At 43.1% G+C, this 72,089-nt stretch overlaps 2 protein-coding genes across 4 annotated transcripts; one reads left to right on the top strand and one right to left on the bottom strand.

Moving 5' to 3' along the window:
• Nucleotides 1–12,324: 12,324 nt before the first annotated feature.
• On the bottom strand, nt 12,325–14,141 carry LOC140721151 (general transcription factor II-I repeat domain-containing protein 2-like). The gene has a single exon (XM_073036031.1). It carries the CDS (start codon nt 14,139–14,141, stop codon nt 12,333–12,335), a length of 1,809 nt encoding a protein of 602 aa, XP_072892132.1. The 3' UTR covers nt 12,325–12,332.
• A 13,701-nt stretch (nt 14,142–27,842) lies between these two features.
• LOC140721077 (uncharacterized) lies at nt 27,843–63,347 on the top strand. Of its 3 annotated transcripts, none has more exons than XM_073035944.1 (4): nt 27,843–27,974; nt 31,696–31,874; nt 33,012–33,182; nt 60,514–63,347. In XM_073035944.1, the coding sequence occupies exon 4, from the start codon at nt 60,912–60,914 to the stop codon at nt 62,565–62,567; it is 1,656 nt and encodes a 551-aa protein (XP_072892045.1). In that variant the 5' UTR covers nt 27,843–27,974; nt 31,696–31,874; nt 33,012–33,182; nt 60,514–60,911; the 3' UTR covers nt 62,568–63,347. The 3 variants fall into 3 exon arrangements, with proteins under 3 accessions (XP_072892045.1, XP_072892044.1, XP_072892047.1); XM_073035943.1 differs by having other exon boundaries at nt 33,008–33,182; XM_073035946.1 differs by having other exon boundaries at nt 27,860–27,974; nt 31,702–31,874; nt 33,008–33,182.
• Nucleotides 63,348–72,089: the final 8,742 nt, after the last annotated feature.

The raw sequence follows: 72,089 nt of genomic DNA, 5'->3' as shown, positions 1-72,089 counted from the left end.
TATTGTTGGTCTGTTGCACTAAAGCAACAACGATAATCACCATCAGAACCGCAGTTACCAATCCAACCAGGTAACGGGTGATGCATTTTCCCCGAGAGATGGTCACAATCACCGTTAAATAAACTGCAAAAAAATAATTTGAAAAAGAAATAGAAATCTGGTCAGCAACAACTCTCTCTGAATGCACCCATTCTTCCAATGCAATGCAGAGTAGGGTTTGTTTGGAAAGGGAAAGCGGAAATTCAGTGTGTACGGTCTCAGTAGCTGCACTCTGGCTGGAGGACAATGACGCATTGGAATGGTAGTGGATTGGCGAAACTCCGACAGTTGACAGCGAGGAAATGAACTCCACGACTGAAGTACTGGTGAGTCGTCGATCTCCACAGTAACCGACACCATTTCCATTATTAGAGGAAAAAGTGCTGACAGGTTTGTTTGTAGCGATGACAAAGTGGAATGAAGGAGATATATGCAAGAGTTCTCATTTCCTTATTTGCAGAAGAACAGATCAACGTGTCGAAAATAGACTGGAACGTCATTTGAATAAGCTACCACGTTGCTATAATGTCGAATTGTCTGCACTGATAGAGACTCGGACCTGGAAAAGCAGAGACCTGCGTCACTTCATAAAGCCTAGCGACGTGAAATTATGAAACATTGACAATATTGGCACCGACTTAATTGACAAAGAAAAATTTGCGATCGAAGTATGGAAAATGTACATAAAACAATCAGAACTCTGAACCCTCCACTCTGGAAACGTTTCAGCCAATGGTAGCATCTGTGCTTAGTAAGAGCGCAGATACCGCAGCTGAGAAGCAGCAGATTAACGACGGCACCATACATAAAGTAACCAGCTCCGGTATCTTACCGGGGACACCAATCGCTACAAGTGTGGGATAGAAAATGGCTGCGATGTAGTAAATCGCTGGATATCCCATATTCCGTCAGAAGCAGCGTTCAGTTGTACGGAACGTTTCAGCTGCTCAGATGGACCAGTGATCGGTTTAGCAGACTTTTATTGAGGAGAGAGGAATTCCACTGAGGCAATTAACGTAGTTGTCACGTCAGAGACATTAGTGACAACCAACTGCACAAACACTTACGTTAAACTATTTTTACTCACTGTCCCCGTGTCATTAATTTGACTCCTCAAGGGATATTGCAATCTATTTACTTTAAAACAAAATATGATGTGAATTTTGCATGTTATTTTTCATGATACATGGCTTCAGCTATTTAAATAGGATAGTTTTATATCTATGTAGCCTTCAAAGTAGGCATTCATCTTGAAGTCGATTTATTTTGTAAAATTTGACGGAGCACATTCGCTTCTGAAATTGAGGGAAGAAGTTTGTTCTGGCAGGTGAAATGGAGAACACTTCTTTATTAAAGGGTAACATTCGTTCATCCTTTTCTTTCGTTTGTTCCAGTCATTCCGGGCGGTGTGAGTGGTGGAATAAACAATGACATCTGACATGTATTACAATAACACTGCACTTATATTCCTCCAAACAATTTAAAAGATCCACAGCGATATTCCAGAGACCTGTGGTCAAAAAGGGAACGAATCCTCGGGAAATTAGCGGCGGGTGTGAACAATTTGAAGAACAATGTCTTCCAACGTAGTCATCGGCCGTTTGGCGGGACCCTGACCTCTTCCAGTGAATGACTTGAACACCCCATACCCGTGACCTGCGATGCAGTCGATTTAAATGTAAAGATATTCTCAAACTAGCCACAATTCTACGAGTATTTCGCCATCCTTTCTCAGTTTGAACAAAAGTAACAAGTAAAATCTGTGAACATTCCGCAGGGTTTCAGGCTATATTTGCCACGAAGTTGTCTGTCTTTCTCCTGATTTGCTTTCAGGTATATTGTCTTTCATACAAACATAGAAAAAGGAAAACGCACAGTACAGTATAGGCCCTTTGGCCCATAATGTTGTGCCGAACATGCCCGTACCTTAGAAATTACTAGGGTTAGCCATAGCTCTCTATTTTTCTAAGCTCAAAGTACCTATCCAAAAGTCTCTTAAAAGACCCTATCGTATCTGCTTCCAATACAGTTGCTGGCAGCCCATTCCACGCACTCACCACTCTCTGCATAGAAAACTTACCCCTGACGTTTCATCTGTACCTACTCCCAAGCACCTTAATCCTGTATCCTCTTGTGGCAATCATTTCCGCCGTGCGAAAAAGCCTCTGACTATCCACACGATCAATGCCTGACATCACCCTGTACACCTCTATCAGGTCATCTCTCATCCTCCGTCGCTCCAAGGAGAACACGCAGAGTTCACTCAATCTGTTTTCTTAAGTGACGGTCACTATATGTGTGTGCAGAACAGCGAATGTGTTCAAGCTCACCTGTCAATCACACTTCCTTCTGCTCCTGCAGTGCACCGCTCCGTGCCGATTGTGGTTCTCGTACCGATGAGCGGCCCTCGGCTTATTGGAGAGAGTCTCACCACTCTGTTTCCATTGTGGAACTCGTACTGATATGCGGCCCTCGGTTGACTCAAGAATGTATCACCTCTGCCTTTAAATCCATTCTCACAGACACACAGACACACAGACACACGGAGGACACGGAGAGATATACAGAAGAAATAGACAATGGATGAGCTTTCACTGCCCACGAAAGGGTAGGTTTTGCTCGCAGTGTGGAAAAGGGGTGACGGGTGGAATGGTATCGGTGTGTTTAACCCTGGACTGGGTTGACAGCATTACCTTGTGAAGACGGTACCCTTTTGTGTGTTCACAGTCGGTAACTTTAACAGGACTTCGGAGGACAACGGAAAGATCGACGGCATCGGCTTACTTGGAAAACAAATCACCTCTCTCTCTCTCCCTCTCTCTCTCTCCTCAATTTTACTGAACTTAATATCACGAACTGAACTGACGTCATTCCTATACCATCGTAAGACTGTCTCATTTCCCACCTAAGCTTGAAGAAGTTTGGGGTTTTATATTTACACATATATGCATAAACTCTGCTAACCTGTTTGATTTATCTGGTTTTATATTACTTATATTACGTAGATACTAATAAACAGTTTTGTTTGTAGCAATACCATACTCCAGGTGTGTTCCATTTATGCTGGTTCCTTTAACCCGTTACGGGGTATGTCACAACACCGTTCCAACCCTTACATCACACCGCATATCTGTAAACCCCTTCGACCTCTAAAGCACTCGGCGTCTTCGCAAAACCTCCATCATCCACCCTGGTGCGTACAGACGACAGCAGACCGGAGAAAGATACAGTCGTGTCAGATTGAATGGCTCATAAAACACTGTTGGCCAGAAGAAACTTCAGTCTGATCAAGGACTGGGGAAGCAGACAAACCAGCTCTCTCTGTTTCCCCCCATTTTGTGGATAATGAACAGATTCTTGCACTGGAATAATTTAATCAGAGGAACTGAATGTGGACACAGGAAGCTTCAGGTAATGATCTGATAAACCTGAGCCCATTCTCAAACAAATCGCCATTTGTTATGTGAAGGGCGTGAACTCTGAACTGATTCTTGACTCTCGGACAATCTAATCAGAGCAATAAAGCGTACCGTGTCTTGCTATAGTTAAGTAAGTCTATTAATCATTTAAAGCTATGACGCCTTCCTTTTCCAGACTACTCTCAATGCGTCTGATAATACTGCAGGAGAATTTAGAAAACAATACGGCACAAATATCAGTACCGACCGCTGGATGATCTCGATATCTTTGCTCGGAAGGAACTCGCCAAGTATTATAAGTAATGAATTGCCCTCGGTGTTCAGACTACGCCGGTCATGGGGTATGAAGGGAAGTATCCGGACAAACAGAAACATTAGCGATAGTCAGTATGGGCCAGTGCGTATTAGGCCATGTCTAACCCATCTCACAGAGCTTTACGAGGTAGTTACCAGGAATGGTGTGGAAGGCAAGACAGTGGATGCCGTCTACAGGGACTTCAGCAAGGAATTTCTCAAGGTTCCGTAGGGGAGGATGTTCGAGAAGGTTCAGTCGCTTGGCTTCCATGATGAACTATTACATTGCAGTCGCCATTGGCTACGTTGGGGAAGCTAGAGTGTGGTAATGGATGGTTGTCTCTCTGATTGGGGACCTGTGACGAGTGGAGTGCCGCACGGAACGTTGCTGTCATCGTTGTTTGTTGTTTGTCATCTATATTAACGATCTGGATAATGATGTCGTTAACTGGATTAGCAAACTGCCGATGACAGCAGCATTACCTGTGTAGTTGACGGCGAGGAAGAGTCCCAGAACATGGTACCGGAAACGGGATCTGGACCAGCTGGAATAATGGGCTGAAAAAAGCGGATCTGGTTTAACGCAGACAAGTGTTAGATGTTGCACTTTGGGAGGACCAGCCAGGGTTGGTCTGACCCAATGAGAAATAGGGCACCGAGGAGTATGATAGAACAAACGTATCTGGAAATTCAGGTCCATAATTCAATGAAAGTTGCGGCACAGTTAGACAGGGTCGTGAAAACAGCTTTTCGCACGTTGTCCTTCATAGAGCAAAGTACTGTGTACAGGAGTTGGGATGTTATGTTGATGCTATTTACAATTTTATTGAGGCCTAATTTGGGGGGGGGGATGTGTACGGAATTGCTCAACTACCGGCTATTGTCGAGACTGGACGTTTTGAATTAGAAGGAAAGATTACATATGTTAGCACTTTATTCCCGAGCGGGTAGGGGACTGAGTGGAGATTTGATAGAGGTATACAACATTATGAGGCGTATAGAGAGTGTAAATGAAAGCAGGATTTCTCCACTGATGTCGGGCAAGAATACAACTAGAGATCATGGGTGAATGGTGAAATGTGAAATGTTTAAGGGAATCATGAGGGGAAACTTCTTCACCCAGAGGGTGGTCAGAGTGCAGACAGTGCTGCCAACGCAAGTGGTTATTAAGATTCCGATTTCAACGTTTAAGAGGTGATTGGATGAGTACATGGATTAGAGGGACATGGATAGCCACGGTCCGGGTGCAGGTCGATGGGAGTAGATAGATAGATAGATACTTTATCTATCTATACTTTAGGCAGTGTAAATAATTCTTCACAGACCTGACGGTCTGGAGACCCTGTTTCTGTGCAGTTGTTCCCTATACCTGACTGACTGCATGTCCGGGTTACAACGTTAGTGTTTTCCAGCACCGACCAATCTAGAAAGTCGTTGATACTGTTCGATCCCTCTGTCCTTGCACACACTGAAGCATGGAGACTTGAGTAAAATTACCAGGTAGTAAATGGATGGTTACAGCGTGAGGAGATGGAAGTGCAGATGTGAGATGATAAAGGGAGTATCACCCTACAGGAATTTACCTTCACTCTTTCAGTAAAGACAGTAGTTCCGGGCTGGAGGTGGGTATGACAGTGGTCCCGGTACAGTGAATAAATTTGTTGCTTCGGCTGTGGTAATGGGGATCATTCGTCCCGATACTATACTATACTTTACTATGCTATGCTATACTATACTATACAACAAAGCGGTCAATTCATCCGAATCCTATCCTTAAAGAAATTGGAGGTGGGAAATCTTGGCAGTCGTTGGGTGCTTGGAGTTGTGGAGACGTCATATTTCAATTGTGTCGAATACTAATTGAATACAATACATTACTTTCTGCGTCTCTTTGTCTTGAAGTCGAAAGGCTTTATTAAATGTTGTATGGTTGGTATTACAGATATTGTTAACTGTTGAACAAATCAGGGCATGCCATTTTCTGCGATATTTTGCAAATATGAATGCATTGCGGATTTAAATTATAGCATACGGATCGGACATAAGTGAGTGCAATTGAAAGAGAGAGCGGAAGATTACGGCCATAAATGGCTTTATGTGAGTCGTGTGTTCTTTAGTTTGTGTTGGGGGATGATTGAATTCATCTTCTTTTTCACAATACATGTGACAAAAAAATTGCGCACCTTGCGGGAAATTATTTCCAGGAACTGATGCGAAATTCGAAGGCTGCGTATCTTTCCGAAGTTCTATGAAGTGTTAGTGTATGTGAGCCTCAGCTCCCCACATCTCACTCTCCTAAGTTCTTTCGAATACGTGTTGAGGCCTTTTGCTTTGGAAGTTGTTTGTTCTGTATTCTCCAATTGCCTGCGACGGTTTTGAAGGAAGACAAGTGTGAGCCCGGATATTCGCTTTGCTCTCGCTGCGTTTTCAGTTTGTGTCGTTTCGTATGTGTCATTTATTATTGATTTCAGAGGGAGACACGGATTTCATACCGGCCATGTGGATTCAGGGTTAAATAGATCGATATATGAGCGCATCTGCACATGATATGATAAAACCACGATTCAAAAGTAAACTAGTATTGGGATAAACTGGTTTGTACTTGAATTGGGAATTTGGAATTGGCATTTTGGAAGGATGGTGATTTTAATGAGCAGCAAAAGCTGCTGCTGAACACTTTGAAATGCTGGTTTTAAGTTGCAGGGAGCCATTGGAAAAGATTGCTTTGCGTTCATTGTAGCATCTGTCCTATAATATGTAAATGGCAGGTCAGTTTAGATAACGTGGCTGTGCAGTCAACAGCTCAGAGATTTGCTTACGTCATCAGCCCTAATACCATAAATTATCCAGGTGCTGCTGCGTGATCAGATTAAATCGGTTATTTCCCTCAGCCCTGCTTCTCGGAAATGCAGACTCCAAAGATCATAGTAAAGTGTGCCGAAATTTTGATCCTCGGTGCGGAAAATGGCTGCCCGCTGTCTTCCATCCAGAATTCACTCTATCTACTACATCATCTATCTTCTGTTAGGAAGACACTTCTGAATCAACACAGCCAGGTTTCCCTCGATCCCATGCCTCCTGACTTTCTGAATGAGTCTATTATGGAGAAACGCCTGACCAAAATTAATGCACCCACATCGACCGTTCTGATACTTCTGTTTGTTTTTCACTGTTACAAATAATTAAATCTAGCTAATAAAGTACAACATGCCCCTAAAAAACACTTGTTGAATCTCCTTAACCAGATTACGTTTCTCCAAACGCTCATAAGTTCCGTCTACAATAATCTTCTCCAATAGTGTACCTATTACTGACGGAAGACTCCCTGGTCTATAATTCAAAGGAGTATCCCTATTATCTTTCGTCAACAAAGGAATAACATTTGCCACACTCCAGTCTTCTAGTTCTTCTTCCGTAGCCAGTGAAGACCCAAATATCCTGTATAAAAGCTCAGTAATCTCTTCTCTCGCGTTCCGAAATCACCTGGACTATATCTCTTCCGGTATCGGAGAATCATCTATTACCTGGACTATATCCCTTTCGGCACCGGGCAATCATCTATCATAATGTTTTCAAAGTTTCCAGCGCATCCTCTTTCTCAACGTCGGCATGTTCGAGCATATCTGCCATTTTACGCGGTGTTCATAGTGATCAATGTATTCAGTGAGCAGCTTCACCGCCTCCTTGGACTCCAGACACAAGGTTTCCTCTTTTACCTCTGATCTGCCCAAACTCTCTCCAGTCTCCTCCTGTTCTTCACAGTGCAATTCGCCAAGGACTTCTCAAGTCTCCTTCTAAGTCTTCTAAGCCCATTGTTAAATTCTTTCCTGTCTACATTGTGACTATCCATGTCCCTACCTGAGCCTTTCTTCCAAAATCTTAAGTATCTTTCTTTCTTCCTCTTGACCCGCTCCAATTTTCTTGTCACTCAGGGTTACTTTACACTGTCATTCGTTCCCTGCCTGACTGAGACAAGCCTATACTAAACCCCGTGTCAGTGCTCCCTAAACAATCTCCACATATCTGTGGCGCATTTCCCTGAGTACATCATTTCCCAATGTACGTTCCCAAGTTCCTGCCAGTTAGCACCATAATTCGCAGAACCCCAGTTAAATACATCCCATGCTCCCTGGTTCTAACATTTTGCAAGGTAAATGTTGGAAGTTCTGCCCTATCGTTCTGAAACGCTGACCCACCGAGAGATCTGTCACCTGATCCGTTCCCTTTTCTAATATTAGATCCGGTCTGGACTGTTCACCACTCTGCCTTTCTTCATATAGTGACATTTCTTCCTGGACACAACTGAGAAATTATGCCATACCTAAACCTTTTACCCTGGTGGAGATGCAAATAACATGGTACATGTCCAAGTTCCGCTCCCGATCGGTTCCTCACTGTTCCCGTTGGAGTCTCTTTATTAAACTGGTGGGCGGGTATACAGAATACTCCATACAGGGTGTTCGCGCCCTTCATGTTTCTGTGTTGGTCTCACAGACTATTAACAAACGAACGCTCCACGTTGTCCTCCCTTTCTGCAGCTGCGATACTATCCCTGGTTTCCCATCACACTCACTTTACACTCTGTTACCCGACCCTGTCCATTTTGAAAAATCTAAAACCCGGGAACGCCCTGAAGCCATTCCTGCCCTTGTGACAGTCGAGTGTCTGTGATTGTTTGGAACAAACTTCAACCAAAGTGACAATCACGCCAGCAGCAATGAGCGATTGTATTGCTACCGACCTGAACTGTATGAAGTCAGCAATCTTCCGCCAATTCTGAAAATCCCGGATGACCAGGCACATGAATGTTTAAATTTATGATATATTTGCCAAACCTGTTCATTGTAAAACGGCTTTATTTGAAAACTCCGCCACTTACCATTAGACACGGGTGTTATCTACACAAATGGCCATTTAATGTAAACACATACGTCATTCCATTCCTCAGCTCTTCTCTGAATTTCCTGTGTCAGTGTATAGATACAAGTATTGGTACACATGCTGAGTACTTGCAACATGAACCCAAATTGCTGCAGGATGTATACTGGGGAACTCAAATATCTGTCCTCGAAAAAATAGTTTTGAACTTGCCATTTCAGGGAATGGGCTAAATAGGGCATCCAAAATAATATGAAATTAGCTGATATAGAAAACAACAAAACAATCGATTTTCTGCGGTTTTCCACCTCGGCATCTTTCTGATTGTCGCTGCTGTGCCGAAGCCTTCTGCGGACTCTATTTGCCACAACGATATGTCTTACGGTTAACCCGTTAAATACCAGGATTAAGCCGATGGGTAGCAATGGTGTTAAGATACTGTCCAGTAATTGGTACCCTTTCCACACAGGTGAAGTAGCGTATTCATATGTGGTGGTGCACCGCCATGGCATGTTGTCAATGATGACGTAAGGTTCAAGGGCAAAGTAAACCGGGGCACATCTCCCGCAGCTCACTATAACTACGATCACGATAACCACCATTGCTGTTCTCTCGGTGCAGTATCGCTCACGCAGCCTTCGGCAACATATTGCGATGAAGCGATCGAAGGTAAAACTGACCGTAAACCAAACAGAACAGTCCGTCGTTACAGTCCGAAATATAAGTGTCAGAGCGCATACCGGAGTGATGAGCAGGGATCTGGAATAAATGTAGATATTGTTGGTCTGTTCCACTAAAGCGACAATGACAACCGCCATCAGATCCGCTGTTGCCATTCCAACCAGGTAACGGGTGATGCATTTGGAGAGTCCGCATTTTCCCCGAGATAGGATCACAATCGCCGTTAAGTTAACTGCAAGAAATTTGGAAACAAAATAGAAATTTGGTCAGCTCCCTGAATACCCACATTCTACAGATGCTATGCAAGGTATGGTTTGTTTGGAAGTGGAAAGCGGGAATCCAGTGTGTGCGGTCTCGGTCGCTGCACTCCGGCTGGAGGACAATGACGGATGTGAGTGCCAGTGGATTGGCGATATTCCCACAGTTTAGAGCGAGGCATCCGAGATCCACGACTCACGTACCGGTGAGCGGTCGATCGCTCCTGTAAACAACACCGTTTCCATTATTAGAGGCGAAATAGCTGAAGGGATTGTTTGCAGTGGAGTCAATGAGATATACATCACGAGTTCTCATTTACTGACATAGAAGAACAGACCTATGTGTTGAAAATAGACTGGGCCGTCATTTAAATAAACAGCCACGTTGTTATAAAATCGAAGTTTCTGCACTGATAGAGAATCGGACCTAGAAAAGCAGAGACCAGCATCACTTCAGAAAGCCTAGCGAGGTGAAATTATAAAACAACGACAATATCGACACCAACTTAATTGACAAAAGAAGAAAACACTGCCATCATCGTACTGAAAATGGAAATAAAACCATTAGATGCCTGAATCCTCCATTCCGGAAACACGTTTCAGTCGACGGTAGCATCTGTGCTCAGTAACAGTGCGGATACCGCAGCAGAGTAACGATGGCACCATACATAAAGTAACCAGCTCCGGCATCTTACCGGGGACACCAACCGCTACAAGTGTGGGATAGAAAATGGCCGCAATGTAGTAAATCGCCGCATATCCCATATTCCGTCAGAAGCAGTGTTCAGTTGTACGGAACGTTTCAGCTGCTCAGATGGACTGGTGATCGGTTTAGCAGACTTTTATGGAGCAGAGAGCAATTCCACTGAGGCAATTAGCGTGGTTGTCACGTCAGGGACATTAGTGACAACCAATTGCACAAACAATTACGTTAAACTATTTTCACTCACTGTTCCCGTGTCATTAATTTGACTCCTCAAGGGATATTGCAATCTATTTATTTTAAAACAAAGTATGATGTGAATTTTCCATGCTATTTTCCATGATACCTGGCTTTAGCAATTAAAATTGGATATTTTTATATCTGTGTTGCTTTTAGTGTCGGCATGCATATTGAAGTCGATTTATCTTGTAACATTTGACGGAGCACATTCGCTTCTGAAATTGAGGGAAGGAGTTTGTTCTGGCGGGTGAAATGGAGAGCACTTCTTTATTAAGGGGGAATATTCATTCATTCTTTTCGTCCGTTCGTTCCAGTCATTCCGGGCGGTGTGAGTGATGGAATAGATATGACAGCTGACATGTGTTACAATAAAATACACTGCACTTACATTCCTCCAAACAATTTAGAAGATCCACAGCGATATTCCAGAGACCTGTGATCAAAAAGGGAACGTGTCCTCGGGAGATTAGCGAGGTCTGTGGGCAGTTTGAAGAACAATGTTTTCCAGCGCAAGCATGGGGTGTTTGGCGGGACCCTGACCTCTTCCAGTGAATGACTTGAACACCCCATACCCGTGACCTGCAATGCAGTCTGTTTAACTTTAAAGATATTCTCAAACCAGCTGCAATTCTACCAGTATTTCGCCATTCATTCTATGTTTGAACAAAAGTAACAAGCAGGTTTTCAGGATATTATTTGCCACGAGGTTGTCTGTTTTTCTCCTGATTTGCTTTCAGGTATATTGTCGTTCATACGAACGTAGAAACATAGAAAACCTACAGCACAATATAGGCCTTTCGGCCCACAAAGTTGTGCCGAACATGCCCCTACCTAAGCAATCACTAGCGTTACACATAGCTCTCTATTTTTCTAAGCGCCATGTACCTATCAAAAAGTCTCTTAAAAGACCCTATCGTATCCACCTCCAGCACCGTTGCTGGCAGCCCATTCCACGCACTCACCACTCTCTGCGAGGAAGACATACCCCCGACATCTCATCTGTACCTACTCCCAAGCACCTTAATCCTTCTGCCCTCTCTGGCAACCATTTCAACCATGGGAAAAAGCCTCTGACTATCCACACGATCAATGCCTCTCATCATCTTATACAACTCTATCAGGTCACCTCTCATCTTCCGTCTCTCCAAGGAGAAAAGGCCAAGTTCACTCAACTGTTTCCATAAGGCAATCGCCACTATGAGTATGTTCAGAACAGCGGATGTGTTCAAGCTCACCTGTCAATCACACTTCCTTCTGCTCCTGCAGTGCACCGCTCCGTGCCGATTGTGGTTCTCGTACCGATGAGCGGCCCTCGGCATATTGGAGAAAGTCTCACCACTCTGATTCCATTGTGGAACCTCGTACTAATGTGCGGCCCTCGGTTGACTCGAGCAAGTAATACCTCTACCTTCAAATCCATTCTCCCAAAGAGAATCACTTCGTGCCTTTCCGGGTTGAAATCCATCTGTAACTTTCCGGCGATGCTCTGCGTCCTGTCACTGTCCTGTTGTAATCTGTGACAAATCTCTATACCAGGGGTGTCAAACTCAAATACACAGTGGGCCAAAATTTAAAAAATCGGTACAAGTCGAGGGCCGGACTGGTTCAGCGTTTATTGCAAAACTTATTGAAATGAATTTATTACACATATTAACCTGGAACTAACAAAGCTTGGGTTATTGCCTACAAAAACAACATTGAACATTAAATAAATAAATAAATAAATCAGTTGCATTTATTTATTATGGCTTTATCTGCAGCTTTTCCGGAGTAATTTCTAATGTAAACATTTTTCCACAGGCCAACACTCTGTGATTCACACTAGTCTAAGCCAGATACTTGGCATCTCATCTTGGATGCAAGTTCATCAATGTTTGGAGTCAGGCTCTGAGCTGAGGAAATCCTCAGAATTGAGTGAAGGTGTTCATCAGAAAGACGACTCCTGTGTGATGTTGTGTTTATCTTCATCGAAGAGAACAGTTGTTCACACAGATATGTGCTGCCAAACATAGAGAGCATTTGAGCAGCTTGAGTACGCAGCTGGGTCATTGTGTCAGGAATGAAACGTAGAAACTGTGCAGCGCCCACCGAGTCATACTTTGCCTTGAGTATGTCACTACATTGGAGTTCAATCAGCTCCATTTGTATGTTGGTTGGTGCGCTTTCCACGTCAGCTGCAATTGGATTACTGAGCAGTTCAAACCTGCTTTTTTGGGCTTCAAAGTCGGCAAATCGCCGTGTGAAGTCGGCACCAAGTATGCTAAGTTTTTCAGCAAACTTTGCACGTGGGAACACTGCGGTAGAAACCTGCTCTTTCATAGCTTGGCAACACGGAAAATGGCTCAAGTTTTCCTGCTGCATCTGCGTCTCCCACAGGCGCAGCTTGGTTTTAAAAGCCCTCACTGCAGCGTACATGTCTGTGATCACACGACCCCGCCCCTGAAGCTGCAGGTTGAGCGCATTGAGATGGCTTGTGATGTCACACAGAAACGCCATTTCACAAAGCAACTTTTTACCCCGGAGCTCTGTTGTGTCTTTCCCTTTGCTTTCCATGAACTGACAGATCTCCTCACGCAACCCGAAACATCTTTTCAGCACTTTTCCTTGGCTTAACCATCGCACCTCTGTGTGATAGGGCAAATCATTATATTCTGAATCCAACTCCTCCAGAAACGTCTTGAACTCGCGGTGATTCAAACCTTTGGCTCTTATGAAGTTAACTGCTCGTCTTATGGTGCTCATTATATGTTCCATTTTCAAGGCTTTGCCACACAACGACTCCTGGTGTATGATGCAATAATAAGCTGTCAGCTCACCTGCGCCATTTACCTCCCGCATCTTCTCCCGGATCCTGCCCACCAATCCACTCTTTTGACCGCACATCGCGGGCACTCCATCTGTCGTCAGTCCCACAAGTTTATCCCAAGGCAGCCTCATTATATTTACACATCTGGATACCTCTTCAAAGAGATCTTTTCCAGTAGTTGTGCCATGCATTGATCTTAATCCCAAAAGTTCCTCTGTTACACACAGACTTGAGTCCACTCCACGAATAAAAATTGACAATTGGGCAGTATCAGAAGTGTCCCTGCTCTCATCCACAGCAAGGGAATATGCGATGAAATCTCTTCCCTTCCCCACCAGCTGTTGTTGTAGATTGGTGGCAAGCTCACGTACACGGTCAGCAACGGTGTTTCTGCTCAGGCTCACATTTGAAAATGCTTGCCTTTTATCTGGGCACACGACGTCGCAAACTTTCATCATGCAGTTTTTAACAAATTCTCCCTCGGTAATGGGCCGGGCTGATTTAGCGATCTCTGCTGCCACAATAAAACTAGCCTTTACAGCAGCCTCACTTTGTGTTTTGGCTTTTGTGAACATAGCCTGCTGTGACGCCAGACTTCTTTTCAACTCTTCTACCTTCTGGAGCTTCTGTTTCTTGTCCAGATGCTTGTATTTGTCGTGGTGTTTCGTTTCATAGTGTCGTCGTACGTTATATTCTTTAATTACAGCCACACCGTCTCCACACAAAAGACAAACAGGTTTGCCCTTTATATCTGCGAACATATACTCTGCCTCCCACCTGCCTTGAAAACCCCTGTTTTCAAAGTCCACCTTTCGTTCAGCCATTTTTGGGGTGAGGGATAGCTGAAAGTTGACCACACGTGACTAGCGCCATAAGGATGCTGATGAGAGAGTAAGGCAAGCTTGAGCAATTCACTGGCAGTGCATTGTGGGATTTGTAGTATTAGTGGTGCATGCAATATACCGGCGGGCCAGCTCTAATAGAAAAAAAATCATTAATGATATTCAGGAAATAAACCAGGGAAACCGAATAAACACTAAAAACCCTGAAAACCTGGTACCTGAATAAACTCAGCATTAGCCATATCATACGCCATAGGCGCTTCGATTACTGGGGCCAGCTTTAATAGTAATTAGATATTATTTCGCGGGCCAAAGATAATTCCACCGCGGGCCGGATTTGGCCCGCGGGCCTTGAGTTTGACATATATGCTGTATTCCAACAGCCACTTCGTTGTCCATTCTCCTAATCTGGCTGTCTCCCTGTACCTCCTCAACTTCCTCAAAACTACCTGTCCCGCCACCCTTCTTCACCTCACCTGAAAATTTTCAACAAGGTAATCAGTTACATCATCCAAATTCTGGCGTACAACGCAAAATGAAGCAGTCCCAGCACATGTCCCTGTAGAACACCACTGGCCATTGCCAGCTAACCAGAACAGGCTCGATTTATTCCCGCTCTTTGCCGCCTGCCAATCAGCCACTGATTTATCTATGCCAGAATCTTTCCTGTAATACCACGAGTTCGTAACTTGTTAAGCAGCCTCACTATAGGAAGGATATGGAAGCATTCGAAAGAGTACAGAGGAGGTTTACCAGGATGCTGCCCGGTTTAGAGAGTATGGATGATGATTAGAGATTAAGGGAGCCAGGGCTTTACTCTTTGGAGAGAAGGAGGATGAGAGGAGACATGCCAGAGGTGTACAAGATATTAAGAGGAATAGATAGAGTGGACAGCCAGCGCCTCTACCCCAGTGCACCACTGCTTAATACAAGAGGACATGGCTTTAAGGTAAGGTGCGGCATGTTCAAGGGAGATATTAGAGGAAGGTTTTCTACTCAGAGTGGTTGGTGCGTGGAATGCACTGCCTGAGTCAGTGGTGCAGGCAGATACACAAGTGAAGTTTAGGAGACTACTAGACAGATATATGGAGGAATTTAAGGTGGGGAGTTATATGGGAGGCCGGGTCGACACAACATTCTGGGCCGAAGGGCCTGTAATGTGCTGTACTATTCTATGTTCTATGTATGGAATCTTGTCAAAGGCCTTCTGAAAATCCGAGTACACAGTTTCGATCGATTCTCCTTTGCCTCTCCTGCTTGTTATATCTTCAGATAATTCCAACAGATTTATCAGTCGAGATTGTCCTTTGAGGAAACCATGCTGACGACGGCTTATCTTATCATGTGATTCCAAGTACCGTCAGAGCTACTTAACAATAGACTCCAACACCTTTCCAATCCGAGGTCAGCCTAACTGGCCTACAATTTCCTTTCTTCTGACTCTTTCCCTTCTGGAAGAGTGGTGTGACACAGGCAAAATTCCAGTGTTCCGGAAACTTTCCAGAACCCAGTGCTTTTTGAATGATCATTACTAATGCTTCCACAATCTCTTCAGACACCTCTTTCAGAATCCTGGGATCTACACCATCTGGTCCAGGTGACTTATCTTCCTTCAGACCTTTTAGTTCCCCAACAACCTTCGCTCTAATGATGGTAACTTCACACACTTCATGAACCATGACACCCGGAAATTCCACCATATTGCTCGTGTCGTCACAGTGAAGACTGATGCAAAATACTCAATCAGTTTGTCTGCCATTTCCTTTCCCATTACTATCTCTTCAGCATCTTTTACCAGCGTCCGACATCCAGTCTCGCACTTTGTTTTCGACTGTACGTTTCGAAAGAAGCTTTCGATGTCCTCTTGGGATGTCGCTTATTCCAAAGGGCCAAATGATTTAACACGGGAAAGAGTGATGGGCTGATCCAAAATGGGAACCATGGAGGGAGTGAGGGAAGAACTTCAGTAAAAAATTGTTGTCAGAATGTCGTCTGGGAGGGAGAGATGCATTCACTGAAAATTTTCACCTGTGTTAAAATGCCCGAAGGGAGGATATGACGACCTGATTGACAATCAGCGAAGGAGTGAGCCGCGGATTGAAAATGGCCACCCGTGATGAAATGCACTGACCTCTTCAGGCTGTAGACCGGGGAAGGTGTCTTCAATGGATTTCTGTGCCAACTGGAGGCGAGGTTTAAAGGTGCGAGTTGGTTAGCGTCAATCAAGACCATCTTCTACAGGGGACATGGAAAGCGGGAGAGGGGATGGGAAGAGATTGGGGAAGAGAGTGGGGAAAGCGAAGTGTAGAAGAGGAGGAAAGATGAGTGAAACCATCATCACCCCTGTGTGCTCCATCTCCACTTACCCTTCACATTTCTGTCCCTCTCTCCACCAGTCTTTCCACTCACTCTGCACTCTCTCAACCCCCTCGCTCTCCGCCCACACTCTCGCCTCTAGCTCTGCACCGCTCCGTCAGCACCCCCCTCACCACCACTATACTCTCCTCTGCACATCCTTTGTCCTTCATTCCCCTTTCCCCCGGTCTATCCCTCTCTTCCCATCCCTCCGCTCCATTAACCCTACCTGTAAGCCTCATAATTTGTATAATCTCTATCAAATGTCCTGGAAATCTACATTCCAAGGAATAAAGTCTTAACCTATTCAATCTTTCCTTATAACGTAGGTTCTCCAATCGCGGCATCATCCTTGTAAATTTTCAATATATTCTTACAAACCTATTTACATATTTCATGCAGTTAAGTGACCAAAACTGCAGACAATACTGTACATTAGGCCTCACCAACTTCAACATAACATCCCATCTCCTGCACCCCGTACATGAAGTCCAATGCGTCAAAACATTTCCTTACGACCCTATCCACATAGGACGCCATTTCCAACGCATTGTGACCTTGTATTCCCCGAACCCATTGTTGTACACACTCATCAGTGTCCTACTTTTAATCTGTAAACCCTAGCCTCCTGGTTCCTACCGAAGGTCCATTTGCTATTTATCCAGCTGATCCAAATCCCTCTGCAAGATATGATAGCCTCCTTCGCTGTCCAATATACACTCACTTGGTGTACATACAGAAACTTGGTTAAGTACATGGATGGGACGGCATGATCTGACGGATTTACAGTTCGACACAGTGATCGGGAGCAGTGCGTGGAAATCGCAATACCCCCAACCCCCGCCTCACCCCACAACACCCCCTACTCCACCCCAGCGTCGGGTTGCAGAACCGGGGCCATGTGCGGTAAAAGTTTCGCTGTGGGATTCCGAGACGAGGGCCACAATCTCAACCATGTCTAACATATTCGCCACTGTGGATAAATAACTGGTTAGTTTAATCATTCTGACCAGACGCACCGCCTCTCACTCATCCATGACTCCTCACTGCCGCTCCCCGTCACAGTGGACTCCCTCTTCCCTTCCAAATCGCTTCACTCTCCTCGCCACCCAAAACACTGAACCCTCCTTTCTATGAACCCGGTCAGTTTACCACACCCTCCACACTGCACTCATTCACTCATTTACGCTGCAAACTCGTCTCCCCTTCTCCTTTCTCTTGACGCCATTTTCACTCACTTCACCTTCCTCGCCACCCCTATAGCTCACCCCCACCACCTCGGTATCCTGCACACCCATCCATCCTCACCCCTTTCTGTAGCCCACCACGTCGCCTACCCCCCCCCCACCAATTCCACCTTTCCATCCCAGTCTCCGTAAAAAAAACCTCCCACTCCCTTTCTTTTAGCCCTCTATCCCTTTCTCTCTACCTCGCTCTCCTCACTCTCCAGCTCTCTCCCCTTGGTCCAACCATCTCTAAATCCCCCTCTCTATATCCCCCGTGACTGTCCACTCTCAACATCATACATTGCCAGGTATGATGATGCGGCCATCACTGAATCGTGGCTGAAGGATGATTGCAGCTGGGAGCTGAATGCCCAAGGTTACATGTTATATCAGAGGGATAGGAAGGCAGGCAGAGTGGGTAGTGCGGCTCTACTGGTAAAGGCAGGGAGATGTTACATAGGACTGGAAGATGTTGAATCCTTGTGGATTGAGTTAAGAAACAGCAAGTGTAAAAAGACGCTGATGGCAGTTATATAGAGGCCTCTAACAGTGGCTGGGAGGTGGACCACAGGTTACAACAGGTAATAGAAAAGGCGAGTCAAAAGGGCAATGTTATGGCAGTCATGGGACATGTTAACATGAAGGTCAACTGGGAAAATCAAGTTAGTAATGGATCTCAAGGGAGTGAGTTTGTTGAATGCCCGAGGGATAGCCTTTCAGAACAGTTTGTCGTTGAGCCTACTACGGAATCAGCTGTACTGGATTGGGTGCTATACAATGAACGGGAGGCGATTAGGGAGCTTAAAGTAGAAGAACCTTTGGAAAATGTGATCGCAACACGAGTGCGAGCAACTAAAATCATTAGAAGGGAAAAGATGAAATATGAAAGCAAGCTGAGAAATAATATCAAAGTAGAATATAAAAGTTTTTCCCCAAGTGTATATTAAAAAATAAAAGAGAAATTGGAGTGGATCAAGGACCGCTAGAAAACGAGGCAGGAGAAATAATAACCGGGTACAATGAGATGGCTGATGAAACTAATTGAGTATTTTGCATCATTCTTCACTGTGGAAGACACTAACAACACGCCTGATGTTGTGGTGTGTGAAGGAAGAGAAGTGGGTGCAGTTACTATTACAAGAGAGAAGGTGCTCAAAATACTGAAAGACCTAAAGGTACACAAGTCACCGTGACCAGAAGAACTGCACCCTGGGGTGCTGAAAGAGGTAGCGTTAGAGATTCTGCTGGCATTAGAAATTACCTTTCAAAATTCATTAGACTCCAGCATGGTGTCGGAGGACTGGAAAACTGCAGATGCCACTCCACTCTTTAAGAAAGGAGGAAGGCAGCAGAAAGGCAACAATAGACCAGTTAGCCTGACCTCAGTTGTTGGGAAGATGTTAGAATCAATTGTTAAGGATGAGGTGATGGAGTACCTGGTGACACAGGACAAGTTAATACAAAGTCAGCATGGTTTCCTTCAGGGAAAATCCTGCCTGACGACTCTTTTGGAATTTCTCAAGGAGATTACAAGTAGATTAGATAAAGGTGATGAATTGGATGCTGTACATTTGGAACCCCAGAAGCCCTTTGACCAGGTGCACACACATGAACTGCTTACCAAGTTAAGAGTCCATAGTATTACAGGAAATTCACTAAAGTGGTTAGAGCATTGGCTGATTGGCAGGACGCAGGGAGTTAAAATAAAAAAGACCCTTTTCTGGTTGTTTGCCAGTCACTAGTTCCGCAGGGGTCAGTAATGGGACCGCTTCTTTTTATGCTTTATATAACTGAGTTAGATAATGGAATAGATTGTTTTGTTGCCAAGTTTTCAGATGATGCGAAGGTTGGTGGAGGGGCACTAGTGTTGAGGAAACAGGAAGGATGAAGAATGATTTAGTTTAGGAGAATTGGGAAGAAAGTGGCAAATGAAGTACAATGTGGGAAAATGCAGGGTCATGCAATTTGGTAGCAGAAACAAATGTGCGGACTATTTTTTAAACTGTGAGAAATTCCAGGAATCTAAGATGCAGGGGGAGATGGGAGTCCTTGTGCAAAACACCATGAAGGTTATCTTACAGGCTCAGTCGGTGGTGAGGAAGGCAAATGCCATGTTAGCATTCATTTGAAGAGGTCTAGCATACAAGAGCAAGGATGTGATGCTGAGGCCTTATAAGGCACTGGTGAGGCCTCACCTTGAGTAGTTTGAACAGCTTCGAGCCCGTCATCTTAGAAAAGATCTGCTGCCATTGGAGAGGGTCCAGAGGCGCTTCATAAGGATGATTCCAGGAATGAAAGGGTTATCACACGAGGAGCGTTAGATGGCTCTGGGTCTGTACTCGCTGGAATTCAGAAGGATGAGGGGAATATCATTGAATCCTTTCAAATGTTGAAAGGCCCGGACAGAGTAGGTGTGGGAAGGATGTTTCCATCGTGGGACAGTCTAGGACAAGAGAGCACAGCCTCAGGATAGAGGGGCGCCCTTTCAAAACAGATCCGGAAAAATTTCCCGAGCCAAAGTACGGTGAGTGGGTGGAATTCGTTGCCACATGCAGCGGTGGTGGCCAGATCATTGGGTATGTTTAAGGCAGAGATTGACAAGTTCTTGATTAGACATGACAATGAACATTACGGGGAGAAGAGCGGGAACTGGAATTGAGGAGGAGAGGAAAAGGTTTAGTCATGATTAAATAGCGGAGCAGACTCGTTAGGCCAGATGGCCTCATTCTACTCCCATGTCTTATGGTCTCTCTTTCTCCTCCTCCCTTTTTCCCACCATCTCTCCACACACTCACTTTCATCTGCAGCTACCCGCTCTCTACTTTCCACACACAACTTTCTCAACACCTCACTCTCCTCCCATTCCTCAGCAATGGAGGGAGGTAGCGTTCTACCTCCACCTCCACGCTCATATAAAGATCACTTAACAAGTCAGTAGCTCTGTAACCGCGAACGCTGCAGATTCCAGATTCTCGGTAATGTTGGTTATATTGAGGAAATCACAGTTAGGAACGCCACGGGCTGGTTTATGTATGTTGCCAGCGGGGGGGTGGGGGGCGCTGGTAGTGGATCCAAATGCAAGACACAGACACTGAAGTAATGGGAGCAGGGCTAAGATTATCCAGAATGCAACGGAAGTCCCGGAGGAAAGGACGCTGGACATGGATACAGGCCCTGGACGAGACAAGCACACCGAGCCTGGGCTAGGACTCAGACTGTGAAAGCGGGACCTGGATGAGGAACTTGGAACTAGATGTCTGGACTAGGACTCCGAGCCAGAGACTGGACAGGGACCCGGAACATGGGTCTTGACTCGGGCTCGGAACCTGGATCCAGTCGAGGGCTCGGGACTAGGAACAGACTAGACACAAGATAACACTGGGATCACAGGGACGTGGCTTGGACTAGACCAGGATCTTGGACGTGGCTAGGGCTGGACGAGGAATCCCCAGGACCAGGCTGGGCGAGGTACTCCTGGGCTCAGTGAGGCACCAGAACTGGATGAGGACACGAAGCTCGGACTTGGACGGGGCTGGAACATGGCGCCCTGCCTTGATCTTGGAACACAGAGCCTTGGTGTTGGAATACAGGGTCACAGAGCCGCTATCCCTCCCTGGGAACAGGTCTGAGAGCCGGGGTTCTACACAGAACACTGAACCAGGACCCCTCCTTGGGAACAGGACTTAGGGCCGGGGATCTATGCAGAGTCAGGACCCCTCCTAAGGCCGGGACTCTTTCCTTGACGGACACTAAACACAGGGACACAAAGAGACAGATCCAAACTCAGTAATAGATAGGTCCATATCTTGGCATGGCGAGGCTCCAGTCTCACTCCGGCGGTTGAACTTGACGGCGATACAGGCAAGGACGCAGGCGAGGTTACAGGCAAGGTAGCAGGCGAAGGAAACTGACGAAGGTTAGTGCCAAAATAACTGTTTCTTTAAAAACTTTTTTTTATTGAGTTTTCAGATAATTACAGAAAGAAGAAAAAAAATACTCTTCCCCCTCCCCTTAGCCCCTCCCCCTATCATCCCAATAGAAAAAGAAAGAAAGAAAGAAAGAAAGAAAGAAAGAAAGAAAGAAAGAAAGAAAGAAAGAAAGAAAGAAAGAAAGAAAGAAAGAAAGAAAGAAAGAAAGAAAGAAAGAAAGAAAGAAAGAAAGAAAGAAAGAGAGAAAGAAAGAAAGAGTGCCTGGATATCGGAAGATCCCCACATGCTTCACGGAGTTCGTAATAACTTTAGTATATATATTTCTTTCTTTCCCCAAATAGCCAATTATTTTATCTTCAGAGCACCTATATATTTAATCCCGTCTTTTGTAAATAAGGGCGCCAAATGTTCAAAAATGTTTCATATTTATCTCTTAGATTATAAGTAATTTTTTCAAGTGGAATACAGCTGGAAATTTCATTCTTCCAACGATCTATACTTATGTATGCATCCGATTTCCAAGTAAATGCAATAGCCTTTTTGGCTACTGCCATTCCATTTTCATAAATTCTTTCTGATATTTATTCAATTTGGGTTTCGATTTTATCCCTTCAATATCGCCTAATAAAAATAATATTGGATTATGTGGAAGTTGTGTTCCAATAATTTGGTCCAATAAAACTCTTAAATTTGTTCAAAAAGGTTGAATTTTAGAACAAGACCAAGTAGAATGTAAAAAAGTACCAATTTCTTGGTTACATTGGAAACACTGATCAGATAAATTCGGGTTTAATTTATTTATTTTTTGTGGTGTAATATATAATTGATGTAACAAATTATATTGCACTAATCTTAACCGGACATTTATTGTATTTGTCATACTATCAAAACATAGTCTTGACCAAGTTGTTTCTTCACTTTTAATATTCAAGTCACTTTCCCATTTTTGTCTTGACTTATGGACTCCTTGTTTAAATGCCTGTTTTTGAATCAAGCTATACATACAAGAAATAAATTTTTTAGTTTTTCCTTTTTGAATTAAAGTTTCTATTTTATTTAGATTTCGGCAATAACATTGTTTGACCTAATTTTTCTCTTAAATAAGCCCTTAATTTGAAGTAACAAAAAAGAGTGTTGTTTGATACTTTATATTTATTCCTTAATTGATCAAATGACATTAATATACCTCCTTCAAAACAATCTCCTATATATCTAATCCCTTTTTGAAAGCAATTATATAAAAGTTGATCATCGATTGTAAAAGGAATAAGTCTATCTTGAATTAAAGATCTCTTTGCTAATAAAGATTTCTTTGTCTCATCATCAACATTTATCTTATTCCATTAGTCAATCAAATGTTTTAATATAGGAGATTATTTCTTTTCCCGTATCCATTTAGATTCCCATTTATATATAAAATCTTCTGGTGTATTTTCTCCTATTTTATCTAGTTCTATTCTAATCCATGCCGGTCTATCTTTCTCAAAAAAAGATGCAATAAATCTAAGTTGATTTGCATTATAATAATTCTTAAAATTTGGAAGTTGTAACCCTCCTAGATCAAGTTGTCATGTCAATTTTTCCAACGATATTCTTGACATCTTACCTTTCCAAAGAAACTTCCTCACATATTTATTTAACTCTTGAAAAAACTTCTGGGGTAATTGTATTGGTAGTGATTGAAATAAGTATTGTAGTCTAGGGAATATATTCATTTTTACGGTATTTACTCTACCTACTAATGTTATTGGTAATATCATCCATTTATCAAGATCTTCTTGAATTTTTTTCAATAATGGTAAGTAATTTAATTTGTATAAGTTCTTTATATCATTATCAACTCTTATACCTAAATATTTTATACCATTTGCCGGCCATCTAAATTGAGTTATTAATCGACATTGACTATAATCTCCTTTAGTAAGAGGTAAAATTTCACTTTTATCCCAATTTATTTTGTAACCTGATATTTTCCCATATTCTTCTAATCTATAGGATAATTTACGCAACGAGTGCAATGGGTTTGTTAAATAAAGCAGAACATCATCAACAAATAAGATAATCTTGTATTCTTCCTGATTAACTCTGAAACCCTTAATATCTGGGTCCATTCTAATTAATTCAGCTAATGGTTCTATCGCCAACACAAATAAAGCAGGTGATAATGGACAACCTTGCCCTTGTTAACTGAAATGGTGTTGAAATTTGACCATTTGTCACTACTTTAGAGATATTATGAACTAGGTGAAAGATGACATAAGGTCCTTGCATGGCAGTTAAAAACAGACCAGACTTCTAAAACGATAAATGCAATTCGAACAAGAGTAAATAAAATTACTTATAAACCTTTAGAAATTAATGAAACTTTCAAGAATTTTTATTCTGAATTGTATCAATCAGAATCACAAAATGATAATGTCAAGATAGAAAGGTTTTTATCACAAATAACTCTTCCAAAATTAAATACGGAAGAACAGAAGGGATTAGATATGCTTTTTACATTAAAAGAGGTTGAAGAAGCTCTGGGATCATTTCAAAGCAATAAATCTCCAGGAGATTTCAACCTGAATTTTATAAAAAGTTTAAAGATTTATTAATTCCTCCTTTTGTGGAGTTAATACATCAAGCGTAAAGAACTCATAAACTTCCAGAATCTTTTTTGACAGCTATTTTAATAGTATTGCCAAAGAAAGATAGAGATCTTTTAAAGCCAACATCATATAGACCTATTTCTTTGTTAAACACTGATTATAAAATAATAGCAAAAATCTTATCTAACAGACTATCTAAATACTTACCAAAATTAATACATATGGATCAAACAGAATTTATTAAAAATAGACAATCGGCAGATAATGTAACTCGGTTATTTAGTATAATTCATTTGGCTCAAAAGAGGGAGGAAATTAGTGTGGCAGTTGCTTTAGATGCAGAAAAAGCATTTGATAGATTGAATGGGATTTTTTATTTAAGGTATTGGAAAAATATGGATTAGGGGTATCTTTTATAAAATGGATTAAAATAACTGTTGAGATAAGCTGCCGAACTAACTGCCAAGGATTCAGAAGTGCGGGAACAGGAAGAAAGGAGAGAACGGTCCAGCAGATTGAAGCTGAATCCCGAAACGATTTATGGAGCCAGCCCAAAACGAGAATCAGGTGCCTCAATTAAGGCAGCCACTGGACCCAGGGAAAACAGGAAATCCCGGAATGAGGATCGATGAACCGGACCGTAAACCGGAACGCGGATTTCACGGACCGGACCATGACACTCACTCCAGTACAATCGCATGTTTATTGTGATTGTTTTTCTCAGTTAATGTGAGAGGGGGTAAGTTCAAAGGAGATGTGAGAGGCAAGTTCATTCACACAGAGATTGGTGGGTGTCTGGAATGCCTGGGCTGATGGTAGAGGCAGATACATTAGACACTTTTAAGAGACGCTGAGACAGGCACATAAATGTGAAGAACATGGAGGGAGATGGACATTGTGCAGGCACAAGGAATCAGTTTAGTGGCCATTTGGTTGCTAATTTATTTGGCTGAGCTCAACATGATGGGCCGAACTTTGTTGACGTTCTTTGTTACGTCAGTAATATTTCAATGTTATTTTCAGTTCGGTGCATTGTTTTACCGTACCGAGCTGCAGAAATCCTTTCAGCCTTTTGTCCAACTTTGCAAACTCATTCCTGATTCCCACATCACTCTCTGGGACTGGGAGCCTTTCCCCATCACCAGGTCTGAGGAACAGCGGGGAATCCTCTGTCACGGTTTCCTTCTCTGTGAGTTCTGTGATTTCCTGTAAACATGGAACGTGTTGAGTGACAGACTGAGTGAAAGAGAATGGAGAAGACATTATCTGCTCAGTGATGAAACGTCCCAGTGACTTTGATCACAGGAACAGTTACTGGGCAGCCCCTTTATCTATTCTGTAAATTACCGGGTTCGGTAATTAGCAGCAAAGCACATGACTGTGGAAATTACAAATCAGAATATTATTAGAGTCACAGAGCCCAGCAGCACTGGAACAGGCTTTTCGGCCCTTCTAGTCAATACCGACCCGTTTTTGTTTTTACTGCCAACTACCTGCATACACTTCCCATCCATGTCCTTACCCAAATTTCTCTTTAGTGTCTAACTCGAACCCACATCCACCACTTCCACTGGCAGCTCATTCCACACCCTCACCAAACTCTGAGTGAAGAATTCCCCTTCAGATTCCCGAAAAAAATTCACATTTCACCCTGAAATATCAAGTGTGACACTGGGAGAGTGGGTCTGGAACCGGAGGAAATAGCAGAGGTACTTAATGAATACTTTACTTCAGTATTCACTATGGAAAAGGATCTTAGTGATTGTAGTGATGACTTGCAGCAGACTGAAAAACTTGAGCATGTAGATATTAAGAAAGAGGATGTGCTGCAGCTTTTGGAAAGCATCAAGTTGGATAAGTCGCGGGTATTGGATAAGATGTACCCCGTCTACTGTGAGATGCGAGGGGGGAGATTGCTGAGCCTCTGGCAATGATCATCAATGGGGACCAGAGAGTTTCCGGAGGATTGGAGGGTTGCGGATGTTGTTCCTTTACTCAAGAAAGGGTGTAGAGATAGTCCAGGAAATTATAGACCAGTGATTCTTACCTCAGTGGTTGGTAAGTTGATGGAGAAGTTCCTGAGAGGCAGGATTTATAAACATTTGGAGAGGTATAATATGACTAGTAATAGTCAGCATGACTTTGTCAAGGACAGGTCGTGCCTTACGAGCCCGATTGAATTTTTTGATGATGTGACTAAACACATTGATGAAGAAAGAACAGTAGATGCAGTGTATATGGATTTCAGCAAGGCATTTGATAAGGTAACCCATGTAAGGCTTATTGAGAAAGTAAGGAGGCATGGGATCCAAGGGGACATTGCTTTGTGGATCCAGAACTGGCTTGCCCACTGAAGGCAAAGAGTGGTTGTAGATGGGTCATATTCTGCATGGAGGCCGGTGACCAATGGAGTGCCTCAGGGATCTGTTCTGGGACCCTTACTCTTTGTGTTTTTTATAAATGACCTGGATGAGGAAGTGGAGGGATGGGTTGGTAAGTTTGCTGATGACACAAAGGTTGGATGTTTTGTGCATAGTGTGGATGGCTGTCAGAGTTTACAGCGGGACATTGATAGGATGCAGAACAGGGCTGAGAAGTGGCAGATGGAGTTCAGCCCAGGTAAGTGTGAAGTGGTTCATTTTAGTAGGTCAAATATGATGGCAGTGAAAATGTCGGGACTGAGATGAGGGGAAATGTCTCCACGCCGAGGGGGGTAAATGTCTGTAAATCCCCACCACAGAGGGCGGTGATGACTCGGTGATCGTCCTCACATAAAACAGAGGCTGGCAGATTTGTGGAGTCCCAAGGGATCGAGAAAATGAGGATCGGTAGAAGCATGCGGCTGAGATGGGAGAGTAGCCTCCATCTTGCTGATGGTTAAAGGGGCCGAATGACCTCCTCCTGTTGTTTCTCACTTAATGTTTCAGTGTTCCTGTCCAGTGAGGCCAGAGGAATTTGAATAGAAATGAGTGTTTATAAACATAGACTGATTTAAATGACAAACACGAGGAAATTTGCAGATGCTGGAAATTCAAGCAACACACAAAATGCTGGTAGAACACAGCAGGTTAGGCAGCATCTATAGGGAGAAGCGCTGTCCACGTTTCGGAACGTTTCAGGACTGTCGAAGGGTCTCGGCCCGAAGCGTCGACAGTGCTTCTCCCTATAGATGCTGTCTGACCTACTGAGTTCCACCAGCATTTTGTGTGTGTTGACTGATTTAAAAGAAACCAGCTCATTTTCTGTGTGGGTCTGAATTGTGTGTCGGGATGGAAAGTGAATCAGAACTATAACTCTGAGAACTCTGTGACCTGGGACTGGAGGGAAAGGGATCGATGAAGATATGGCGGAAAATCTAAATACGTATGGAAATGATATAGGGAAATAATGAAATAATGTGGGGAATGCGGCGGTGGGTAGGGCAATATGTGAAGGGCGAGGAACAGTCACCGGTCACATGGGAGACCCTCCAGCGAAATGCCGCATTTGCGGGTTTGTTTCCGTGGCCCCGCCCACCGCCTGTGACGCAAGAAGAAGCACATTGCGCATGCTCACAGGCCCGAGCCGGGCAGTGATGTTTTTTCGCTCTTTGTGGAAGTGGGTCAGCGGTGGGTCGGGGATCGGGATCGGGATCGGGAGGGGGTCCTCGCCCCCTTGGACGGGGAGCCGGAGACGGATTATTCTCTGCGGGGCAACACCAACAATTTCCCTTCGGTGAGTATTGAAGCCGGTCCCGAGCGGGGAGGTCTGACGTTGAGTGGTGAGTTAACTTTCCCGAACTCAAACAAGAGAAAATCTGCAGATGCTAGAAATGCGAGCAACGCGCACAAAATGCTGGAGGAACTCAGCAGGCCGGGCAGCATCTAGGGGAAGAATACAGTCGACATTACCGGCCGAAACCCTTCGGCAGGACTGGAGAATAAAAGGTGGGGGTGGGGAGGGAGAGAGAAACACAAGGTGATCGGTGAAACCTGAAGGGGGAGGGGATGAACTTTCCCGAACTGGCGGCCTCGCCTCGCTTCCTTCACAGAATCTGCCGGGGTCGGTCCGGGTTGTGAGACCTTCACACCGAACCGTCTGAGATGAGCCGCCGCTCAGCCCCTGTTGTTCTGGTCCTATTAGCAGGATGACGTAAAATATATTTCTATCTTGTTACTGACAGAGAATTGTATAATTGCTGTTCTGTGTGTTATCTGAATGCACTTGCCTGTGATGCTGCTACAAGTCAGTGTTTTCTGTAACTGTACCATCCCGTACTTGTGCACTTGGTAATAAATTCAACAGGACATGAGAAATCTCAGTGAGATTTGATTAGTGATGATCATCTTGTCAGCTCGGTTGGTCGAATGTATGAGACAGTATACTGTTAAATGCAAAACCCTGAACAGTGTTGATGATCAGAGGGATTTTAGACTCCAAGTTCATCGCTCCCTGAGAGAGACTGCACAGATTGATCGGGTGTTTAAGAAGGCAAATGGTGTGGTTGTATTTATCAGTTGAAGCATTGAGTTCAAAAGTCGGGAAGTTGTGCTGCAGCTTTATAAAACTAGTTAGACCACATCTGGAGTGTTTCATACAGTTCTGGTCGCTCCCATTCTCGGAAGGATGTCGGGGCTTTGGAATGGGCGCAGAAAAGGTTTACCAGGATATTGCCTGGATTAGAGGGCCTGAGCTTTAACGGGAGGTTGGACAAAATTGTGTCGTTTTCTCCGGAGCCGTGCCGGCTGGGGTGAGACAGGATAGACGTTTATAAGATTACCAGAGGATTAGAAGCCATGTCTCAGAAAGGCAGCATCCATTATCAAGGACCTCCAGCACCCAGGGCATGTGGTTTTCTCAATGTTACCAGCAGGTAAGGAGGTACAGAAGTCTGAAGGCTCACACTCAGTAATTCAGGAACAGTTTCTTCCCCTCTGCCATCCGATTGCTAAATGGATATTGAACCCTTGAACACTACCTCACATTTAAAATATATAGTATTTGTTTGTTGCACGATTTTTAATTTATTCACAGAAACATAGAAAACCTACAGCACAATACAAGACCTTTGGCCCACAAAGTTGTGCCAACATGTCCCTACCTTAGTTATTACTATGGTTACCCATAGCCCTCTATTTTTCTAAGCTAGTATTTCTTTATTTTTCTCCAGTGTCTCCAGGTACCTATCCAAAAGACCATATTCTACCCACCTCCACCACCGTTGCCGGTAGCCAATTCCACACACTCACCACTCTCTGAGTAAAAAAACTTATCCGTAACATTTCCTCTGCAACTACTCCCCAGCACCTTAAACCTGTGCTGTCTTTTCATAACCATTTCAGACCTGGGAAAAAGTCTCTGACTATCCACACGATCAATGCCTCTCATCATCTTATACACCTCTATCAGGTCACCTCTCATCGTCCGTTGCTCCAAGTAGAAAAGGCTGAGTTCACTCAAACTATTCTAATAAGGCATGCTCCACAATCCAGGCAACATCTGTGTAAATATCCTCTGCACCATTTCTATGGTTTCCACATGCTTCGTGTAGTGAGGCAACCAGAATTGAGCACAGTGGGGTGTGACCAGCATCACATATAGCTGCAACATTACCTCTCGGCTCCTAAATTCAATCCCACGATTGATGAAGGTCAATGTATCATATGCCTTCTTAACCACAGAGTCAACCTGCGTAGCAACTTTGAGTGTCCTATGGACTGGGACCCCAGGATCCCTCTGATCCTCCACACTGCCAAGAGTCTTACCATTAATGTTATATTCTGCCATCATGTTTGACCTAACAAAATGAACCACTTCACACTTATCTTGTTTGAACTCCATCTGCCACTTTTCAGCCCATTTTTGCATCCTATCAATGTCCCACTGAAACCTCTGACAGCCCTCCACACTATCCACAACTCCGCCAACCTTTGTGTCATCAGCAAATTTGCTAACCCATCCCTCCACTTCCTCATCCAGGTCATTTATCAAAATCACAAAGAGTAAAGGTCCCAGATATACTGTAAATGATTTAGTTGTTTATTTTTATTATTTTATTTTGGTTTTTTTTTCCTTCTATAATATGTATTGCATTGAACTGCTGCTGCACAGTTTTCAAATTTCATGACACACACCGGTGATAATAAACCTGATTCTGATTCTGAGTGGACAGACAATCTATTTCTCCTGGGAGTTGAAATGTCTAATATATTTAAGGTGAGAGGAGATGTAAGCAGCAAGTTTGTTTCTTTACACAGAGTGGTGGGTAGCTGGAAAACTCTGCCTGGGGTGGGAGACCCCCTGGTCACGTGATCCCGTTTGCCCCTCCCATTTAACAGCAGATGGGCAACAGCTGTGCATCTGTTCCTGAGGTCCTGCCCTCCGGATGATGTGACACTCACTTCGCGCATGCTCTCTGTCTCCGGCCGGGCGGTGTTTTCTTTTCCGGTCAGTGCTGAAGTGCATCATCTGTGGGATCGAGGGAAGGGTCCTCACCTCCTGGGTGGGGGAGCCAGGGGTCGGGATCACTGTCTGTGGGCCGAAGATATTGCGTTCCCATCGGTGAGTATTGAGACCGATCCTGAGCGGGGAGATCCGATGTTGGCCGTGAGCCCCGAACTGAGGACCAATTACTCATTTATTTTCTGATTATCTGGGCTGGTCAAAAATGTGTCGACTTCACTTAATCTGCATTGAACGATCCAAACCTGGAGCCCAGGCTGTCTATTTCCGCAGAGCTGAAATGGGAGACCCACCAACAGGTCACATGAGGCTGTTTACCGTCGATCAGCCCTACCCTTCACTTTGTGATGCAAGATGACGTGGTGTGTGCTCAGAGTCCCCGGGTGGGTCAGGATGCTTCCTCTATGTTGTGTTGGGGGATCTGACATTGGTCACTGAGTCCCGTTAACTTCCCCCAACTCGCCACGCTTCCTGAGGCTGCTCACATTTGTCCTTGAGCTTTGTGGCTGTTGTGTCTTCTCCTGGACTGGGGTGGGTGAGAAAGGAGAACGTCCCAGGTTTTGGGGATCTTTGTTTTCACTGCCTGCTTTACCGAGGGACTGGGAAGTCTAGGGGGGAGAATGGTTTCTGTGATGTGCACGTGGCCGAGTGGTTTAGCAATCTGAAGGTCATGAGTTTGAGCCTCAGGCCAGGCAGTGCGTTGTATCCTTGAGCATGGCACTTAACCACACATTGCTCCTGCACATTTATAGCCCAGATGGATCAAATCACCTAATCCTGTTCCTGTGTCTTATGTATTACCATGACAGAATGATGGCTCCTTCTTATCCCATATTGTTTTGTGATGTGTGAGGGGCAATGAAAGATTGTTCACTGAGATTATTATATTTGGCTTCAACGTTTAAATTTCAGTGAGTTTTGTTCTTAGTAACATTAAGCAGAAATGTTTGGTTCTCCTTTTCATTGTTATGTGCTTCATTATCTCTCTGGTTAGTGTTAGACCTGCGGTGAGAGGTTTATTGGAAGAAAAACCCCAACTGGAAGCAAACCACAGCTGAAGACGTGGGAACAGCAACAAGTGAACTGGCCCGAGGACTGAGAGCATCAACTGGAGAGAACAACTCTGAATCAGCTGACTTGGAGTTCCCAGTGAGTCAGTGAGGAGGAAGTTTGGTGAGTCTCATTTACTCAAACACTGGTCATTTATACATTACACACCTGTACAATAGAAGGTGGGAAATAGTTGGTGAGACTGAATGTGCCCAGAAGAACCATTTATGACTCTGTCAGACACAGTTGCAATCACACCAGGTCTGGTAATGTGCTTCCAGCAGCCCAGCCCTTTAAAATCACTCGCATTTTGTGGAAGTCAAATCTGGATAAAGTGGTGGAAATCGGGCAGAATCTCAAGTTGCTGGAGATCTGCACTAAAAACTGAAAATGAAGTCATCCTGACAAAATGTTATTAACCTGAATTGTAAAGATTGTTCCTCTCCCCACAGCTGTTCCTTACATGCTGAGAAGTTTGGTAATTCCAATTTCTTTTTATTATATTCACTCTGGATTGGTTTATGTTTCCTGAAATGTACCAGTTTTAATGTGGTAGTGGAAATGGCTCACTCTGTGATAGTTGAACAATAAAGTAACCACAACTTTTCCCTGCAAATTACCTTGGAGCCAATTAGTTTGTTATTCCTAGAAATGTGTTCAGTACAGTTGTTGTGAACAAGGTTTACAGAATAATCTCAGGAATGTTCGGCGTTATGTATCAGGAGCATTTGATTGTTTTGGACCTGTGCTCAATGGAGTTCGGAGGGACGGTGGGGGTGGTGGGGGGATGTTTGGTTAAGTAAACCTACCAAATGCTGAAAAGAGTGGATACAGTGGACATGGAGAGCATGTTTCCATTAGACTGTGATCTGACAGCAAAGTCTCGGAATAAAGAAGCTTCCCTTTAAAACTGAGTGGAGAAAAAAATTTGGCCAGAAGATGTCTGATCTGTGGAATTTGTTGCCACAGAGGTTGGTTGAAGCTGCCATTTGGGTATATTTATGACAGAGATTAACATATTGATGATTGCTGAACAGCTCAGGGTTGCAGGAGGAAGGCAGGAATATGGTGTTGGAATGAAAATCAGCTGTGGTTAAATGGTGGGGCAGACCAGATGGATTGAATCACCTAATTCTGTTCCTGACTGCATGATGGCTGCTCCTTATCCTATATTGTTTTGTTCTTAGTAACATTAACCAGAAATGTTTGGTTCTCCTTTTTATTGTTATTGTACTTCATTGTCTCTCTGGTTAAAGTTAGACCTGCGGTGTGAGGTTCATTGGAAGAAAAACACCAACAAGAAGCAAACCACGGCTGAAGACGAGGGAACAGCAACAAGTGAACCAGCCTGAGGACTGAGAGCATTAACTGGACAGAACCCTTCTGACTCGAGACTCTGAGATTCCATTGATTCAGTCAGGAGAAAGTTTGGTGAGTCTCATTTACTCAAACACTGGTCCTTTAGACATTACATACCTGTATAAGGGAAGGTGGGATATAGTAGGAGTGAGACTGAATGTGCCCATAAGTACCAATTATGTCTCTGTCAGACCCAGTTGCAATCACTCCAGGTCTGGTAATGAACTTCTAGCAGCCCAGCCCTTTAAAACCACTCCTATTCTGTGGAAGTCAAATCCGGATAAAGTCACTCAGAGACCGTACGGTACAAACTCTTTAATCCAAGCACCCGGGGCTTACTTAGTTAGTCGCTCAAACGGGAACAGTCTGTGACAGTTCCCACCAAATCCACTAACTGACTAACAATTCCCCTTACACCACAGATATATCCATCCATATACACCCCACACAAGACAGGCTGGAGCCAAAGATATAGACAATAGACAATAGGTGCAGAAGTAGACCATTCGGCCCTTCGAGCCTGCACCGCTATTTTGAGATCATGGCTGATCATCTACTATCAATACCCGGTTCCTGCCTTGTCCCCATATCCATTGATTCCCCTATCCATAAGATACCTATCCAGCTCCTTCTTGAAAGCATCCAGAGAATTGGCCTCCACTGCCTTCTGAGGCAGTGCATTCCAGACCCCCACAACTCTCTGGGAGAAGAAGTTTTTCCTTAACTCTGTCCTAAATGACCGACCACTTATTCTCAAATCATGCCCTCTGCTACTGGACTCTCCCAGCATGTGGAACATATTTCCTGCCTCTATCTTGTGCAATCCATTAATAATCTTACATGTTGCAATCAGATCCCCTCTCAATCTCCTTAATTCCAGCGCGTACAAGCCCAGTCTCTCTAACCTCTCTGCATAAGACAGTCTGGACATCCCAGGAATTAACCTTGTGAATCTATGCTGCAGTTCCTCTACAGCCAGGATGTCCTTCCTTAACCCTGGAGACCAAAACTGTACACAATACTCCAGGTGTGGTCTCACCGGGGCCCTGTACAAATGCAAGAAGATTTCCTTGCTCTTGTACTCAATTCCCTTTGTAATAAAGGCCAACATTCCATTAGCCTTCTTCACTGCCTGCTGCACTTGCTCATTGACCTTCAGTGACTGATGAACAAGGACTCCTAGATCTCTTTGTATTTCTCCCTTATCTAACTTTACACAGTTCAGATAATATTCTGTCTTCCCGTTCTTACTCCCAAAGTGGATAACCTCACACTTATTCACATTAAACGCCAACTGCCAAGTATCTGCCCACTCACCCAGCTTATCCAAGTCACCTTGAATTCTCCTAACATCCTCATCACATGTCACACTGCCACCCAGCTTAGTATCATCAGCAAACTTGCTGATGTTATTCTCAATGCCTTCATCTAAATCGTTGACGTAAATCGTAAACAGCTGTGATAGATAGATAGATAGATGGATAGATACTTTATTCATCCCCATGGGGAAATTCAACATTTTTTCCAATGTCCCATACACTTGTTGTAGCAGAAACTCATTACATACAATCCTTAACTCAGTAATAATATGATATGCATCTAAATCACTAACTCAAAAAAAGCATTAATAATACCTTAAAAAAAAGTTCTTAAGTCCTGGCAGTTGAATTGTAAAGTCTAATGGCATTGGGGAGTATTGACCTCTTCATCCTGTCTGAGGAGCATTGCATCGACAGTAACCTGTCACTGAAACTGTGTCTCTGGATGGTGCTATGTAGAGGATGTTCAGGGTTTTCCATAATTGACCATAGCCTACTCAGCGCCCTTCGCTCAGCTACCGATGTTAAACTCTCCAGTACTCGTTAAACTCTCCAGTACTTTGCCCACGACAGAGCCCGCCTTCCTTACCAGCTTATTAAGACATGAGGCGTGCTTCTTCTTAATGCTTCCTCCCCAACACGCCACCACAAAGAAGAGGGCGCTCTCAACAACTGACCTATAGAACATCTTCAGCATCTCACTGCAGACATTGAATGACGCCAACCTTCTAAGGAAGTACAGTCGACTCTGTGCCTTCCTGCACAAGGCATCTGTGTTGGCAGTCCAGTCTAGCTTCTCATCTAACTGTACTCCCAGATACTTGTAGGTCTTAACCTGCTCCACACATTCTCCATTAATGATCACTGGCTCCATATGAGGCCTAGATCTTCTAAAGTCCACCACCATCTCCTTGGTCTTGGTGATATTGAGACGCATGTAGTTTGAGTTGCACCATATCACAAAGTCCTTTATCAGTTTCCTATACTCCTCCTCCTGTCCATTCCTGACACACCCCACTATGGCTGTGTCATCAGCGAACTTCTGCACATGGCATGACTCCGAGTTATATTGGAAGTCTGATGTGTGCAGGGTGAACAGGACCGGAGGTCCCAATACCGAGCCCTGTGGCACCCCACTAGTCACCACCTGCCATTCCGAGAAACACCCATTCAGAGCTATCCTTTGCTTTCTATCTGCCAACCAGTTTTCTATCCATGTCAATGTCTTCCCCCAATGCCATGAGCTTTGATTTTACCCATCAATCTCCTATGTGGGACTTTATCAAATGTCTTCTGAAAATCGAGGTACACTACATCCACTGGATCTCTCTCGCCTAACTTCCTGGTTACATCCTCGAAAAACTCCAGTAGATTAGTAAAGCATGATTTACCCTTGGTAAATCCATGCTGGCTCGGCCCAATCCTATCACTGCTATCTAAATATGCCACTATTTCATCTTTAATAATGGACTCTAGCATCTTCCCCACTACTGATGTTAGGCTGACAGGTCGATAGTTCTCTGTTTTCTCCCTCCTTCCTTTCTTAAAAAGTGGGATAACATTAGCCATTCTCCAATCCTCAGGAACTGATCCTGAATCTAAGGAACATTGGAAAATGATTACCAATGCATCCGCAATTTCCAGGGCCACCTCCTTTAGTACCCTAGGATGCAGACCATCTGGACCTGGGGATTTGTCAGCCTTCAGTCCCATCACTCTACTCATCACCATTTCCTTCCTAATGTCAATCTGTTTCATTTCCTCTGTTACCCTATGTCCTTGGCCCAAACATACATCTGGGAGATTGCTTGTGTCTTCCTAAGCAAAGACAGATCTAAAGTACTTATTAAATTCTTCTGCCATTTCTCTGTTTCCCATAACAATTTCACCCAATTCATTCTTCAAGGGCCCAACATTGTTCTTAACTGTCTTCTTTCTCTTCACATACCTAAAAAAGCTTCTACTATCCTCCTTTATATTCCGGGCTAGCTTGCGTTCGTACCTCATTTTTTCTCCCCGTATTGCCTTTTTAGTTAAGTTCTGTTGTTCCTTAAAAATTTCCCAATCATCCATCCTCCCACTCACCTTAGCTCTGTCATACTTACTTTTTTTTAATGCTATGCAATCTCTAACTTCCTTTGTCAACCACTGTGGCCCCTTTCCCCACTTTGAATCCTTCCTTCTCCTGGGGATGAACTGATTTTGCACCTTGTACATTATTCCCAAGAATACCTGCCATTGCTGTTCCACTGTCTTTTCTGCTAGGATATCTGTCCAGTTAACTTTGGCCAGCTCCTCCCTTATGGCTCCATAGTCTCCTTTGTTCAACTGCAACACGGATACCTCTGAGCTGCCCTTATCCTTCTCAAATTGCAGATAAAAACTTATCATATTATGATCACTACCTCCTAATGGACCTTTACTTAAGATCGCTGAACAAATCCTTTTCATTACATAACACTAAATCCAGAATAGCCTTGTCCCTGGTCGGCTCTCGTACAAGCTGTTCCAAGAATGCATATTTACTACATGACAGGCTGGAGCCCCTAAAGACAAACTACTAAATAGTCATAATGGTTTAAAAACAGAGAACAGACTGAAGCTGTCCTATCTCTACATGTGAATGCGCAAGGAGATAAGATAGATAGATAGATAGATAGATAGATAGATAGATACTTTATTCATCCCCATGGGGAAATTCAACATTTTTTCCAATGTCCCATACACTTGATCTTGAAGCATCTTAAGCATCTTGAAACCCTAGCTAGCTACCCGCAAGAAGAAACATGGCTCAGCACATCGGTTGATCATCAGCAGTTTCTTTCAGAAAACCTGGCTGCTATTGTTTAATGAAGTGTCAACCATTTTACAGACTTTATCATTCCCTCCTTTTGATCATTACATTACCAACAACACAGTAACATTTTACAGAGAAGGCAACTGACGACAGCATTGACTTATCAGTGGGTAAAGACAGTGTACAACAGTAATTGTAACAAAGATATGTACAACTATTAGGACATAATGCAGTATCATGCCCCACATATTACCAAACAGGCCTTCAAAGATCACCATTTCGACCCTTTGGTGAACCTGTGTAAATCCTGCCCTACTTTCTTGATGCTGTCAGTCTCCTTTGCAGTGTGCTCGGAGAGGGGTGTAATGTTAGTAGATTCATCAGGGATATACGTGCAGCATTCTGTGTCAATAACAGCACAGGTTCCCTCTTTCTCAGCTGGGATAAACTCTAAAGCTGTACGATTCTGTAGGACTGTTTGCCAGATTGCAATCATTTTAGTGGATATTTCTGTTACTTGGGCCTGTGTTTCTGACAGGGCCCCTGCAGTATTGTGGCCAGCTCCTCAAGTGCTGTATCCAAATTGATTATCTGTCATGAATTCCTGGCTACTCTATAGGAGAGAAAAGTAATCATCCAAAATCAATCAGTCTCAGTTGTTCCTCTCCGCTGCTGGGCACCTGCAGGTATGGCCAGGATGCATGTTTCCCAGTATTGGAAGTTCCGTTTGGTGGGGGCCTGAGACACCATTGCCCAAAACACTGACAGCCACAGTCATCTCTGACTGGACCACAGGTCCTCATCTCAATTCCCCGGGTGTTATTTGAGAAAGCCCAGGCTGACAGTTCCTCACTCTGGTTGAGCGGGAATACTGACATTGGAAGCATAGTTTTACCATGCTGTGGAATCTCAGCACAAACCCAGCAGGCCCCTAGTTCTACCTGTTTGGCATAGGTATGACAGAAAGACAGAAATGCGTTAACATGGGTGCACCCGGATGCTGGGGTGAGCCCTCTCAAAGACATAAACTTGAACACCAATACACAATAGGTGCAGAAGTAGACCATTCGGCCCTTTGAGCCTGCACCGCCATTTTGAGATCATGGCTGATCATCTACTATCAATACCCAGTTCCCGCCTTGTCCCCATATCCATTGATTCTGCTATCCATAAGATACCTATCTAGCTCCTCCTTGAAAGTATCCAGAGAATTGACCTCCACTGCCTTCCGAGGCAGTGCATTCCAGACCCCCACAACTGTCTGGGAGAAGAAGTTTTTCCTTAACTCTGTCCTAAATGACCTACCCCTTATTCTCAAACCATGCCCTCTGGTACTGGACTCTCCCAGCATCTGGAACATATTTTCTGCCTCCATCTTGTCCAATCCCTTAATAATCTTATATGTTGCAATCAGATCCACTCTCAATCTCCTTAATTCCAGCGTGTACAAACCCAGTCTCTCTAACCTCTCTGCGTAAGACAGTCCTGACATCCCAGGAATTAACCTTGTGAAATAACGCTGCACTTACTCTACAGCCAGGATGTCCCTTCCTTAACCCTGGAGACCAAAACTGTACACAATACTCCAGGTGTGGTCTCACCAGGGCCCTGTACAAATGCAAGAGGATTTCCTTGCTCTTGTACTCAATTCCCTTTGTAATAAAGGCCAACATTCCATTAGCCTTCTTCACTGCCTGCTGCACTTGCTCATTCACCTTCAGTGACTGATGAACAAGGACTCCTAGATCTCTTTGTATTTCTCCCTTACCTAACTCTACACCATTCGGATAATAATCTGCCTTCCTGTTCTTACTCCCAAAGTGGATAATCTCACACTTATTCACATTAAACGTCTTCTGCCAAGTATCTGCTCACTCATCCAGCCTATCCAAGTCACCCTGAATTCTCCTAACATCCTCATCACATGTCACACTGCCACCCGGCTTAGTATCATCAGCAAACTTGCTGATGTTATTCTCAATGCCTTCATCTAAATCGTTGACGTAAATCATAAAAAGCTGTGGTCCCAATACCGAGCCCTGTGGCACCCCACTAGTCACCACCTGCCATTCCGAGAAACACCCATTCAGAGCTATCCTTTGCTTTCTATCTGCCAACCAGTTTTCTATCCATGTCAATGTCTTCCCCCAATGCCATGAGCTTTGATTTTACCCATCAATCTCCTATGTGGGAATTTATCAAATGTCTTCTGAAAATCGAGGTACACTACATCCACTGGATCTCCCTTGTCTAACTTCCTGGTTACATCCTCGAAAAACTCCAGTAGATTAGTAAAGCATGATTTACCCTTGGTAAATCCATGCTGGCTCGGCCCAATCCTATCACTGCTATCTAAATATGCCACTATTTCATCTTTAATAATGAACTCTAGCATCTTCCCCACTACTGATGTTAGGCTGACAGGTCAATAGTTCTCTGTTTTCTCCCTCCCTCCTTTCTTAAAAAGTGGGATAACATTAGCCATTCTCCAATCGTCAGGAACTGATTCTGAATCTAAGGAACATTGGAAAATGAATACCAATGCATCCGCAATTTCCAGGGCCACCTCCTTTGGTACCCTAGGATGCAGACCATCTGGACCTGGGGATTTGTCAGCCTTCAGTCCCATCACTCTACTCATCACCATTTCCTTCCTAATGTCAATCTGTTTCATTTCCTCTGTTACCCTATGTCCTTGGCCCATCCATACATCTGGGAGATTGCTTGAGTCTTCCTTAGTGAAGACAGATCTACCATACTTATTAAATTCTTCTGCCATTTCTCTGTTTCCCATAACAATTTCACCCATTTTTTTTATTATCAAAAAATATTCAGGATAGTGTGAAAAGTGTGGAATATAAAGCAAGAATACAGTCAGATCATTCCCCTTTGATAATGACAATGATAATGATGTATAAGGAGGAATCAATCTATAGATGGAGATTTAATTCAATTTTATTAAAACGTCAAGATTTTTGTGATTTTATGAAAAAACAGATAAATTTTTTTTGGATACAAATTTACATTCAGTTGTGGATGAAATTGTATTATGGGAAGCGATGAAAGCATATTTAAGGGGTCAGATTATGTTATACATCTAAAATTAAGAAGGAATACATGGCAGAAATAGATCAATTGGTAAAAGATATTATAAAGTTAGAAAAAGAATCTCAAAGATATAAGACAGAAGAAAAACAAAGACAACTTGTTAATAAAAAACTACAATAGAATACACTCCAGACATATCGTACAGAAAAAGTATTTATGAGAACTAAACAGTGTTACGTATTCAGGCAACAATAATTATAGATGAGTTAGACAAGGGTTTTCATAACAAATAACACGTTTATTAAACACTGAAAACAAACCCCCTCAAAAGTAAACAAACTCAAACAATGACCCGAATCCAGCTGCTGGCAGCTGCTCAAACAGTTCTTAATAGCTTTGCAGTCCCAAACAGTCTTTAAAGCAGTATTGAAAAGAACACAGTTCTTTAAAGCGATATGCCGAAAGAAAACAGTTCTTTAGAACGATATGCCGAAAGTTCACAAGCTCACGGTACTTTTAAAAGGAGAGACTTTTTTTAAAGCGATGTAAATTCTCTTCCACGTCGATGTCCTTCGATTCCCAGCGTCGAATTTTCCCATGTCGAATTTTATCAAATATAACGGTTTAAAGGTACTGACCTCTTTTCCACACTATTCTCAATCTCCCGCTATTTCCAGCGGAGACTATCACGAGAATAGTAAACAAAATCCTTCCGAATGAGGATCAAACAAGGTCGAAATCAATCCACCGTCGAAAATCGATTTTCCTCGATTTGCATCTTCCAAACTTCTCTTCACTCTCCATTAGCAAAGAAACCGTTGGCTCTGACCTTTTAAACTTTAGGCATTATATAAAACTTCATTTTTAACTAAACTGCGTCATCACATTAAATCACACAGTGATATGAAGTCATCTTGGCAAATCCAGCCACGAACTGCCCCACCTGACAGGGTGGGTCTTCCTTTTATACCCTGTAGAAAAAACCTGTCACATGACCTCTACTGGCGGGAAAATGACATCACTCCACCATTACCTCATGTCCAGTATACCTTCAACCCCGGTCACGTGACAAGGGTACCACTGTCATGTGTCATGGGTACGTAACAACAGAAATATTATGAATTAGGTGAAAGATCACATAAGATTCTTGCTTAGCAGTTGAAAACAGAACAGGCTTCTAAAACAATAAATGCAATTAGAACAAGTGTAAACAAGGTTACTTATAAACCTTTAGAAATTAATGAAACTTTAAAAAAAATTTATACTGAACTATATCAATCAGAATCACAAAGTAAGATTGCTGAGATAGATAAATTTTTATCACAAATAACCCTTCCAAAATTAAATTTGGAAGAACAGAAAGGATTAGATATGCCTTTTACAATAAAAGACATTGAAGAAGCTTTAGGATCACTTCAGAGTAATAAATCCCCAGGAGAAGATGGTTTTCCTCCTGAATTTTATAAAAAAATTTAAAGATTTATTAATTCCTGTTATGGAATTAACATATCAAGTGGAAAGAATGCATAAACTCCCACAATCTTTTTTAACAGCGATCATAACTGTGTTGCCAAAAAAAATAGAGATCCTTTAAAACCAACATCATATAGGCCTATTTCTTTGTTGAATACAGATTATAAAATAATAGCAAAAATTTTATCTAATAGAATATCTAAATATTTACCAAAGTTAATACATATGGGTCAAACAGGTTTTATTAAAAACAGACAATCAATGGATAATATAACCCAGTTACTGAGTATAATTCATTTGGCACAAAAAAGAGAGGAAATGAGTGTGGCAGTTGCTTTGGATGCAGAAAAAGCATTTGATAGATTGGAATGGGATTTTTTATTTAAGGTATTGGAAAAATATGAGTTAGGAAAATCTTTTATATAATGGATTAAAACCTTAAATACTAATCCTCAAGCTAAAGTAGTTACAAATGGTCAGATTTCAACACCATTTTGCTTAACGAGGTCGACCAGACAAGGCTGCCCATTATCACCTGCTTTATTTGTATTGGCAATTGAACCATTAGCTGCATTAATTAGAACAGATTCAGACATTGGGGGTTTTAGAGTTAATCAAGAAGAATATAAGATTAATTTATTTGCTGATGATGATTTGACTTATTTAACAAACCCATTGCAATCTTTGCAAAGATTATCTTTTAGATTGGAAGAATATGGGAAAGTATCAGGGTATAAAGTAAATTGGGATAAAAGTGAAATTTTACCCCTTACCAAAGGAAATTATAATCAATGTTGATTAGTAACTCAATTTCGATGTTCAATAGATGGGATAAAATATTTAGGTATTAGAGTTGATAATGATGTAAAAATTTATATAACAAAATTATTTGCCATTAAAAAAAAATAAAAGAGGATCTTGATAACTGGATGATGTTAACAATAACATTAATAGGTAGAGTTAATGCTGTAAAAATGAATATATTTCCTGGATTGCAATATTTATTCCAAACTTTACCAATAGATAGATAGATAGATAGATAGATACTTTATTCATCCCCATGGGGAAATTCAACCTTTTTTCCAATGTCCCATACACTTGTTGTAGCAAAAACTAATTACATACAATACTTAACTCAGTAAGAACTAACTCAAAAAGCATTAATAATAGCTTATAAAAAGTTCTTAAGTCCTGGCAGTTGAATTGTAAAGCCTAATGGCATTGGGGAGTATTGACCTCTTCATCCTGTCTGAGGAGCATTGCATCGATAGTAACCTGTCGCTGAAACTGCTTCTCTGTCTCTGGATGGTGCTATGTAGAGGATGTTCAGGGTTTTCCATAATTGACCGTAGCCTACTCAGCGCCCTTCGGTCAGCCACCGATGTTAAACTCTCCAGTACTTTGCCCACGACAGAGCCCGCCTTCCTTACCAGCTTATTAAGACATGAGGCGTCCCTCTTAGATAGATAGATAGATAGATAGATAGATACTTTATTCATCCCCATGGGGAAATTCAACATTTTTTTCCAATGTCCCATACACTTGTTGTAGCAAAAACTAATTACATACAATACTTAACTCAGTAATAATATGATATGCATCTAAATCACTAGCTCAAAAAGCATTAATAATAGCTTTAAAAAAAAGTTCTTAAGTCCTGGCAGTTGAATTGTAAAGCATAATGTCATTGGGGAGTATTGACCTCTTCATCCTGTCTGAGGAGCATTGCATCGATAGTAACCTGTCGCTGAAACTGCTTCTCTGTCTCTGGATGGTGCTATGTAGAGGATGTTCAGGGTTTTCCATAATTGACCGTAGCCTACTCAGCGCCCTTCGCTCAGCTACCGATGTTAAACTCTCCAGTACTTTGCCCACGACAGAGCCCGCCTTCCTTACCAGCTTATTAAGACGTGAGGCGTCCCTCTTCTTAATGCTTCCTCCCCAACACGCCACCACAAAGAAGAGGGCGCTCTCAACAACTGACCTATAGAACATCTTCAGCATCTCACTGCAGACATTGAATGACGCCAACCTTCTAAGGAAGTACAGTCGACTCTGTGCCTTCCTGCACAAGGCATCTGTGTTGGCAGTCCAGTCTAGCTTCTCGTCTAACTGTACTCCCAGATACTTGTAGGTCTTAACCTGCTCCACACATTCTCCATTAATGATCACTGGCTCCATATGAGGCCTAGATCTCCTAAAGTCCACCACCATCTCCTTGGTCTTGGTGATATTGAGACGCAGGTAGTTTGAGTTGCACCATATCACAAAGTCCTGTATCAGTTTAATATACTCCTCCTCCTGACCATTCCTGACACACCCCACTATGGCCGTGTCATCAGCGAACTTCTGATTACTACAATTACCTCAGAAGTTTTTTCAAGAACTGAATAAATATGCAAGGAAATTTCTTTGGAAAGGAAAGATGTCAAGAATATCATTGGAAAAATTGACATGTAAATTTGATTTTGGAGGGTTACAACTTCCAAATATTAAGAATTATTATAAAGCAAAGCAACTTAGATTTATTGTGTCTTTTTTTGATGAAAAAATCCCGGCATGGATTAGAATAGAATTAGATAAGATAGGAGAAAACATACCAGAAGATTTAGATAGATAGATAGATAGATAGATAGATAGATACTTTATTCATCCCCATGGGGAAATTCAACATTTTTTCCAATGTCCCATAGGCTTGTTGTAGCAAAAACTAATTACATACATACTTAACTCAGTAATAATATGATATGCATCTAAATCACTAACTCAAAAGCATTAATAATAGCTTTAAAAAAAAAGTTCTTAAATCCTGGCAGTTGAATTGTAAAGCCTAACGGCATTGGGGAGTATTGACCTCTTCATCCTGTCTGAGGAGCATTGCATCGATAGTAACCTGTCGCTGAAACTGCTTCTCTGTCTCTGGATGGTGCTATGTAGAGGATGTTCAGGGTTTTCCATAATTGACCGTAGCCTACTCAGCGCCCTTCGCTCAGCTACCGATGTTAAACTCTCCAGTACTTGTTAAACTCTCCAGTACTTTGCCCACGACAGAGCCCGCCTTCCTTACCAGCTTATTAAGACATGAGGCGTGCTTCTTCTTAATGCTTCCTCCCCAACACGCCACCACAAAGAAGAGGGCGCTCTCAACAACTGACCTATAGAACATCTTCAGCATCTCACTGCAGACATTGAATGACGCCAACCTTCTAAGGAAGTACAGTCGACTCTGTGCCTTCCTGCACAAGGCATCTGTGTTGGCAGTCCAGTCTAGCTTCTCGTCTAACTGTACTCCCAGAGACTTGTAGGTCTTAACCTGCTCCACACATTCTCCATTAATGATCACTGGCTCCATATGAGGCCTAGATCTCCTAAAGTCCACCACCATCTCCTTGGTCTTGGTGATATTGAGACACAGGTAGTTTGAGTTGCACCATATCACAAAGTCCTGTATCAGTTTCCTATACTCCTCCTCCTGTCCATTCCTGACACACCCCACTATGGCCGTGTCATCAGCGAACTTCTGCACATGGCAGGACTCCGAGTTATATTGGAAGTCTGATGTGTACAGGGTGAACAGGACCGGAGAGAGTACGGTTCCCTGTGGCGCTCTTGTGCTGCTGACCACCGTGTTAGACCTACAGTCTCCCAACCGCACATACTGTATTTTTTGTATATTTTGTATATAAATGGGAATCCAAATGGATACAGGAAAAAAAAGAATCTCTAATATTAAGACACTTGATTGATTAATGGAATAAGGTAAATATGGATGATGAGATAAAGAAATCTTTATTATTAAAAAGAACTTTAATTCAAAATAGGCTTATTCCTTTTACAATGGATAATAAACTTTTACATAATTGGTTCCAAAAAGGGATAAAATATATAGGTGATTGTTTTGAAGGAGGTATATTGATGTCATTTGATAAATTAAAAAATAAATATAAAATATCAAACAACACTCTTTTCTGATATTTTCAATTAAAGGCTTATTTACGAGAAAAGCTGGGTCAAACAATGTTGATGCCAAAACCTAGTGAAATAGAAATACTAATTCAAAAAGGAAAAATTAAAAAATTTACATCTTGTATGTACAATTTGATTCAAAAACAGACAATTAAATCAGGAATTCATAAATCAAGACAAAAATGGGAATCCGATTTGAATGTTAAAATTTATGGAAAAAGTTGGTCAAGATTTATGTTCTGATAGTATGATAAATACAATAAATGTTCAACTTAGATTAATACAATATAATTTTTACATCAATTATATATAACACCATAGAAAATAAATAGATTAAATTCCAATATGTCTGACCAATGTTTTTGATGTAATCAAGAAATTGGTACTTTTTTACATTCTACTTGGTCTTGTTTTAAAATTCAACCATTTTGGATAAATCTAAGACTTTGTTTGGAACAAATTACTGGAGTTCAACTCCCACATAGTCCAATATTATTTTTATTAGGAGATATTGAAGGGACAATACCGAAACCTAAATTGAATAAGTATCAGAAAAAATTTATGAAAATTGCATTGGCAGGAGCCAAAAAAGTTATCGCAGTTACTTGGAAATCTGATTTATGTTTAACTATGGATCGTTGGAATAATGAAATATATACAGTAGATTTCGCACTACAGAGCGCACCTGATTAAAAGCCGCTGGCTCTAATTTTAGAAAGAAAATCAATTTTGTACTTGTACAGGCCGCACCGGATTTTAGGCCGCACCGGATTTTAGGCCGCACCGGATTTTAGGCCGCAGGTGTCCCACGTTGTAATATGAGATATTTACACAGAAAGATATTACACGTGAGGATTTTTTAACTTTTAATTAAATCCATATGGTAACAAACAAATACATATTGCAAATGCTTTTTTTCGAACCGTGCCTGTAACATGGCTACTTTTAAATATACATACGTATCGGTAACACAAATTACGGTCCAATATCTCCTAGCGACTGGTAAAAATATATATACTGCAGCCTACCAGGAAAAGTTATTGATCGCCTTTAACTTAAAAGCAGCGTTTTCGATCGGGTCTAATCGGGTCTAAATGAGCTCGCGTAATGCCCCCACCTTCCCGTTTATCGCAAACCGGTATTTCCCACAAGATGCGGCGAAACCGGATGTGACGTCTAGCATTCCGGGCTGTAGTACAGAAAACATACTAACAAATGAATTACTAAGTGAAAATATTATAAACTAAATAACTGCCATAAAGGCAGCACAATGCTTTTCTTCGAGTGTTTTCCATGTTGATGAGGGTGAGTACAAATGACTAATTTACAATAATTTAATTGTGAAAGTGCGCTTGATTTATCGTACAATTTCATTGGACCTCTGTGAACTACTCATCAATTTTATTGGTCTACTGTTACGAGGCAAAATGTTTTTGGCGGCATGAAAAAAAACCATGCATTAGCCGCCCCGTAGTAAAGGCCGCAGTGTTCAAAGCTGTTCAAAATGTGGGAAAAAAGTAGTGGCTTAAAATCCGGAATCTACGGTAGTTGTATTCCACTTGAAAAAAATACATATAATCTAAGAAATGAATATGATATAATTTTGAAAATTTGGCTCCCATACCTACAAAAGATAGAATTAAATACATAGGTCCTTTGAAGATAAAATTATAAAGTAATTGGGGAAAGTAAAAATAAATATTAAAATTATTTTGAACGCCATGGAGCATGTGGGGATCCTCCTATATCCAAGCAATCTTTTTCTTCTTTCTTTAGATAAGGGTTAAGTGGGGGAGGGGGGAGGGTTAATATTATTTTTCTTTTTCTTACTATTTTATCATCACATTTATTCTTTGTAATTTTCTAAAAATTAATTAATTAAATAAATAAATAAATAGAACGATTTCACCCAATTCATTCTTCAAGGGCCCAACATTGTTCTTAACTATCTTCTTTCTCTTCACATACCTAAAAAAGCTTTTGATATCCTCCTTTATATTCCTGGCTAGCTTGCATTCGTACCTCATTTTTTCTCCCTGTATTGCCTTTTTAGTTAAGTTTTGTTGTTCCTTAAAAATTTCCCAATCTTCTGTTCTCCCACTCACCTTAGCTCTGTCATACTTCCTTTTTTTTAATGCTATTCAATCTCTGACTTCCTTTGTCAACCACTGTGGCCCCTTTCCTCCCTTTGAATCCTTCATTCTCCGGGGGATGAACTGATTTTGCACCTTGTGCATTATTCCCAAGTATACCTGCCATTGCTGTTCCACTGTCTTTTCTGCTAGAATATCCATCAAGTCAACTTTGGCCAGCTCCTCCCTCATGGCTCCATAGTCTCCTTTGTTAAACTGCAAAACTGACACCTCCAAGCTGCCCTTATTCTTCTCAAATTGCATATAAAAAGAACATATTATTATCACTACCTCCTAAGGCTCCTTTACTTCAAGATCGCTTATCAAATCCTGTTCATTACATAGCACTAAATCTAGAATGGCCTTGTCCCTGGTCGGCTCTCGTACGAGCTGTTCCAAGAATGCATCCCGTAGGCACTCTACAAACTCCCTATCCTGGGGTCCAGCACCAACCTGATTCTCCCAGTTCACCTGCATGTTGAAATCCCCCATAGCTACTGTGACATTACCTTTGCCACATGCCAGTGTTAACTCCCTATTCAACTTGCACCCAATATCCATGCTACTGTTTGGTGGCCTATAGACAACACCCATTAGGGTCCTTTTGCCCTTACTGTTCCTTAATTCTATCCACACAGACTCCACTTCTCCTGATCCTATGTCCCCCCTTGCAAAGGACTGAACCTCATTCCTCACCAACAGGGCCACCTCACCCACTCTGCCCACATTTCTGTCCCTATGATAGCACTTATACCCTTGTACATTCATTTCCCAGGTCTGATCCCCCTGCAGCCATGTCTCCGTTATCCCAACAACATCATAGTTACCCATTCGCACCTGAGCTTCAAGCTCATCCGCCTTATTTCTGACACTTCATGCATTCAGATATAGAACTTTTAGCCCATTTCTCCTCTCCCTGTTTGAATCTCTGCCTATTGTGCTTAACCCAGCTCCCCAAACTCCCATCGGGCTATACACCCCTAGAATTTTGTTGTCATTCCTAAATTTACCTATTCTTTCTGCACATTTAACTCCATGTTCCGTCAGACCATCCCTCTGTACATGTGTCCTCCTTATCACTTGTTCCGCCTCACCTTTCTCTACTACACACTTAATATTCCCGAACCGTGTTGTCCCCACCTGTCCTTTGTTCTTCATCTCACTATCCTCTCTCTCATTCTTGATCCCCGCCCCCTGCAAATTTAGATTAAACACCCTCTTCCCCCCCCCCCCCCCCAAGAAGCACTAGCAAACTTCCCTGCAAGAATGTTAGTACCGCTCCAGTTCAAGTGTAAACCATCCCTTCGGAACAGATCCCACCTTCCCTGGAACAAAGCCCAATTATCTAAAAACCTAAAGCCCTCCCTCCTGCACCATCCTCTCAGCCACGTATTAATCTGTATAATCTTTCTGTTCCTTGCCTCTCTTGCACGTGGCACAGGTAGCAATCCTGAGATTGTTACCCTGGAGGTCCTGCTCTTCAGCTTCGCACCTAACTCCCTGAACTCCCTACACAGGACCCCCTCACTCATCCTACCCACGTCGTTGGTCCCTACATGGACCACAACATCTGGATTCTTGCCCTCCCTCTCGAGAATAACCTGCACCCGATCTGAGATGTCTCGGACCCCGGCACCAGGGAAGCAACATACCATCCGAGACTCCCGATCTTCCCCACAAAATCTCCTCTCCGTCCTCTGACTATAGAATCCCCTATCACTACCGCTCTCTTCTCTTCCCTCCTCCCCTTCCTAGTCGAGGGTCCAACCTCAGTGCCAGAGACAGGACCACTGCAACTCGTTCCTGGTAGGTCATCCTCACCAACAGTATCCAAAACGGTATACTTATTGTTGATGGGAACGGCCACAGGGGTGCTCTGCTCTCTCTGTCTGTTCCCCCTGCCTCTCTTGACTGTCACCCATTCGCCTACCTCCTGATTTTTCGGTGTGACTACCTCCCAATAACTCTTATCTCTCTCTGCCTCTGCCTCCTGAATGATCCGTAGTTCATCCAGCTCCTGCTCCAATTCCCTAACTCGGCGTGATAGGAGCTGCAGCTGGATGCACCTTTTGTAGGTGTGGTCATCAGGGACAACTGTGTTGACCCTGACCTCCCACATACTGCATACGGAGCACACCACTGCTCTAACTGTCTCCCCCATTACCTAATCCCAGATTAGTCAGAATAAATGAAAAAAGAACCTACTGAACTTACCTTTTTACCTCAGCAAGCACGTACTCAGGCTCACTGATTTCCTCTCACCGAAGTCCTCTTGTGCCGAAGCCCGCTGAGCCAAAGCCCAGCACTCTGCTCCCACACACTCCGCTGCCCGCACCTACGCTGTCCGCTCCTGAAACTGGGCCTCTTTTTAAAGCCCTAACAACCAATACATTTTCCATTAGTCCGAGAGAGACCTTCTACTCAGTTCCTTTAGTAACATGTTTGTCGCCTAATCGATGCATCCACTGAGATTGCTCCTTCAGTTTCACAGCCGTGGGAGTGGTTGGTAACACCTGATATGGTCATCTCCACCGAGGTCCAAGATTCCCTTAATCCCAGTTTTCATCAGGAAAAAAAATCCCAGGTTCCATGGTGGGATAGTCACCCCTCTCTGTCGAGTAGTTCTCTTCCTTGTAAGCCTGTCGTACCTGTGAATGTATGCTTGGAAAATTTTGGTTAGTTGGCATATATATTTCCCCATCTCTTCCCCTCGGGTATGAATATCCAATTTTGCTGGTAGACTTTCTGGGATCAGTGGTACACAAGGTCTTAGTCCCCAGGGTGTATTCATGGGCCATCCATAAATGATTTCAGCTAGTGACAACCCTGTTTTCCCCTGTGGGGTAACCCTCATGTGGAACTGGGTATTGATAGGACCATCAACCAAGTGAGTCCAGTCTCTGCTGTTAGTTTGGCCAGTTTACTCTTCAGAGTGCCATTGGCTCTTTCCACTCTGCCAGCGGACCGTGGGTGGTGTACACAGTGGAATTGTTGCTTGATAGCTAGTTTGTTACGTACGCCTTTGTTTACTTTCATCACAAGCCCTGTCTGTCACCAAAGGAAATCCGAAATTTTGGTCAGTAATGCACTGCACTCTCTTTCTGTAATGTCTCCAAACACCGTGACTGGGAAGTTCTGTCCCTCGAGATATGGGCTTTCCTCAGTTGAGCACCCTATAGGTTCATTGAACCATAGAACATTACAGCACAGAAACAGGCCTTTCGGCCCTTCTTGGCTGTGCCGAATCATTTTTCTGCCTCGTCCTATTGACTTGCACTCAGCCCATATCCCTCCATACACCTGTCACAGCACAGAGTCACATGAGATTTGGCCGCTGGGAAAGGGGGTTCGAACACAGTGGAGCCCAGATTAAGTGCCCAACACTGGAGGGATCGGAAACTGGAGAAGCTGTTAGTTGTTCGCTAGTCCCGGGGTGATACCTTTGCCCATGCATAGAATCTCGATTTCCAGCGGACAGAGCAAGTCTCTCCCTGCTAGACTACACTCCTGACTGCTGGTGACTGTAAATGAAATCTCACACTGGTTCCCCTGGAATTCCACCTGCAGTGGCTGGGTACGTGATTCGTACATTCCGTGCCTTCGAACCCTGACAGAGTGATTGCAGCATCTGATAGCTGGAATCTCTTTTCCAATACTATTTCCTGATTGAGAGTGTTGTGGTTTCCCTCATATCAATCATAAACGGAACTTGAGTTCCAGCAACTTGCTATATTACACTGGGCTCTTCCTGAGGGGTGGTGCTCACGGTAGGAAGCATCCTTGCTTGTCAATTTCTAAATGGGTTGTTGTCCCCACCTGTCCCTTTGTAGGTTTTTGATCCCATTTCTGATCCCAAGATAAAGCCCACTCACGTCCTTGTTCCTGCTGAACGTATTCACCTTTTAATATTAGTTCCCTTCGGGGTTGATTGAGGTTTGAAAGTCAGGTCCCAGTAATATGTCAAAACTCATCGCATTCAATTACGGCCATTGTCAGGCCAATCCATATTATTTGTTTTAATCTTGTTGGCTAACTCAGTTGGTAACCATTGGAACAGTAGGGCATAAACTAGGGGGATGGATACCCATCATTAAAGGCTTGGTCTCCTGTGAAAGTGCCATAGTAGGCCACAAATCACTCCCAATAGTCTGGTCCTGATTTCCCAGGCTTAGGTTTGCATTCAAGTACTTTAGTGATGTTTACAGGTTGCTGGAGAGCCCTTTCCAAGAGTTGAATAATCTGGTCTGTCTTATCATTCTCATTATGTTTTCCCGCCTGTAAATCCTGATAGGTTTGGTATCTCAATTCTGCCTTCCATTTCCGCCCCTCATCAGCTGAGAGAATCATGCAGCAGAGACTGAATAAATCTTGTGGGGTCGCATTAAACATCTGTATAGTACTATGGACACACTGAGCAAACTGTGCTGGTTTTTCTTTTCCATCTGGGGCCTGATTCATGATCATTATCATTTCCGGAGGCTTCCAGGGAGCATACACAGGGATCACTGAGGGCTATCTCTCCTCCTGCTCGTGGATTGGGTGGAATTCGGGTAGGCAATTGTCTTTGTGGAGCCATTAACTCTAGGGTTTTATTGGATTTTTCCCTCCCTGTCTGGGAATAATCCTCGGTATTCCCCTTCTGGGAATTCTGCAAAAAATCACTCTAAGTTCTTTTAACAGCTGTGTGGACCAACCATACATCTCAGCAGGAATTTTCTACATGGCGTTAAATCTGTGATACTTTAAGTCTTTAAATCTGTGATACATAAAAGAATTCCAAGCTGTGCGTCAAGAAAGACTATTTGTGTGAGACTGTTTCAGTTACTGTGTGGACAGGCCCCCATACTGCTCAGCAGGAACAGGGAATAATACCAATGGAGAGAGTTAAACTGAGCCAAGGTACAAATTGGAGATGGCAGGAATGCCCCATTCTTATACAGACACGAAGAGCATCAGGGAATTGATGGTCATTCAAGATACCAGCACTCTGCCCAGTCAGAAGATGATTTCTCTGTTCAACTTGTGTTTAACCTGACTGTAGAAACATAGCAACATAGAAAATAGGTGCAGGGGTAGGCCTTTCGGCCCTTCAATACTGCACCACCATTCAGTCTGAACATGGCTGATCATCCAACTCAGAACCCTGTACCTGCTTTCTCTCCATACCCCCTGACACCTTTTAGCCACAAGGGCCATATCTAACTCTCTCTTAAATATAGCCAATGAACTGGCCGCAAATGTTTCCTGTGGCAGAGAATTCCACAGATTCACCACTCTCTCTGTGAAGAAGTTTTTCCTCATTTCGGTCCTAAAAGGGTTCCCCTTTATCTTTAAACTGTGACCCCTCATTCTGGACTTCCCCAACATTGGGAACAATCTTCCTGCATCTAGCCTGTCCAATCCCTTTAGAATTTTATGTTTCAATAAGATCCCCCCTCAATCTTCTAAATTCCAGCGAGTATAAGCCTAGTCGATGATTCAGTCTTTCCTCATATGAAAGCCATCCCAGGAATCAATCTGGTGAACCTTCTTTGTACTCCCTCTATGGCAAGTGTTACGTATTCAGGCAACAATAAATATAGATGAGTTAGACAAGGGTTTTTATAACAAATAACACGTTTATTAAACACTGAAAACAAACCCCTCAGAAGTAAACAAACTCAAACATTGACCCGAATCCAGCTGCTGGCAGCTGCTCAAACAGTTCTTAATAGCTTTGCAGTCCCAAACAGTCTTTAAAGCGGCATTGAAAAAAAAAGTTCTTTAAAGCGATATGCCGAAAGAAAACAGTTCTTTAGAACGATATGCTGAAAGTTCAAAAGCTCACGGTACTTTTAAAAGGAGAGACTTTTTAAAGCGATGTAAATTCTCTTCCACGTCGATGTCCTTCGATTCCCAGCGTCGAACTCCCACGTCGAATTTTATGAAATATAACGGCTTAAAGGAACTGACCTCTCTTCCACACTATTCTCAATCTCCCGCTATTTCCAGCGGAGACTATCACGAGAATAGTAAACGAAATCCTTCAGAATGAGGATCAAACAAGGTTGAAATCAATCCACCGTCGAAAATCGATTCTTCTCGATTTGTCTTCCAAACTTCACTCTCCATCAGCAAAGAAACCGTTGGCAGTGGCCTTTTAAACTTTAGGCATTATATAAAACTTCATTTTTAACTAAACTGCGTCATCACATTAAATCACGCAGCAACATGAAGTCATCTTGGCAAATCTAGCCACGAACTGCCCCACCTGACAGGGTGGGTCATCCTTTTATACCCTGTAGAAAAAACCTGTCACATGACCTCTACTGGCGGGAAAATGACATCACTCCACCATCACAAGACCATTACCTCATGTCCAGTATAACTTCAACCCCAGTCACGTGACAAGGGTACCACTGTCACATGTCACGGGTACGTAACACCTCCCTCCAAAAAAAAACATTTTTGTCTGGCAAGAACAAAAATTTTTAACAATTACTTACAAAAAAAAACAAATGCATAAATCATATAACATACACAATATACAATACAGTAGGAGTGTTACAATAAAAAAAACCACTCCAAAAAAAAATTACATTGTACATTCAACATCGAGATAGACAATCAGCAACCACATTATCTTTACCTTTAATATGAGTTATCACAATATTGTACTCTTGTAACATCAAACTCCAATTTAACAATCTTCTGTTTTTGTTTTTCATCTTACTCAGAAAAACTAACGGATTATGATCAGTGTAAACAATAAGTGGTTTTTGAGTTGTACCAACATATACCTCAAAATATTCCAAAGATAAAACAAGAGATAACAATTCTTTCTCTATTGTTGAATAGTTTCTTTGATGCTTATTAAATTTCTTAGAAAAGTATGCTACTGGATGATCAACCTCATCACCCTCATTCCTTTGCATCAATACTGCTCCCGCAGCTTCATCACTAGCATCCACAGCTAATGAAAAAGGTTTTTCAAAGTCAGGTGCCTTAAGCACAGGTTGTTGACATATCATTGTTTTCAATTTTTCAAATGCTTCCTGACAAAACACCGTCCACACAAACTTCACATTCTTCTGCAAAAGGTTAGTTAATGGAAGGGCAACATTAGCAAAATTCTTACAAAATTTTCAATAATATCCTACCATTCCCAAAAATCTTCTGAGAGTTTTTTTCCCCGTCGGAGTGGGAATCTCTAAAATTGCCTGAACTTTTGCCTGAACAGGAGCTACCTTACCTTGACCTACAACATAACCAAGGTAAGTCACAGTAGCATGTCCAAATTCACTCTTGGCTAAATTAATAGTCAAGTTAGCTTTTGAAAGCTTTTCAAACAATTTCTCCACCGCAATAATGTGTGCTTCCCAAGTATCATTTCCTGTCACTAAATCATCAATATAAGCATCAGTATCTTTCAAACCCTGAATCACAGAGTTAATCATCCTCTGAAAAGTACCTGGGGCATTCTTCATCCCAAATGGAAGAACATTATACTCATACAACCCAGATGGAGTTACAAATGCAGAAATCTCTCTACCTCTGTCCGTTAATGGAACACACCAATACCCTTTCAATAAATCAATCTTTGTAAGGAACTTTGCTTTTCCAACCTTATCTACACAATCATCTACTCTAGGAATTGGATATGCATCTGTTTTCGTTACAGCATTCATCTTCCTATAGTCCGTACAAAACCTAATACTACCATCAGGTTTTGGCACCATAACACATGGCGAACTCCAATTCGAGTTAGAATGTCTAATAATATCATTCTCTAACATGTATTCAATTTCTTTCTCAGCAAGTTCACATTTTCCCATGTTCATCCTATATGGATGTTGTTTAATAGGTTTGGCATCTCCAACATCTACATCATGTGAAGCTATAGTAGTCCTTCTCGGAACATCTGGAAACAAATCCTTATACTTAAAAATCAATTCCTTCATCTGTTGTTTCTGCTCTAGCTGTAAATGTGCTAATATCTCATCAATATTTTCCAAAATAGTCGAATTAGGTAACCTAACAGAAACAATGTTAGATTTAGAATGAAAGTCAGATGAATCATCTATCATGTTCCCAGTTAAATCAAACTCATTCTCACTAACCACAACAGTCACAGTATCAGATTGTTTCTCAAAATATGGTTTAATCATATTTATGTGGCAAAGTTGTGTTGACCTTCTACGATCTGGAGTTTTTATTACATAATCCACATCATTGATTCTAGACACAATTTCATAAGGTCCATGAAATCTAGCTTGTAAAGGATTTGTCTGCACTGGGAAAAAAACCAACACCTTATCTCCAGGATTAAACATCCTCATCCTAGCTTCCTTATCATACCAAGTTTTCATTTTCTCCTGAGTCAACTTTAAATTTTCCTTGGCTAAACTACAAACTTAATGAACCTGTCCCTAAATTTCAAAACATAGTCCAACAAATTAGTATGCACTTCCTTACTAATCCACTGTTCCTTCAATAAAGCTAAAGGTCCTCTAACTCTATGTCCAAACACAAGTTCAAATGGACTAAAACCTAAAGAATCCTGTACCGATTCCCTTACTGCAAATAAAAGTAAGTTTATACTCTCATCCCAGTCACTTTCATTCTCCACACAATATGTCCTAATCATATTCTTGAGAGTAGAATGAAACCTCTCCAAGGCACCTTGCGATTCTGGATGGTATGCAGACGAAGTGATTTGCTTAGCTCCCAATTTATAAACTATCTGTTGAAACAATCCAGACATAAAATTACTACCTTGATCAGTTTGTATTTCCTTAGGCAATCCAAAATAAGTAAAGAATTTTATAAGAGCCTTTGTCACAGTTTTAGCTTTTATATTCCTAAGTGGTACTGCCTCTGGAAACCTAGACGAAGTACACATGATAGCCAACAAATACTGATAACCAGTTTTTGTCTTTGGTAATGGACCAACACAATCTACAATAACTTTAGAAAACGGTTCACCAAATGCTGGAATAGTTTGTAATGGAGCTACTGGTGTAACCTGATTTGGTTTACCCACAATTTGACAAGTATGGCACGTCTTACAAAACATCGCCACATCTTTTCTTAGACCAGGCCACTAAAAATGTTTTAAAATCTTGTCCACAGTTTTCCTTACCCCTTGATGTCCACCTAAAGGCACACTATGAGCTAAAGTCAAAATCTCATTCCGATAAACTTTAGGAACAACCACCTGATAAACAACATTCCATTCCTCACTTGCAGGAATTGTAGGCGACCTCCACTTCCTCATCAACACTCCTTTTTCCAAATAATATCCTACTGACACCTTCTCAATTTCACTACCTAGTAAAGCTTGTTCCCTTAATTTTATAATCTCAGGATCTCTATTCTGCTCTGCTATCATCTCCTTCAGAGACAGAGATAAATCTTCATAGTCAAACTTATTCCCAGAACCTTGTTCAAACACCGAAGGTAAGAAAGTCTCTGACACATCCTCAAAACTCAAATCTTGAGTTGAACAGTCATGAGTAACAACCTCATTCTGCACATCAATTTTTTTAGCCATAGCTCTAGTCACAACACAGGAAGAATCTGTGTTAGAATTCACCTCTGGTTCCTCTGACTCCATTGTCAAATGCACTTCAGGAAAAACTTGTCCACCTGCCAAGTCATTACCTAACAATAAAGAAATACCCTTCACAGGTAAGCTATGCTGTAATCCTACTTTAACAAATCCTGTAACTAACCCTGAATTTAAATTTACTTTATGTAAATGTACAGGCATAAAATCACTTCCAACACCTCTTATGTAATTTACCTCACCAGTATCACTCTCTTCATTAAACTTCAACACACTATCTAACATCAGTGATTGAGAAGCTCTAGTATCCCTAAGAATTTTTATTGGCACCAAAGTAGATCCTTCTTTCAAGGATACAAACCCTTCAGTTATAAAATGATTATATCCCTTTCTAACTTGGTCAGACTCTAACAAATCCTCATTTGTGTTTACCAAACCCTGTAACTTTACAGGTGCTTCAGTATTTTGCACACAAGCATCTGGAACTGCTTCCTTCTCTTTCTTCTTCAATTTGAAACAGTTAGCTATTACATGGCCAGGCTTCTTACAATAGTTACAAATAAGACCAAACTGTCTTTCCTTCACAGGTTTTCCTTCCTCCTTACCTTTCTCATTAACCTCTGATTTAATTTCTGATTTACCTTGAGTCTCCATATTATTTTCCCTCTTAAAAATTCTACCCTGAGGAAATTTATTCTTATGGATTAAAACATACTCATCAGCTAATCTAGCACAGTCTTGCAATTTATCAGTATCCCTCTCATTTAAGTAGGTCCTTACTTCAACAGGAATGCTTCTTTTAAATTCCTCCATCAAAATCAGCTCTTTCAATGTATCATAGTCCTCATTTACATTTTTAGAAGAAACCCATCTCTCAAAACACATAGCTTTATCATAGGCAAATTCCACATAAGTCTTTTCCACAGACTTTTTCAAACTTCTGAATCTTTCCCTATACGCTTCTGGGACTAATTCGTACGCATTGAGAATATTTGTCTTCACAATATCATAATCTAATGCTTGCGCAGCTGTTAAAGCTGTGTAAACTTGCTGTGCCTTGCCTTTAATCACACTCTGTAACAACACTGACCATTTATCTTTCGGCCAGTCTGACATCCGATCAATAGTTTCAAAATGTTGAAAATATCTTTCCACTTCTGTTTCACTAAATGGAGGGACCAATTTAATTTCTTGGCTAGCAACAAACGATTTTCTAGAATCAGAAGACTGATTCTCAGACCTTAAATTCACCATTGCATATTCAAACTCTCTTTGCTTCTGCTCAGATTCCAATTTACACCTCTCTAACTCTGCTTTACTTTGTTCCAACCTCATTTGTTCAATTTGCAACTGTATCTCCAGATTACTTATTGGAAACGATTCTAAAATCGATTCTTCAAAAGCACCCGAAGCCACATAGTGGGACGCGATTTTTCTCTGTATTACAGCTTTTGATGTAGTCGGCAAAATACCTTTAAGTTGCAACCTCTTAGCAATCTCAGATACTTCAGTTTTTTTCGCCTTTGCTAACAAATCCGTGGCTGGCGAATCCAGAAACTCATCAATATTCATCGTTGCCGAATACCACTCACAAGCCAATCAAACAAAAAGAATCGAGCATTCCCCGTTACCAAAACACCGACTCAAAATTCAAAAAGCATTTTAAACTCAAACGATTCAATCCCGGACGAGCCCCCATATTATGTTACGTATTCAGGCAACAATAAATATAGATGAGTTAGACAAGGGTTTTTATAACAAATAACACGTTTATTAAACACTGAAAACAAACCCCTCAAAAGTAAACAAACTCAAACATTGACCCGAATCCAGCTGCTGGCAGCTGCTCAAACAGTTCTTAATAGCTTTGCAGTCCCAAACAGTCTTTAAAGCGGCATTGAAAAAAAAAGTTCTTTAAAGCGATATGCCGAAAGAAAACAGTTCTTTAGAACGATATGCTGAAAGTTCAAAAGCTCACGGTACTTTTAAAAGGAGAGACTTTTTAAAGCGATGTAAATTCTCTTCCACGTCGATGTCCTTCGATTCCCAGCGTCGAACTCCCACGTCGAATTTTATGAAATATAACGGCTTAAAGGAACTGACCTCTCTTCCACACTATTCTCAATCTCCCGCTATTTCCAGCGGAGACTATCACGAGAATAGTAAACGAAATCCTTCAGAATGAGGATCAAACAAGGTCGAAATCAATCCACCGTCGAAAATCGATTCTTCTCGATTTGTCTTCCAAACTTCACTCTCCATCAGCAAAGAAACCGTTGGCAGTGGCCTTTTAAACTTTAGGCATTATATAAAACTTCATTTTTAACTAAACTGCGTCATCACATTAAATCACGCAGCAACATGAAGTCATCTTGGCAAATCTAGCCACGAACTGCCCCACCTGACAGGGTGGGTCATCCTTTTATACCCTGTAGAAAAACCTGTCACATGACCTCTACCGGCGGGAAAATGACATCACTCCACCATCACAAGACCATTACCTCATGTCCAGTATAACTTCAACCCCAGTCACGTGACAAGGGTACCACTGTCACGTGTCACGGGTACGTAACACAAGAATGTCTTTCCTCAGATTAGGGGACCAAAACTGCACACAATACTCCAGCTGTGGTCTCACCAAGGCCTTGTACAACTGCAGTAAAAACTCCCTGCTCCTGTACTCGAATCCACTTGCTATGAATGCCAACATAGCATTCACCTTTTTCACTGCCTGCTGTACCTGCATGCCCACTTTCAATGCCTGGTGTACAATGACACCCAGGTCTTGTTGCACCTCCCCATTTCCTAATCGGCCACCATTCAGATAATAATCTGTTTTCCTGTTCTTGCCACAAAAGTGGATAACCTCACCTATATCCACATTAAATTGCATCTGCCATGAATTTGCCCACTCACCTAACATATCCAAGTCACCCTGCATCCTCTTAGCATCCTCCTCACAGCTAACACCACTGTCCAGTTTTATGTCATCTGCAAACTTGGAGATGCTGCATCTAATTTCCTCATAACAGTGTGATACCAGATCAAAACTTGGCAACTCAAGTAATCTCATCTGAGATGTTTTCCTACACCTATTGATGGATTTTGTAAATCTTTACAGGTTAAAAATGAAAAGGAACTTGGCTTCTGGAATCTCAAACATGGCACACCAATTTTGCAGTCTCTGTCTAGACATTTAAGAAGTGGAGCAAGGGATTCAATCGACCATCCTTCCTGCTCAGACAGTTGGAATGGATTCACTCAGTCATTTGACCAACTGGCACGCCCATCGTTTTACACAGGAGAAAGGCTGTTCACCTGCTCAGACAGTGGGAATGGATTCACTCAGTTATCTGAATTGAAGGTACATCAGCAAGTTCACACTGGGCAAGGCCATTCATCTGTTCTGTATGTGAGAAGGGGTTCAGTGGGTCTTCCCACCAGTGGACACAGCACTCAGATCACACTGGGCAGAGGGTGGTCATCTGTTGAATTTCAGGGAGGGGATCATCTGACCTAATGCCACACCAGCGAGCTCACACCAGGGGGCGGCCGTTTAACTGCTCAGAATGTGGGAAGGGATTCACACTGTCATCCCTCCTACAAAGACACTGGCGAGTTCACACTGGAGAGAGACCGTTCAACTGCTCAGTGTGTGGGAAGAGATTCACTCAGTTATCCAACCTAAAGAGTCACCAGCGAATTCACACTGGGGAGAAGCCGTTCATCTGCTCCGAATGTGGGAAGGGATTCACACTGTCATCCCACCTACAGAGACATCAGCAAGTTCACACTGAGGAGAGGCCATTCATCTGCTCAGAATGTGGGAAGGGATTCAAATTTTCATCCCACCTACAGAGACATCAGCAAGTTCACCCTGGGGAGAAGGCGTTCTCCTGCTCAGTCTGTGGGAAGGGATTCACTCAGTCATCCTCACTACTGAATCATCAGCGAGTTCACACTGGGGAGAAGCCGTATACCTGCTCAGAATGTGGGAAAGGATTCACTCAGTCATCCAACCTACAGAATCACCAGCGGGTTCATTCTGGGGAGAAGCCATTCATCTGCTCAGACTGTGGAAAGAGATTCACTGAGTCATCTGCCCTACTGGTACATCAGCAAGTTCACACTGGGGTGAAGCCGTTCACCTGCTCATTCTGTGGGAGGAGATTCACACTGTCATCCAAACTACTGGTACATCAGCGAGTTCACACTGGGGAGAAGCCGTTCAGCTGCTCATTCTGTGGGAGGAGATTCACACTGTCATCCAAACTACTGGTACATCAGCGAGTTCACACTGGGGAGAAGCCATTCACCTGCTCTGTCTGTGAGAAGAGATTCAGTGAGTTATCCGCCCTGCTGGTACATCAGCGAGTTCACACTGGGGAGAAGCCATTCACCTGCTCAGAATGTGGGAAGGGATTCACTCGGTCTTCCAACCTACAGAGTCATCAGCAAGTTCACACCGGGGTGAAGCCATTCACCTGCTCAGAATGTGGGAAGGGATTCACTCAGTCATCCAACCTGCTGGCTCACCAGCGAGTTCACACTGGAGAGAGGCCGTTCACATGCTCAGACTGTGGGAAGAGATTCATTTGCTCATTTAAACTGAAGGTACATCAGAGAGTTCACACTGGGGAGAAGCCATTCACCTGCTCCGTCTGTGGGAAGAGATTCACTTGGTTATCCACCCTACAGAATCATCAGCGAGTTCACACTGGGGAGAAGCCATTCACCTGCTCAGAATGTGGGATAGGATTCACACAGTTATCCAACCTGCTGACTCACCAGCGAGTTCACACTGGGGAGAAGCCGTTCACCTGCTCAGTCTGTGGGAAGGGATTCACTCAGTCATCCCACCTACCGAGTCATCAGCGAGTTCACACTGGGGAGAAGCCGTTCACCTGCTCAGTCTGTGGGAAGGGATTCACTCAGTCATCCACCCTACAGAGACATCAGCGAGTTCACACTGGGGAGAAGCCGTTCACCTGCTCACTCTGTGGGAAGAGATTCACTCGCTCATCCACCCTACAAAGTCATCAGCGAGTTCACACTGGGGAGAAGCCGTTCACCTGCTCAGTCTGTGGGAAGGGATTCACTCAGTCATCCACGCTACAGAGACATCAGCGAGTTCACACTGAGAGACGCCATTCACCTGCTCAGAATGTGGGATAGGATTCACTTAGTCATCCCAACTACTGGCACACCAGTCAGTTCATAATGGGGAGTGGCTGTTATGAATCTCTAGGTTTTGTTTGCTGTGGACTGTCATTTTAAGAGAGAGAGAGAGATCAAGAAGGCGAATCAATTTGGCTTGCAGCTTGTTTACATCACTCGCAGCTTGTTTAGTTTTAACAGAGGACACAGACACTCAGTCAGATGGAGATGGAGGAAAAATGGAAGGATTGAAATCAGGGCCAAGGATCACTGTTTAGAACTTTCCTATGCCCAAAAGGGTGGTTTAATTATCGATTCAGCATACAACGAATATGTGGTTGTCTCCTCTTTTGATCCATAGGAGTGTATCTGATTTGTGGTATCCTGTGAAGACTAATTATGTATTAACCCTTGCCTGGTTGTTCACTTGAAGACGATACCCCTTGTGACAAGGCACTTTTGGTGATAATTCCTATGTGGATTTGGAACAGCAGATAAAATCTACAGTGACTGTTCTCTCGTTTTACCAACATGGAACCTGTGGAATTTGACATAATTGCCTTCTGTCAACATTTACCCTGGATTACAAGTATCTCTCTCTCATCACCTATTCCATGGATGAACTGAACTTTCCTACTTTACCATTTCAAGACTCTAAGCCTTGTTTCCCCCGAGCTCAACAGTTTGGGAGTTATATTTACACACATTTATACACATAACACTTAACTTTTGATAATCTTGTTTAAGTTACAATATTATAAGTGGTCACTAATAAAGATAGTGGTTTTAACATCAAAACCAGACTCCAGGTATAGTCAATTGCTGCTGGTTTGTTTCTAAAGCATTACGGTTCATAACAAAATTGGGGCCTGCGTCTAGGATATGAACAAATTTGGGGACGTATTGATCGATTAATTATCGACTTGATTGGGGTAATCCCTTTTGATTTATTTGTGGAACACCGTCCTGGCTGTGGTGCAACACCGAGCATCATAGGAAGCCTGTGGCCATCAAACATTACAACTCCTCCCTCAGAGTGTTAGACCCCCTGAGCCAATAGGCTGGTCCTGGACTTTTTCCAATTGGCATAATTTAGCTATTATTATTTAATTATTTATGGTTTTATATTGCTATATTTCTACACTAGTCTAGCAACTGTAATGACACCCAATTTCCCTCAGGATCAATAAAGAATGTCTGTCTGTCTGTCTTGTGTGTGGAAATCAGCAGCAGTGGAGATTGATATATTGCTGGAAGCGCCAACCCCTGAGGCATTAGGAAAAGCCAAAAAGAATGAATTGCTGACTATTGCTAATGGGCTGAACCTGGGAGGTAAGGGGGTGTGAAGGACCAGGGGAAGCATAAAACTAGGAGAGCAGGTAAAGGTGAAAAAATAGGCGTTTTATTACCCAAAATGTTTACAAACTCAACAGAACTGTTCCAGAGTCCAAATTGTATCAGCTAAACTGAACAGAACTGGGTTACAACGGAACAAATTACTCCTCAAACCAAGAGACATCACTCAACTCTTGACTGTGGGTTTATATTCGATGCTGGCCAGTCCATAGCGCATTGCAGGGGAGAGAAAACATTCCTCTCCTTAAACAGATACGAGGTAAATGAAGTAGCTCCAGAGAACACCCCTCTAGCTGTAGCACAATCCAATTATCCAGCCCCATCTACTTAGGCTGGTGTAATGCAACCGCTCAGTCGTTTCCCAGATTCTCAGGAGGATGGTCGGCTACAGTACAGTTTAATATGCCCGGTTGATGGTGTGGCTGGTAATTGCAGCCACCATAGGGGGGCTACGAGAAAGCCAGAAATAGGGGGAAATAATTGAGCGCCATATATCTATGAAGGTGTTTGAAAAAAAGGTGTTAAAGAGGTTTCCTGTGAGTAAAGAGGAGATCCAGTTACGACTGGAACAATTGAAGATTGATGTACTTAAATTAGAGGCTGAAGAGAAAGAGAGACAGAGGGGGCTTGATGCTAGAGAGGCAGACAAACAGAGAGAAGAAGCAGAATAAAAAGGTGTTTTGAAGCTGAGGAAGCAGACAAATGGAAAAAAAAAGATGTAATAAACTATTTTAATTTTGTCGACTATTTGACTGACTGGGTTGTTGCTTTGGAAGTAGTGGAGTGAAGCTTAACTGTTCTGTACACATTTATGAGAAGCTCAGAGAAATAGAAAAGGCTGAATTTTCACATAAATGGGTCAGACACCCAGCAACATTGGCAGCACTTCAGCAGGTAAAAACAGTGGAATGAAACATGCTGAAAATATTGCAGAAAAAAAAACATATAGTTCACCCACAACGAGAGGACGTGACAGATCCGGATCTCACTGTCTTGTCTGAACGGGGAAAGATGAAGCTACACGTACACGTAGAGCAGTGACCCGCAGATGCTGCAGATCTGTGGAAATGGTGAACAGGTGACGGGTGGAGGGTCTCCCACCTGAACCTGTGACTCTGCTCCTTGCCCCTCACACTCTGCCCAACCCATCCACAGCATTTCCCACATTAATCCATACTTACACCAGATACATGTTTAGTTTCTCCCTCCATATCTTCCCTGTCCTTTTCCCTCCACCCCGAGGTCACAGACTCATGGGATTGATTCCCATCCCGGTCCAACACACAATTCAGACCCAAATGGGAAATGTGCGGGTTTCATTTAAATCAGTCCATGTTTATAAACACTAATTTCTTCAGTTCAGTTTCGTTTATTGTCATTTAGAAACCACAAATGCAATGCAGTTAAAAAATGCGACAATGTTCTCCAGAATGATATCACAAAAAGCACACGACAAAACAGACTACACCAGAAAATCTACATAATGTTTGGTAATCCCCAAATCCAGAGTCCGGAGGGGCTGCTCCGTATTAATATCGTGCTACCATCTCAGCACGTCCCCAGAAAGGAGATCTAAATCCAGCAGACAAAACAAGAATACCCAGACACACCAAGTCAAGAGACCAACTCTACCACCCAACAAACCAAAAACTAAAGCTACAAGACCTACACAAAACCATATAGTTACATATAGTTCTAGTTAACACATAGTTACAACAGTGCAGACAACACCAAATTGATTTAAAAAAACAGACCAAGGGCACAGTAAAAATAGTCCAAAGATGTTAACTATAAGATAGATAGATAGATAGATAGATAGATAGATAGATAGATAGATAGATAGATAGATAGATAGATAGATAGATAGATAGATAGATAGATAGATAGATAGATAGATAGATAGATAGATAGATAGATAGATAGATAGATAGATACTTTATTCATCCCCATGGGGAAATTCAACATTTTTTTTCCAATGTCCCATACACTTGTTGTAGCAAAACTAATTACATACAATACTTAACTCAGTAAAAATATGATATGCATCTAAATCACTCTCTCAAAAAGCATTAATAATAGCTTTTAAAAAGTTCTTAAGTCCTGGCGGTTGAATTGTAAAGCCTAATGGCATTGGGGAGTATTGACCTCTTCATCCTGTCTGAGGAGCATTGAATCGATAGTAACCTGTCGCTGAAACTGCTTCTCTGTCTCTGGATGGTGCTATGTAGAGGATGTTCAGGGTTTTCCATAATTGACCGTAGCCTACTCAGCGCCCTTCGCTCAGCTACCGATGTTAAACTCTCCAGTACTTTGCCCACGACAGAGCCCGCCTTCCTTACCAGCTTATTAAGACGTGAGGCGTCCCTCTTCTTAATGCTGCCTCCCCAACACGCCACCACAAAGAAGAGGGCGCTCTCCACAACTGACCTATAGAACATCTTCAGCATCTCACTACAGACATTGAATGACGCCAACCTTCTAAGGAAGTACAGTCGACTCTGTGCCTTCCTGCACAAGGCATCTGTGTTGGCAGTCCAGTCTAGCTTCTCGTCTAACTGTACTCCCAGATACCTGTAGGTCTTAACCTGCTCCACACATTCTCCATTAATGATCACTGGCTCCATATGAGGCCTAGATCTCCTAAAGTCCACCACCATCTCCTTGGTCTTGGTGATATTGAGACGCAGGTAGTTTGAGTTGCACCATATCACAAAGTCCTGTATCAGTTTCCTATACTCCTCCTTCTGTCCATTCCTGACACACCCCACTATGGCCGTGTCATCAGCGAACTTCTGCACATGGCAGGACTCCGAGTTATATTGGAAGTCTGATGTGTACAGGGTGAACAGGACCGGAGAGAGTACGGTCCCCTGCGGCGCTCCTGTGCTGCTGACCACCGTGTCAGACCTACAGTCTCCCAACCGCACATACTGAGGTCTATCTGTCAAGTAGTCCACTATCCAATCCACCATGTGAGAGTCTACTCCCATCTCCGTTAGTTTGTGCCTTAAGATCTTGGGCTGGATGGTGTTAAAGGCACTAGAGAAGTCAAGGAATGTAATCCTCACAGCACAACTGACCCCATCTAGGTGAGAGAGGGATTTGTGCAGCAAATACGTGATAGCATCCTCCACTCCCACCTTCTCCTTATACGCAAACTGAAGCGGATCCCGGGCGTGCCTGGTTTGTGGCCTCAGATTCTGTATTATCAGCCGCTCCATGGTCTTTATCACGTGCGACGTCAATGCAACAGGTCTGAAGTCATTCAACTCCTTTGGTTGTGGTTTCTTCGGTACCGGGACAATAAAGGATGTTTTCCACTGTCTGGGTACTCTTCTCTGCTCCAGGCTCATGTTGAAGATGCGCTGTAGTGGTTCTCCCAGCTCAGTCGCACAGGCCCTCAGTAACCTATACGTTCAAAAGAAACCAGCACACAGTTTCCACAAGTCCTCAGGGTCCCGATAGACTCGTCATCCCACGCAGTCGGCAGAAGGGAATATCCCCACTATGGCCTTCCACGGCGCCGCCGGACTCAGCCTTCAGACGCAGCACATTCCCATTCACATTCCTCCGGCTTCACTGGACAGGAACACTGAAACATCGTGAGAAACAGCGGGATGTGGCCATTCAGCCCCTCTAACCATCTACAAGGCGGCTGCTCTCATATCTCAGCCACATGTTTCTGCCCGATCCTCATTTCCTCGATTCCTTCGGTCTCCACACATCCGCCGGCCTCTTTTTTTTTTGAGGACGATCAGCGAGTGTTCACCGCCCTCTGTGGTGGGGATTTACAGACATTTACCAGCCTCGGAGTGGATACATTTCCTCATCTCAGTCCCGGACCGTCCACCCCCTGTTTCAGAGACTGGGATCCCTGGTTCAACCAGTAACGATGTTGTGCATTTCAATGTGTTCACCTCTCAGTCCTCGATTCTCCAAATGAAAGGTTATTACATTTGATCTCTCTTCTATGATGACCCCGCCGCTCAAGGGATCCGTCTGGCGAATCTTCATTGCACTCTCTATAACAAATGTTCTCTACCCTCTTTGTTCATCCTCTATGGAATTAATTTCCATGTTCTACAGCCCCGTGTTGCCCCAACCACTCACCTCCCACCCCTGTCACTATTTCCACCTTCCCACCTCCTCCCTCACCTGGATCCACCTCTCACTCCCCAGCTCTTGCCCCATCCCCATCCCTCACCTCTTTTCTCTATTTCCCGTCCACTCTCAGTCCAGAGGGAGGGTGTCGGCCCGAAATGTTGACGGTCCATTTCCCTCCACAGATGCTGCCCAACCGGAGATCCTCCGGTAGTTTATTCTTTTGTCTGTATAACCCATGTTAGTATGGGGAGCGGGATTTTACACAATATTCAAAAAGCGTGACATTTACTTTGGGATTTGTTCCGCTCTGACCTGAGCCCGGCGCAGCAGCAAGAGACAGACACAGCGGGGTAACGCCCACTCAGCTGGTCCGCCTCCGCTATTGGGTGTAACCAGTGATTGACATTCGTGTACACCATTCGTGAACATCCTCTACATAGCACCATCCAGAGACAGAGAAGCAGTTTCAGCGACTGGTTGCTATCGATGCAATGCTCCTCAGAGAGGATGAAGAGGTCAATACTCCCCAATGCCATTAGGCTTTACAATTCAACCGCCAGGAGTAAGATATGTTAAAGTGCCGGGGTTGATTGTATTTAATGTATTTAAGTAAACTACTTAAGAACTTTTTAAAAGCTATTATTAATGCTTTTTGAGAGAGTGATTTAGATGCATATCATATTTTACTGAGTTAAGTATTGTATGTAATTAGTTTTGCTACAACAGGTGTATGGGACATTGGAAAAAAAATGTTGAATTTCCCCATGGGGATGAATAAAGTATCTGTCTATCTATCTATCTATCTATCTATCTATCTATCTATCTATCTATCTATCTATCTATCTATCAATGGCAAAAGGGCAGCTCCTGATGTTCTGCTTTTCAACGGTGGAGGAGAGGGTGGTTAGCCCAGCCGTTAAACCGATAAAGCTCGAACTCTCCAGTGCGTGGGTGACGGAAGGCACTGGGCACATGAGGGCAGATCCCGGTGTGGGGAGCCCATTTGTGACGTCGGGCGCGTGGGGGCGGGGCTGCTTGACGTCACATGTGGCGGAGCGCTCGTATTTCAAAAAACCTTAAAGGACGTTTCTTATGATTTCAGTGGGACAACATTAATCACGGGTTTCATCACTGAATCCAGTGTTGTGGGATGTAAAGTCCCCTGTTAGTCTCTGGCTCTGCCGTGTTGTTGGTGGAGTGGGCAGCGTGGTGTTTGCACGAGGAAATCTGCAGATGCTGGAAATTCAAACAACAAGAAGCGCTGTCGACGTTTCGGACGCTTCGTCCTGACGAAGGGTCTCGGCCCGACACGTCGACAGCGCTTCTCCCTATAGATGCTGCTTGGCCTGCTGTGTTCCACCAGCATTTTATGTGTGTTGTAGCGTGGTGTTTGTCTCGATTCGGGTCACAACACCAGAATTGCCAGCGGGGTCCACACACAGTGTATTAGTCAACAGAAAACCTCTCGTCCCTGCAGTCTTTGTCTCCTGGTAAACTCAGCACCCTCACAGTGTGAACCATAGATACCCCTTCCTCACCCACCCCGGTTTTATTCACTTTATGAACATACAATCAAACTGTGCACGGTATATAAGCTGTGGATATATGTTGTTACTATTGTGTTGTTGTGTTTCATTGGAGCCGGAGTAATAATTATTTCGAGATCCTTTACACTTGTCTGCTGGAAATGGAATTAAACAACCCTGAATCTTGAAGAAACATTTCAGCAGGCTGCAGCGTCACATTTCTGTCTCTCAGCGTTATTGCGGCAGAGCGCCACCTGGTGACAATGGAGTCCACAAATCAGGGGGTCCTGTTATTGTGGTAAATCACCACCAAGTGGCAGTGTTGTCCACAAAAGGGAGAGGTTTACAGCGGTAAGGAGGGGTGTAGGGGCTGGAAACTAACTCTACAAGTGGATGAAGTGCTAGATCTGCACCAAACCACTCTCCTCACCACTAGTCAGGGTCCCAAACAGTCCTTCCATATCAGACAACTTTTCAACATCGTGCCTGTTGGGGTCATCTACTGTTTCCAGTTTTCCAGGTGTGGCCTCCTCGACATTAGTGAGACCCGATGTAGTCTCTGCATTCTGCACTCTGTCCCGATGAGATTCTGCAGATGTTGGAGATGCAGAGTAACACACACAAAATGTTGGAGGAAGTCAGGAGGTCAGGTAGCTTCTATAGAGGGGATAAAGCAAAACAGAGATTTCCTGCCGAGACCCTTCATCAGGACTGGAAGTGGGGAGAAGCCGGAATAAGATGGTGTGGGAAGTGGAAAGAGTCTGTAACCCCTGGGTCGCCTCAGGCATCGCTCAAACTCGTTCTAGCCTAGGGGGAGCAGCCTTCGGCCCCGCCAAACTGGGTAATCAGCTGGTGTGGATGCTGTGTGATGTCCCCGCCTCGCCCAAAAAATCAGACAGTACACCTTATGCGATTAAATGAGTACAATTTATAAAGATTACTATAACTAAGCGATTACTAACGATACAGTATATATGAATAAGAGAAAAAAAGAAAAGGCGCCAAACGTATCAAAGTCCAAACCAATTCGTGCACAATCGTTGGAGCTCAATTACTGAAGTCTTCTGGCCACCATTCGATCCCCTCCGACTTCCTCGACCCGCCTCCTGGGACCCCCACGGTGGTCGACCAGACGCTCCACACTCCTCTGTCTCCGTCTCCTCTCATCACCGAAACCTTGGGCCGGGGACCGTCGCCCAGCTTCCAGCATCCCGTCCTCTCTCTCTCACTCCATCGCGCCGACTCCCCAAAATCCCCGCCAACAATAAGTTTACAGTCCCAAACAAGCTTCCAGCACTTATCATAACAAAGACGCTAGCATTCCTACTATTAACACAGGCGCCAGCATTCTTACTTTTAACAAAACAAAGACGCCATTTTGATTACATACACGGTAACAAAAAAAAACCCGTAACACTCTCCCCCCACCAAATAAAAGTCATGTCCTCTGACTATTAGATAACTCGTCACCTTTCCTGCCAACACACCGTAACCCAAGCACAAGCAGTGACATCTCCTCCCCACACAGTAAACCTTACGCCCTGCTCCTTAGGCGCTATATAGGCCAACTATCTGGGCATTCCCTAACCCTTCTGAGACCTCCGTACCCCCGTCACCTAAACCCTTAGGCTAGGACACAGCTGAGGATACCTTGGGTCCACTACCAACTCCTCTGTCAACCTCTCACTCATGCCCCACACTGCACACAGCTAACCCTCCCCACTACACCTGACTCAGTGGAAGAAGGGCCAAAGGTCTCTTCCTCAATCGAGGGAAAGTCAGCAAAAGGCAGCTTGTACCACACATCCAGCACATCAGCCTTTGAATCCGTATTCTTCCTCATTTCTTTGATCGGTAGCTACTGTTTGATCTTCTCCAAACGGAAACACGTGACCTGCACTGCTCCTGCAGTCTCTTCAGCCTCCTGCAATTGAGATTATCATCTTCTCTGGCCCCTGGGCTCAGCAGTTCTGACTCCTGCATCCCGACCATCTCAATCTGCAATGCAGTTACTCCAACAGCTTCTTCCACCCCGACCTGAAAAGCAGCGGTTAAAGATTGGTCACCCTCCAGTTCAGTATTCACTGCACTTCTCTCCAGCTTTTTTTTTCTCCTCATGACTTCTTCCAGATCAACCTTCAGGTTTTGCACTTCATTTGAACTGTCGATGGTCATCTTCAGGTTCCCTTCAAGCTACCGCTTCCCCCTTCCAAGATTTGTCCGCAATTTCTTCACCTCCGCAAGCTCCCTTCTCCAGGCTCTCAGTTTGCTGTGGCCCTCAGTCAAACAACTTTCTTCGTTCTCTCCAACTTGTACGTCTTTCAAATGGTTCCAGATCACTCTCTCCGGTCTCTCAGTCTTCATTTCAAACTTGATTCCGTAGAAACAGACACTCACGAGCTGCGACCTTCGCCAGCCCTGGCACGTGTCCAGAAAACACTTTAACTCTGTAGTTCTCAGCCGCTCCTGCAACGACCTCACTTCATATTGTCCAGAGGCAAATCCAAATACCAGGAGATCATCCACATACGTCAAAATTCCAAACGCCTCCACA

This window comes from Hemitrygon akajei, unplaced genomic scaffold (genome assembly GCF_048418815.1).
Source record: "Hemitrygon akajei unplaced genomic scaffold, sHemAka1.3 Scf000050, whole genome shotgun sequence".
NCBI lineage: Eukaryota > Metazoa > Chordata > Chondrichthyes > Myliobatiformes > Dasyatidae > Hemitrygon > Hemitrygon akajei.
This window is presented reverse-complemented; position numbering and strand designations above follow the sequence as displayed.

What these genes read in the sequence shown, in the direction of transcription:
- LOC140721077 (XM_073035944.1), top strand. Translation starts at nt 60,912, where the DNA reads ATGCCACACCAGCGAGCTCACACCAGGGGGCGGCCGTTTAACTGCTCA.
- LOC140721151 (XM_073036031.1), bottom strand. Translation starts at nt 14,141, where the DNA reads ATGGCTGAACGAAAGGTGGACTTTGAAAACAGGGGTTTTCAAGGCAGG.